This window comes from Centroberyx affinis, unplaced genomic scaffold (assembly GCF_046629955.1).
Source record: "Centroberyx affinis isolate AG114_WGS23_722 - 3 ecotype Tasmania unplaced genomic scaffold, CSIRO-AGI_Caff_v1 ptg002128l_1, whole genome shotgun sequence".
Lineage (NCBI taxonomy): Eukaryota > Metazoa > Chordata > Actinopteri > Beryciformes > Berycidae > Centroberyx > Centroberyx affinis.
The window spans coordinates 412,120-479,975 of NW_027280450.1; the positions used below are offsets into that span (position 1 = coordinate 412,120).

Genomic DNA, 67,856 nt, shown 5'->3' on the forward strand with positions numbered 1-67,856 from the left:
AATGAAATAGTTGCAGGGCCACACTGTGTGTTCAGTGGCTGTACAGCCCCAGTTGTGCAGAAGAGAGCAGACTTACTTCCACCAGGTCAGCCAACAGGGAGTCGTACAGGCCGTACTTCTTCCTGGGGTCTTTGGGCAGCTTCACCTCAGGCAGGGTGAACGAGGAATATTCGGTGTCATCCATATACAGCTGCATTTGGTGTGGGGTCAGCGGACCTGGCCATGACAAGAAAGAAAATCCCAACAATGATCAAATAAACTCACTGAACACTTCTTTAACACATAATGTCATATTGAAAGTGGACTAGAACCCTTCACTCCAGGATAGTGGACTGTTTATTTGATTTGCACATCGTTGCAGCAGAAGAAAAGAAAGTCAGAGAAAACACCTTTCCTCCTCATCAGTTGAGCACCATAGATGACTTATCAGCTGAGATATACAGTAGGCACATATACATTGGTCCCCATATTAAGTCCACTGGCCTAATAAATGCCCACTGGCAGTGATGCTCAGCCATCAGCCTCACCACAAGACAGAGACTTTCATGATAGAGAAAAACACTGAAGCTGATTAGGAAGTCCAGCAGTCCCTCTATCTTAAAGAAGAGGGACAGAGCATTTACAAAAGAAGTAGTGTGTCGCTGTACTGGGGATAATAAAGTTATCTACTGCTGTTACATCAGTGATCTTTATTATCCAAGTCCATTTCCCACCACTGATGAACACACTCACCTACCCATACATCTGCACACGTTTCCATGCACACAGTCCTGAGGTGAAGGACTACTTACCCACTTTCCCGACGATCTGATGCAGCTGATCGAGCTCTGAATCTCCACGCAGGAAGGCCGCACTTTTGGCCATGATCAGGATGGTGCAGCCGATGGCCCACACATCCACGGGTCTGGAGAGAGGAGAGAGCAGACAGAGAAACACCATAAGAACACAGATAGGATTACACTGACGTGCTGTTCAGTCAAGTGTCTCTGTGTCAAAACCTAGAATGAAGTGCTTGACATTGTTACTAATCCTACACTGACACTGTGTATTTTGATTACTGACTTATTTTTCAATGCAAACTCTAGATTACATTGCTGACCAATCTACAACCTACTACAAAAAGACTAAAACTAGCATCTGATCTAAGTCTACTATGTTGAAACAAGTGACAAGAAAAGGAAATAATGTAACGTTATCACCTCTTTGTCTCTCACAATAAAAAAGCCTAATTTCTCAGCAGGGTGTTGAACTGACATTATAAAAGAGGCAATAAGGTTACAATCTTTCACTTGTTGTCACTCCAGCAGCATGGTGGCTTGTCCCTTGCAGCCATTGGTAACCGCTCTCCAAACACTGTGACAGGCCTCTGTACATCTCCTATGAGTTTTGATTTGAAGATACCCACTTGCTGTACATTGCGTCTCCCACCAGCAGCTCTGGGGCTCTGTACCAGAGAGTGACCACATCGCCGCTGAGAGGAGCTCCGGCCTCCGGCAGCGTGCGAGCGAAGCCAAAGTCGCACAGCTTGACGACACCTGAGCTGGAGACCAGCATGTTGTCTGGCTTGATGTCTCTGTGGATGATCTGGAGGTGGACAAAACGGTTTCAGAGCAGACCGACAAAACAACTCCTTTAGCAGTAACACATTCACCGAATCACAACAGTTTCTGCTTCATGAAAGTGTCCAGGTGTTTTCAGTAATATTTACATTGTTGGTGTGCAGGAAGTCGACGGCTCTCAGGATCTGGAAGATGTGCCTCCTGAGCCGTGCCGCCTGCAGACCGTGACGCTTCCCCTGCACCTCGTCCAGAAGGGAGCGCTCCACGAATTCAAACACCGCATGCAGATGACCACTGTGCCTGAAGACGTCCAGCAGCTGCACAATGTTCTCATGGCGGAATTGCTGTTCAACAGGAAGAAGCTCAAGTTGAACCACCAACACACTGTTTCAACTTTCAGCAACAATTCACTGTGCTTCAAAACTGCTACAACAAAGGGGCTTCATGATGAACTACTGCTGAGTTTGGATAAATTTAGCTGTGAGGTTCAAAAGTGGACAACAAGGTGATGTCACCCTGCACTCTTTCCTAATTCTCCTCAAAACTGTTACTGATGATACAACAACAGTTCAAGTTTTATACATCAGTCCATTCAGACATTCAGAAAATAACATCAGCATCAAGCTCCTATTTCACAACATGCTGAACCAATAATCACACCATTTAACAGACAGTGTGCCAGTGAGACTTTGCCTGACTGAACCAACAGTTGATCTGTCAATCATAGCAGCCTGATGCCTGTCTGTGAGGCTAGACCAGGTTAAAGCTCTTTGACTTTCTCAGCTCAGGATGCAAATGAAAAATTTGGTCTCACTGTGACACATGAAACCATATTTGTACACTAATATAGGACTCAACAACATGATTAAAAACAGGGTGACATGAGCATAACACAGAATAATAAATCAAATACACAAACCTATCTGTAAAAATGTGTTTTAGCCGAATCAGAAACAGGCCTGTGGCCGCTTTTGGGTCCTGAGCCATAGCTTAAGAAACGCTTACCACCAGCAGCTTGAATTCCCTGTGTATAGTCCTGTTCACGATGTGGTCAGACGTATCTAGATACTTCTTGATGGCCACAATGTGTCCCGACTTCCTGTCTTGACACTTGTAAACTCGGCCATAGCTGCCTTCGCCGAGCACATTCAGTTTTAAATAGTTCTCCATCTTCTGTCTCTGGGTCTGGAAAACACACACACACACACACACACACACACACAAAGTCAAATCAGAAGGGGTTTGTCAGCCACAGGATCAAGTCCAGGTGTCAAACCAGACTTCATGCAGTTAACATACAGAAAGCATTAGCTAGATATATTTTATTGACTCATAGCAGGCCATTTACTGCTGAGACTCCAATACAACAATACTACATTTGAAGACTAATGTGTTCTAGAGGTGAATATTATATTATATTCATCAAATAACCCATTTCAGTTTGAGTTGGGTCTAGGAGGGGATTACTCATCACACTGCATCCTTCTGTGCAGATTTTCATGCTAGTTTAATCTTAACAGTTTAACACATTGGTATCACAACATAATGCACAGTAAATAAAACGGGGCCGTTTTGATCTGCTGACAGATTTCTTGGCAGTAAATCCTATAAAACTCACCTGTGAAACTCACCACGTAGAAATGTAGAAACTGACTAAACAGAAAGTTTCCCTCAACTCCAAACTGCGGGTTTGCGTCACAAATGCGCTTCGCGTCACAATTCAGCGGTGAATCCAATGTGTTAATATCATCTTATTAAAATGGCGTTTATCAACCCTAACCAACTTCCATACCTGAAATGTGACATATTTAATAACTTTTCTCACAGTGGAAGCATTTAACCTACCAAAGATCAATGTGTCGATCAATCCCCATACTGTCGATTAGCCTACATGATGAATTGATGCAGAAAGAAAGTGACCGGGATTAAGCGACACGTAGAGTGCTAAACTAAACTTTCACAATTACCTGCAGGCTAATCATCTCTAAATGCTAATCATTTTTCTCTGCCAGGTCACATTAGGGCTGGTTATTAGATATATAGGCTGCCATTATCTTTTGGCTCCAACTCACAATCGCTATTCTCTCTTATAGTCTCTTATATATATGATCCTGACGCACCAGTACGGTTTCACCATCTTTTTAAATTAACTGCAACTGCACATGTCAATAAGACAAGTTATTATATATGGACCTTATGTGTGTTCATGAATGCAGGCATAAATCTAATGCCGAATACAAAGTGCTGAAAAATAAACCAGAAAACAACAAACTGTTGCTGATTGTTTCTCTTTCTTTTTTTTACTCACAGGTGAATTAACTAACAGTGTGTTAATGTTGGAATTCCAAAAATTACAACAGGTTTTCACTATTAGTTTATCCTTATACTAGGCCTACTATTATTACTAGTACTATTACTGCTACTGCTACTACTATTACTATTACTACTAGTATTACTGCTAGTAGTACTATTGTAATTGAGTAGCTTTTACATGAGATTGTACTTTGAGTATTGTCTGGACTCTGCAATTTTACTTATTCATGTCTGACTGAAGTATTGTAGGCTACTTCGCTGTTTTTGATAACACATCTATTACAGAGTACAGTGTAGTTTAGTTTCTCCATAAGCATCAGAAACTGGCCAGTCAGCCAAGAAGAGAAGAGTAATCTGGCTTTATTTCATTTTATTTTGTTTTCAATTAAAAATTCTAGTTTGAACTAGTTTGTGCTTCAAATTGCATGGGGAAAGATCACATCTGAGTGCATTTTAACTGAGACACTTTTTACTTTAACTTAAGTCGATTTTTACAGCAGTTATCTCACCTCTACTTGAGTACAATTCCAGCAAGGGAACACTACATGATTATATTCAGTATTTTGGTCCGTTGTCCACGTCTTCAGTCCAGCAGGTGGAGCCATAGAGTTGCCTTTACTTGGTGCTGAGCTGTAACAAACCACAGAGATCCAGGATCCATCCACAGTCTCTGCCATTCACTGTGCAGGGATGACATGGGAGCAGCCATTAGCCCCTCTTTCCACTGAAGGCCAAAAGCCCAAGAACTTTGGCCCAGGAACTCCAGCCTGGAACTTAAGCACTGGGCTAAACTTGTTAAAGTGTTTCCACTGAGCAACCTGGTCCCTGTGTAACCATGACAACTAACTTACACAACTGCTTGTCATCAAACATGGCAGACAACGCTGCTGTCAAATGTACCGTATAATTGTTAACATTAGTTTTAATTACGACGGTTGCAGGATGAGGCTAACATCATTCACATAAAAAAACAAAGTGTCATTGCTGGGCAGTGATTCAAACGCCTACTGAAGGCATTAAAGTAAAGAACAACTGCCTTGCCTGCGTAAGCAAAGGGTTTTTTTTCCCTTTGACATCAGTCCTTTACTGCTGTGTGTGTCAAACTTGGAAAGAGAGTGATAGTAATTGGGGTATTTTCTAGACAGCTAAATAAAGCCAATGTTGGTTTTAATATACGGTATCAGGCTAAAAAGTTGTTTCCAACTCGTAACATTATTATTTCTATGTGTAGCAAGATGTATTTTTGTTTTTTTTCTAAGATAGGAGCTGAAAGTAATGCAGATTTAGTTTCTAACAGGTAGATGCTCATTAATGTAGGAACGGCTGCACTCAGTTACAGACGTTACTAAGCAACACCCCCTATTTGAAAAAATATAGAATGTGATGATGTATAAGCATCAGGGATAACAGCTTTGGCCCTGAGGATTTGGAAGGCCCAAGTAGTGGGGCTTGAGTTCCTGGACTAGCCCTGTTTTGGCCTAGGCCAACCCAGTGGAAAGGGGTCAGGAACTCTGGAACTAAGTTCAAGCACCAGGTTTGGCCCTCAGTGGAAAGGGGGCTATTGTCTTCTTCTTTGATGTTTAAAGGCAATGCCAACTAAGTTGGTTTAAAACCTATAGTCACTTTCATTTGGAGTCCTTTTTCATTCTAAAATGGAGTTGACTGATAAAGTAGTGCAAGTGGATGTAGTTAGTCCATAAGCTTGCTTCACCCTGCTTGAAGCAGCTGCTACCCCAAACTGAATTTCATTAGTCTGTTTTTCAGTGGAGTTTTAGTGTCCTATGATGGTGGAAATGCTGTTTCAGAGGCTGTTCAACTCTGCAAAGAATAACATCCTTGACATTTTGGTGTGACAATGATTCAAATTATATTACAGCATATTGGCACAAAATATCGGCCATGGAGGCCAAAAATTATTATATATATATATATATAAAAGTATTATTTGTCATAAGTGTTTTGAATTGTTAATATTGTGTGTGAAACACCAGAACACATGAGTGAAACCAACTTAAATATCCTTCAGTCATGATGCCAAAAGGATTTGTAACATCTGGACTATTTGAGTGTTCATTTACATTTTAGATGTAGGCATTTAGTTATTGCGCTTATCCAGAGTGCAGTAGAATAAGCTCCAATTCTGAGCTCACCAACATTGCAAGCAGCGATCACTAACATTGCAAGCAGCCAATAGTTAGGAGGTCAAAGGTCAAAGCTGCAGTGCCTAGACAATATCCCTGTGAGCCTAGAGTGTAGAAGTTCATTCAGGAGTTGGTCCATGTGATATTTTCCACAGGTAAGCCCGTCACAGAGAACATTACACTTTGTGATTTAGGCCGATAAACTGGATGGATTTTTACGTGAAAAAATATTGTGTGTATATATATATATATATATATATATATATATATTTAGTGTATTACATATATATATATATATATATATAATTATAGTGCACCTTTAAATTGTAAATTGTTATCCAATAACTGTAATTATCAATCGACAAGTAGGAATAGTGCATTCTTCTCTTCCTCACGATTAACTTTTATTGTGAAGTGAACATTGATTACCTATGTAACACACATATCCAGGACATCTCTAGCCTCATCCTAAAGGTCTTAGGACGGGACAGTGGTGGTGCTACTGTTGGAACCCTTAAATCAGAATCAAAAGTGCCAAAATGATCTCCATTCATTATCCATTTTCCAATTATCCATTCATTTTAATGGTACAGTATAACAACATACAGTATTGAAAGAGAATATAAAACTAATTTCCAAAATACTATATATCTGTTCTGGACAAAAAAAACAAAACAGTATAATAACCTGAATTATTTGATCTCTGTGAAATATGGATCATCCAGTCTGTTAGTGTTCTCGTTTTGTCAATCAAGGACTCGCCTGCTGTCCTTTAAGAAGTGCCCTTAAGTTTGTGATATCACTCATTTTGAAAGAATAGTTAGCCATCCTTTAGGCGTAAAGATACCACATCATCATTAAAAACCTAGCCTATACATAAAGTTACTCTTAATTCAGCTTGCGAAGTGTTATTAATGTAATTTAAATTTAATTAGCTGACTAGTGGGCTAAGGTATCTCTTCTGTAAATTTACTAGAGCAACCCAATACATTTCACTACAGAATATGTGTACAGATATGTTTTAAAATATATTCATATTTGCCAAAAATGTATTTGTACATGTAGAAGGTCATTCAAAATAGGGGGCCCATACGTTAGACATTGCAAATTTTCTTTTTATGCGCTGTTGACATACATCTGCAAGTATATTTTGCCCACTTAATATATATTTCAAGTGAATTTCATCAACTTCTAATAGTTACAAAACATTCCTCTCAACTTATTCCTAAGTATATGTTTTGTTTTTTTTCTGTATGCGATCTGTTTGTTACACTCACATGTCACTACATGGCTAGGTTAGCTAAATGCAATCACCGTGCTCCACAGAACTTATAACACATTCTGCTCAGTGTTTGAATCAATCAGTGGAATCATTCGACTTAATCTAGTTGTGGTAACAGTTGCTATGGACAGCCTGGGTGGAAATGTTAGTTTTTAGAGGTAACAGTTAGGACTTGAGCATCTCCTGTCATAGCCTGCTATGCAACTTTGCTTGTTACTTCTCAGAGTAACCAGCTAACTTCGACCTACAGCAGGCCCTTTTGTGTTTAGTGAAGAGTATTTTCACTGCTTACCGCGTTGTGTTTTTACACAAAAGCGTGTCTTGCCTAGTCTTTTGCTTTGGCAACTCAATTGGATAATGAACTTTCCGGCGGTGGCACCACACCAACAGCATGGCCCTCTGCTCGTCTTCAATGGACCCTATGGTAGCAAGGAAATATCACAGGTTAAGAAAGACCCTTTTTCAACATACAATTCTAGTCCATTTTAAATATCAACCCTTTATCATCATGGCTTACCAGTTAGGTGAAATATGTTATGTTCATTGTAGATAATCTCTGATCTGAAAAAGGAAAACTTCGAGCTCAAGCTTCGTGTGTTCTTCTACCATGAGCGCATACAGCAGCTGTGCAAACAGTGCGATGACACAGGTGAAGAAAACATGTACAGAACAGTGAGTGGAACTGACAAGCACACCACACATCTAGTCAAATTTTCTTTAATATGATTAATTTCCTCCCAAATGATGGAGACAAATTGATTCTACACAAAGTTACATGCGCTAAACTTATGCTCAGTAAATGCGCTTTATAACATTTTTCTTAACACAGAACATTGACCTAAAAGTGGAAGTTGAGATGTTGAAAGAAGAAATGAAGCTACAGAGAGCCTCTGCCAACACACTGTGAGTGTGGACAGTATTGTAGTGTTACATTTAAAGTTGACTTATGGTGAATTTGAAATTGGCAAATCCAATATAATGGCATTGACAGTATCTCTAATTATATCTTTCAGCGCAAAAGCCCCCTGGGGAACGGAGGAGCTGAGGGAACAGCTAGAAAAGGTGACTGAACTGTACCTGAAAATGCATTTTATCTCATAGTATTCTCTCATGTGTAGTCAAACTCATCTATGGAATATGATGTAATCCTCTACTAACCCAGGGATAGGCAGTCATGTGCTATGGAAGGTCGTCCATGGCACATGGTGGCCCGACCCTATACTAACCCAATTCCATATTCTAAATCTGTATTTGTGACTTTGTCCTGCAAGGATCTGGAGCGGTCCAGATCTGAGGTTGAGAGTCTCACCGACCTTTTGGAGCGAGCACACATGCATATTCTGGAGCTGGAGAATGACCAGCGACGTGCATCTGCCGAGACACAACCGCCCTCCCATGGTGTGAGAGAAGATCTGAATCTGGATCTACTCAACGTGCAGGAAGAAAGAGACAGGTCAGGAACCACTGCTTTGGTTTCAGCAAACGTGGGAGAGATGGGAGAGGGAGAGATGTTATTCACAGCGAAATTATAAATCAGTAATCACCAAAGTCCTCTCTCTCTCTCTCTCTCTCTCTCTATCTATCTCTCTTTCTCTCTCTCTCTCTTTATTGTTTCATGTCTATCTGTTTATTTCTCCATCAGACTAATAGAGCAGCTGCAGGAATCTGTTAGGTCTCAGTATGCTATGATCATCCAGTTGAGGAACAGTTGTACAGGACAAGGCAGAGGTTACCAGCCAACTACCAAGTCCAACTGTCAGCCTCCAGCCCTTGACATGCAGGTCAGATTGGTTTTGACTTAACTAGGAGGGTGTGTGTATGTGTGTACATGCCTTGTATACTAAGAAAATCCAAGATTCTTGAACATGCATTATCTTTTCAGGCCCCAGAACAGGACTATGGCAAACAGATTAGGGTCTGTGCATGAGCCTCTAATCACATTTTCTTCACACCATACATTGCAGATAAACCTAATGGCTTAAATATGTCAATGACATCATTGACCTTTTCTACAGGACCTTCAGGACCTGGTGGAAAGGTCCAATGAGGAGACAGTAAAGAAGGACATCCTCTTGGCTGATGCAGAGTGTAAAGTGAAGGACCTGGAATTCACCAATCAGAAGCTCAGCACCAAATTGCAGGAAAAAGAGCAACTTATTCTGGTAGAAGACAAGATATACTGTATTTAATCATAATATGCACCGCATTTACACACTCAGTCTTTCTTTCCCTCTCACGCTCTCTCTTTCTCTGACATCTGATGTTGACATTTTCACATAATTGATCTTGTGTACTAACAGACATTAGAAAATGACACGCCATCAAATAAGAAATAATAGTTCCATGAAGTAAAAGCATTTTATCCATTATGTGTATCCCTCTCTCATCCACCATTTATGTGTTAGATTGTGAATTGGCTTTATTCTACCTTTCAATACACAGTCCAATAAAGACATCATAGACCAATTCCAGATGTGTTTGCAGGGGAAGGAGAGAGATCTTCAAGAACTCAACAACCAGCTATTTAGTCACCAAAACACAATCCATGTGAGTATTCAAGACCCCACACACACAAAAGGAACAAGAATTCACACACATACTGGAATTCACAGTATAGCATTACATAAAACAATCAAAGATGTCAAGAACATTATCTTTTCCAGACCCTAGAGAGAGAACTATTTGATGGGAAAATCAAATACAACTTCAAAGTGACAGAGCTTCAAGAAGCTCTGGAGGAAAGCAGTGACTCCGTGTCAGAAAAAGATTTTCTTTTGTCAAAGATTGAGATCAAAATGAAGGAACAGGAAGATACAGTCAAGACGCTCACATGTATGCTGCAGGAGAAAGTTCAGTTGATACAGGTGTCAGCTTTTTTGTCTGCAAAAATGTATTTTGCTTTTGTGGACTATCAAACGGCATTGCAAATGAATCCAGTGGTTTTATGCTGTGTTGCTGCTTGTGATATTCGGTTTTTCAGGAGTGTGGCTGTTCAGTCAGCCCTAGTGATCGCCAACAGGAGTCAGTATTGGAACAGCAGATAGAGGACTTGAATGAGCCTTTAGAGGTGAATTAGTTAATTACATTGTTAAACTCACACCAAAATTAAGGCAAATTTGAAAATAATGTGTGTGTAATACAGCTATGTAGTATCACAGGAGTGATAATTTATGATAACTCATTATTTATTAATTAAAATTGACAATTATTGTGCATTGCAGAAAGCCAAATAATTGCTGTTTGTAGTTGAGGGGGAAAAAAGATGATACATACATTTCAGACATTTCTACACCAGACTCAACTTCCTATCAAAGTTCGCCTCAATGAATACAATGAATGAATGAATGAATACTTTTTTTTTTTTTATGTATGTTTGAGTATAGTTTGCCATGAGAATTGTCACTTCATCCAAAGAAAGACTAGTTTGATCTTGTTTGGTCTTGCAGAGACTCGGTAAAGAACCGCTGCTTGTGACTGAAGAGAACAGCGAGGATGCTGGTGAACTTACATCTGTTCCCAAGACTCAAATACAAATCCTTCCTTCTCCCTACGATAGCCTCCTGTCAAATATCCAAGAAGCCGTTAATGTAGGTTGAATTACACATCAGCTAAAAGTGTAGGAATATAAGCAGCGGAAACCATATAAGAACTCCTGCTGTCTGTCTGTCTGTCTGGTGTAGGCTATGGAGTCTCTGGTGGAGGACATGGGCCAGAATACTTTCCCCTCAGAGAAAGTTTGTACACAACTGGCACAACCTAAGGAGGCTCTATGTGAATATCTCACTTGTGCAGTTCAAGAGACAGATTTCATGTTCTCACAACTACAAGAACAGATCAATCAGAAATTTGCACAACTACTGGTAGGGCGGCTATGGTGTATTTATCATATACAGTATGTGCACTGATGTTGTGACAGCTTTGTTCAGGCTTGATCCCATATAATATGTGATTATATATCAGATACAAAATGTTCTGCAGTTTGGTAGATTATTATCATTATTGTTATTATCTTTATTTAGGTTATGAGTGGACAGTTGCATGCAAAAAGTAACAATACCTGCGAAGACGTTGACCGCCTAAAGCAGTGTATGAAAGAAACACAAGCCATCTTGGTTCAGGCAACAGACATGAATAAACGACAGCTGATCATCAGTAAGATTCAACTGCTTGAGATGAGGCTGAAGAAGATGGAGGACGTCGTGTTAAAAGCAGCTGACGAGACGAGGATCAGGGAGACGCGGGGTGTTTTGGCTCAAACTGCTGCAAAACTGCTGCAGGAGAACAGACTCGCTGATGAAGGGCTGCAATCTCAGGCTGAGGCCAGCGACATGAAGTTAGAAGGGCTGGAGATGAGTGACACCGACACTGAAAAGCCAATAACAGGCGGTAACATGAGGCTGGAGCAGCGGGTGGAACACAGACTCTCCGATGTAGAAGAAACCACAGCGGCAAAATCCAGTTCAAGTTCCTCTGAAGGAAGCCGTTTGGATCACGGTCTCATCTCAGTCTCGCATTCTGAACGTTCTGCGCAAGATGAGGAAAGACAGCTGAGTCATGAGAGTTTGACAAACAGACTAAAGGCTACGGATCACCTAAACAAGACCCTGTGCAGTCAGCTGGGCCTCTGTAGAGCCATAATGGCTCAGTGGGATGGAGATTTAAGCAGCTGTCCCCCCCCCTCCATACACACTGTGGACAAAGAAGCTGAGGACAAACAATGCCCTGCAACAGTTACACAAGGTACAGTCTTTATAAATTCAGTGTTTACATACAATTGCTCAGTTATGAATTTTCTGTGCCGTTTATGGTTCTTTTGGTTTATTTTTCATGAATTGAATTTGAGGTTCAAAGGCAGAGGATGGATGAATGCATTGAGTTCCTGCAGGGGGAGCTTAAGATCCTTAGAGATACAACCCAGGCACCACAGAAAACAGATATGCCCAGGTTATTGTGATGTGTGTGTGTGTGTGTGTGTGTGTGTGTGTGTGTGTGTGTGTGTGTGTGTGTGTGTGAATGAAAGAAAGACAGACGGGGATTTGTTCTCAAAGGTCTTACAAAGCAAGTGTTCTCTCTCTAAATGTCGCCTGTTCAGCGATTCTTTGTGAAGTCGAGAGGCTGGTGGAGGTTCTGGTCGAGTGGACGTGTGAGGTGGACCTGCTGCAGAGCGAGTGTGCAACGCTTACAGAGGAGAAGAAGGGACTGGCGGCGAGTCTCGCACATGCTCAGACCGGCCTCGGGACCCTGGAGCGCTCTCTCAGCTCTGCGGGGGAAGAGATAAACCGGTGGGTTAAAAGACGGCATGCACACAATTTACACAATTGTATCATACTTTCTCCAGTTAGGCACACATTTTGCTATTACTTCCGTCTCTCTAAGGTTAAAGGGAGAGATTAGTGAAAAGGAGGCGAACCACTGGCAAGAAACCCTCAAGCTGTATGTGGCTATGCACAAGTCAACACAGACAGACCCAGCCATCCCTCCTGGTACATACACAATCCTTTATCTGTGATTTTTTTTTTTTCAGAAAAACACAGATTTTGTTGACTGCATATTTTACTTACCCCATATTTACTTTACTTTTTGTTAACGCAGGGGCAGAGTGTGGAATCAGCAGCCAGGAACCCCCCCTCTCTCCTCAGCTCTTCTCTGAAATCAAACAAATAAAAGAAGAATTCACTCCAAAGAGCATGCAGGAAACACCAACAAATACACAGCCTCCCAGCGTCAACAACATGAACTGTGTAGAGTGTGATGAATACAGGAGCTCAGACAGGAATCCCTCGGATACAAGTAAGAAGTGTGAGTTGTTTTTAGTAACAAATTGATGATGACAGTTAACCAGAACTGTGTCTCTTATAGCCAAGTCCAGTCAAACTTTATTTGCAAAAATTGAATATGCACATTTCATGCACAAGGAAACTCCATTTCTTGTACATAAAAACAGTAAAAGCAAAACATAAAAAGTAGAATATCACAAAAAAAAGATACATATCACATCACAAATATCTATATCTATAATAAATATTTATCACAAATATATACACATAACCACTCTCAGTCACATTGAAACTGTCCAATCTGATATCTAGTGTGAACATTACGATTACATCATACATTATTATACATTATACATTACGATGAATTATAATGGCATACACCAAAGTGGCTCAATCACAAACATGCATGAATCTGCTCCGTCTTTCAGCAAACGGTGCAGTCTCTTCCTTCTGGCCCTGCAACAACTCAAACCCTCATCTTGCTGCTCATGACGAAGATCTTGCTGCCCTCCAGCAGCTGACAGCTGAGGGGAAGGTGCTGACCGACAGGATGGAGCAACTGCTACAGGAAACCCTCAGCAGCTCTCTGGCTCCGCCAAATGTGAGTTTACTTCAAGCATCACACTGGAACTCTCTTGCATTACAAGCAGCAGCAGCCTCAGGGGGCAGTCACAGCTACTTCTGCCTGCAGTGATTTTAACACACACACACACACACACACCCTCACCAAGAAATGTGCCACACCAAAAAAAAGGTCCTATGCTGGCAGCCCAATTAAAAATGTTCTGGGGCTACCATTGAATACAAGATATTTTTTTTAAATTATGCATTCGATGTAGTAAAGGCCTCTTCTTTTCAAACTGCTGACTCCTTTTGGTCAATTCAGATGGACCAAGAGTTTGTGAACCACCTTTCTGCAACTGTTAGTGCCAACCAGCATGACACAGAGGAGGCTTCCCTGCACCTGCTTGGCCAAAGCAGGAACTGTCATAGAATGGATAAGAATGGATTTCCATCAAACGAGGTATTTCATTCACTACCAACAAAAAGTACACCAAAGTGATAAGATGGTATTCTGTAAGTGAATGTAATTGGATGGAAAGTTTTTGGATTTGACCAGATTCTTTAAGTGACCAGATTCTTTGTTAAGTCTTTAAGTGAAATGACATTTATTATTAAAATAAAAGGTACTTAAATCCATCATTGACACATTTGCAGGACCTTCACAAGGAGAACCTGAAACTCAACAAAGACATCGAGACACTGAAAATGGAGCAAAGCAGAAACAAGCGGCTGCTTTCTGAGTCTCTTAAACGACTGCGGAGGGTGAACAAGCGGAAGCTACAACGACTTCAGCAAAATCAGAACTTCATCGGTGAAACTTGAACACATCTGTCAGGATTAAAATTGTTCATTGCAACCAACGAGGTGTGACTCACAGTTTTATTTATCTATATCCAGTTCAGTTTGGCTTAGTTTATTGGACAGTTTTTAAAACTACAGACAAATACAAAACAGACTTATTTTCCATTGTTTCCATGTCTTAAAAACATTAACGACCAGAAATAGATGCTCTTTACATTATACTCAAATAGAGAAATTCAATCTCCAAGCCGTTGACCTGCTTTTCAGTAATGTATCCCTCATCATAGCTAAATAAATCAATGGCAAATAGAAAGCAAGTAAACCAGGGTAGGAAACCACCAGTCAGCAGATAACGCAGCTAAAGTTTTGGCTGTGGCTGGTAAGATTATCTACACCACCAGCAGCCACTGCAGCAGGCCTCTTTTCTATTCTAAAAAAAAATAAAAACATCTATTAGACTAGTTAAATATTGAATGTGTTGAATTTGAGTGGCTCTCATCAACATGGTTGCCGAGGCCGTGAACCCAAACATAAACCTGACCTGTTAGTTCTGAGACACTTGAAGGAGCTTCTTCATCATCTCAGACTTTCTGGCCAAACAATTAGCTCTAGAGTTAATCCTGCCAAGAACCTTGCTTGGCACACTGTAGGCAGTGATGAGAATAGTGCGGCTCTGTGAAGACCTGACTGGATTAATGAACCAGAGTAAGGAAGATGACAAACAGGAACAAGGAGGCTCTGAGGCAGCAAAACAGACAGAAATTTAATTAGAGGTCCCATGACCTGAGAGAAGTCTCATGAGAAGAGGGTAGAAGGCAATGGTTTATTCTAACCCTAAGGGTGACATTTGGTAAAGTGATGGGCTGGCAAACTGTTTTAAATGTTTTGTACTGGGAAAACAACAAATAATAGTAGATTTAATACCTAAACTAAATTACTCTGGACTATACATAAATTTGTGTGTTACTAACGAGGTATAATCATCTGCATAACCTTTGAGGGATAAGGTGTATGCTGAGGTACTGTAAGCATAGATATGTGTGAGATTAGATAAGTGTGGAGGGAGTTATGAGTTAATTTAAGGGAGGCAGTTGTGCCCTAGGGTGCAGCAGTGCAGTCTATTTTGCGTCGACTGGATATCTGCAGAGTGTGCAGGCTAGGGCGCTGTGCTCCGGGCGCTTCATACTTTTGCTATTCCAGCTTTGTTTGAAAATGGAGATGGGGGAGGCGGCACTGAATACATTTCTCCCTTAACTCCTGGGTGAAGTTTGAAAGGACACGACCCAGCTCTCACTGGAGGAGCTCCCAGAGGAAGGCGATAGGCCAAGGGTGGGACGTTTTTTTAGATAGTATTGGAGCTGGGGAAGGGAGGTGGGAGTTAAGGTTAACGTTTATAGATAAGACTCAGCAATGTCGGAATATGACAATATGCTGTGGCTATTGGTTCATAGATAACTGGATCAGATTAGACCCGTTAAAGCGACATTCCCACTATCTGGTAGGAAGCTAATCTCTCCGAAAGCATAGCTGAGCCTCTTTCCCCCATGACAGCCCAAGGAGGGCAGCAGATCTCGTTCATCTCCATCCCATTTCATTTATGTTCGTTTCCCAGTTAGTGTAGTCCCACTGGGGCCAAGTCTGTCCCATGCTCTGTTATCAGGGAATGTAAATCTAACCCAAGACCCATAATGTGTATTTCTGAGTTAATATTCAAAGGTTAATCAGTTTTTTGACATGTAAGCAAAGGATTAAAAATAAGTTTGAACAAGTGAGATAAGAAACCAATCACTGAATGTAAATAGCTGAATCCAATCAGATGACTTGGTCCTTCTTATGAATGTTTACTAATATCATTTATCAAAATATTGACTTTTTTTATCCAGACATCTCCTGTGAGTCACATCAAGGCATTATCACATATTTACCTTTTTAATATCTCAAGCATCAGGCATTTTCTCTCCTCCTATGACCTAGAAAAACGGATGATTTGTTTCTTACTTTGTTTTTATTTATTACTGCAATACACTGCTGTCAGACTTTTCCCACTGCACAAATACCAAATTCATGAAATATTCAGCAGCCAGAATAAACAGCTGCGGGCAGAGCAGGATTTAGTACAGCTTAGCCACCTTAACTCTACCATACCTGCCATTCCTTACCCTTAAATTAATCAAAACCCAGTCTTGTTAAATTCATCATTCTCTATTATATAATCGTATGCAACCTTCACCATGGAGGGATCAAGACTTCTCACTGAACTTTGAACGCAACCATCAGAGGGCATCATGATGACTTTTCTTCCCCTTAATAACTTGGATCTTAAGGCCTAAATGTGAAAAGCTGAGATGCAGAAAATCCAAAAGGAGCAGGTATAGGACCTCAGTAAGAACTTGAATAGTCTACTTTATTTGTCCATTTAACAGTGCCAACAGATCTGCTGCTCTCAACTGATGGGGTCTTGTGAAACAATATCTTTTTAACCTTTACATTGCAATTTCTACTTTGTCTTTACATGTATTCAAATGAAAAATCAGACCCAGAATCTAATTTTTTTGTCCCCAGCAAACTAATGCTGCCCTCTTTGTGAACTGTTGCTCTCTGCTGCCCCCAGGTGTTCAAGTACAGCACAAAATGTTTATGTGTGTGTGTGTGTGTGTGTGTGTTTGTGTGTGTGTGTGTGTGTGTGTGTGTGTGTGTGTGTGTGACTGTGTATTTGTACAAATCATAAATTGAACATTGCTGTGTCATTACCACCACATGTAGAACGTTTGGTTGATATCAGATTCACTTTGAACATGGAGCTTGTCTGTCAGGCAGTTGTAGTGTCTATCAACGAGGTTCTGTGATTGGCCACAGGGAGGCAGAGGACTCACCGTCACTGAGTGTCTACAATGTGTGTGTGTGTGTGTGTGTGTGTGTGTGTGTGTGTGTGTGTGGTCAGAAATTGGGATTCATGCCTCTGTAAGTAAGTGTTTGGCTCTATATAGTCCTTAATGGTGGAAGCATGATAGTGGAGAAGGAGCTGCTGCTAATGGATCATCACAGTTGTATGAAGTCAACAACAGGGCCATACAATGTTGTTATCCCCCAAAAAGGCTGACTAAAACTGAGTCATCAGCTGTCTTAAACATATACCTCTCATGTTGACTCTGGCAGTCTTTAGTTTATGAGAGTGTGGAGACTAGTGGCAATTTAAAACATGGCATGAAAACTATTTTGAAGGTTTAAAGAGTGGGCTTGTGATCAGTAGGATAGGTTTCTATCCTCCCCTTCAAGTGTGCTGGTAACATACCAGAGGAGTTCCCTCTTTACCATCTGTCTAGGGGCAGACACTTAGCTATACAGCACCAGCTGTTGCAGGTTGGATGTGATTCCTGTCCACACACACACATACACTCTCACTATAACCACAGTGGACAGCATGTAAACAAACAAGGACAGAGAGAATATAAGTCGGTGTTGAATTACATGGGTTTAAACTTTGTCCTGGAAAGCTTCCACCCTTGTTAGTCGTATTATTTCAATCATCTCTGAAGGATAACTTCTTTTTCTCGCCCTCCTCCACAGGAAAGTCAGAGGTCAGGTTCCACTACAGAACAGCAACCTTAGAGAACTTTAGAGCGGGTAGGGATTCAATGTCTTGCTCAAGGACATTTCATCAGCAGACAGCTACTGTCTGCCACTGGGCCTTGAACATGAGCCCTCTGTTTGAAGGATAGTCTGTCTTCTCACAGTGCCACCCTTCTGCCCAGTATGACTGTCTGTAATTTATAATCTAATTGTACGGGCCTACATTACGTACTCCAAAGCCAATTTATAATAGAGGCTCTTCCTCCCCCTATCTGGCTGATTTGGGTTGTCAATGGGGACGTGCATCATTGCTGAAACTAAGCACTCAGGCTTCAATGTTTTACTTTATTTTACCCCAGTATGCTGGCACGATAACTATTTATCACAGTAAGAAAAAAAGGAACCGGTTACATGATCTACCACACTTGTATTCTGACACGTATATAGGCTACACTAAAGTACAAACATCTTCAAGGATAGAGAGACCCAGTGCTAGTGACGTATTGCATGCAGTTTGAATCTAAAACACAGTGGGAACAATTTTGTCCTAATGCGGTTCCTGTAACCAAATTACTGGTGGAGGTCAAAGTTCACCAGCTAGCTCTGACAACCAGCTAGCATAGCCGGTACCTAACCGACTACAAACGAGTTTGAAATGGATGTAAATCAGGCGAAACAGGAGCATCTACTTGCATTAAAAGGTATTTTATGGTTTATTACAAGATAAACTATTTAGTGACTCGAGAGATCGTTTCAGAAGCTAAACCTGGCACGATATATGGAGCCTAGTGAAACGGAATGGTTTGTTGTTGTTGTAAACAGCTAGCATAAACAGCTAGCTAACGACAGTCTGAGACGGCTAGTTTCAGCCACCAAATCGTGCTGACAGCTGGGCTTTTTAGTGACATTTACGTCGTTTTGAAACGTCACTATTGTAACTCAAAGATACCGCACTGTAGCGAGGGTAATTAACCCGTCAATTAGCGTAGCCAATGCTAGCTAGCGGCGTCATTAGATGCTAGCCTAGTTGGCTTATGTGTATAGTTTGCTCTGAACCACTTGAAGGAAAATGTATGTTAAATCGTCTTCCTAGTCACTCAGTCACTAAGACAGGACTCAGAATTAGCTATGGAGGAAGTTGCAAATGAAAGAAAATGAGTTGCAAAGCTAAAGAAAATTAGTTGATACAATTCCAGATCTTGCAATGTACATATCTAAGTGCAATATGAGATACACACATGCCAAAGTTTAGGCTACTTGTTTAAGCACTGGATCATAACTGACATTAAGTGAATAGCCAGTCACAAACACTGACATACACTGAACTTGTGTGAAACAGGTACAGCTGCTAAAGAATGTTTTGCGCACCTTCGGTGCACTACCCCCGGCTAACCAAGTAAATAAATTTTGTGTTGGACCAACCAACCTAAACAAGCCTATTGCAGTTCAACGAGATTTCCATCCGCTGACTGTACTTCCTCAAGTTTGGGGTGGTTCCTCCAACCTTCTGTAGTGTAGTGTAGTGTAGAGCAGGAAGACTGCAGTAAGCCTGGATCACAGTAAGGTTTAGACTTTGCTAGTCCTCCAGTTTCAGCTTGGTATGTTGTTGCTTCTTGAACTTGTTAAGCACAGCCGGGGGTTTCTCCTCTCTGGTCTGGCCACCACAGATCAGAGTTACACACAGTGTCTCCTTGTACTGATATTTAAGCTGTAGAGCTTGTAATTACTGAATCTGCTGTAGATGTGCCCAAATCCAGGAGTTTATAGGCTAAGCATAAGTAGCTGGACTGGTGGTATATTCCCTCAGTTACCTGCCCAAGGGTGAGTTAGTGGAACTGTCCAGGGTTCTGAACCGGCCTCCCAGACCAATTAGGGTGCCACAGTTTGCCATCAAATGATTCTGGGATGATTGTGTTGAACGCAGATCTGAGGCCAACAAGCAGGATCGTGGCAGGAGTATCCTGGTGCTCCAGGATGAAGTGCAGACCTATACAGACTCATTATCCACATATAGGCAAACAGCAGGGGGTCAAGTACTAGTTCTGAGACACATGAGATAGGACAGCAGCAGGTCAAAGGTCATTAACTATGACTGATGTCACTGCCACTGGGATATGCATAACAGCAAAAAACTGAAGAAAAATCACTTGGTTAATAGATTAGCTGGGAGACTACATACAGTGATTCTGTTTCAGTGAGTGGGAGAGCAAATTTTGCTACCATAGACACATCTGTGCTACACTTTTTAATATGAAAGCTCAAATCACCTCCCTTTGCTTTACCTTTGATTTCTGGATTGCAGTCAGCCAACTCAGCAGGCTGTCTTGCAGTTACACTGCAGCATCTGGGATGACAAGGGAATCCTGTTTAATAAAAAAAATAAGCCTGGGGTGTAGGGAAAGTCTTTGTTACTCCTGAGTCCTGATGAGTGGGTTTTGTGCTTAGGGAGCAAAGTTTTGTGAAGCAAAGTCAATGAAATGTAATCATTTGGAGCCAGATAGACTATATCAGTGTAAGATTATTGCAGAACTGTCGTAGCTATTGTGGAATTCGTTTAATAAGAAAGGTTTCCCATGTGTATCCCACCACCAATTATTAATATTATAATTTTTGTGTTTTACAGTGATGCGGTTAACAAAACCAACTCTCTTCACAAACATGCCAGTGACATGTGAAGACAGAGATCTCCCAGGTAAGCTTGCACACCAGAGCCAAAATCACAGAACTTGAATGAAATGTCATTATTTCTTTCATAGGACTGTAACAGTATAGAATTTTCCACATTTACCACCAGATACAGACAACAGAAGCCATGATTCCTTTGTTGTTGGCTATGTGCTAGTTTATATCTCTTTTTTTTTTTTAAAGAGAAAACTGCCTATGACTTTTTTTAATAGAAATTTTCCTGAAAGTTGACATTTACATTGTTGACATTTACATAAGTCTCCCTAAATTTCCTATTAAACCACAAGGTATAATCAGATAGCTAAAATCAGATAAAACCGAACTAAATTAGCCTATATCATATGACTTTTGCAATCATCTGTGGTTAGTATTTGATTAAGATCCCAGCACACATTTGCATTATATATTTACTGTGTGAGTTCCTGCTCCCAAATTTAGATGCCAAGCCTGTAGACAATTTATGGTGTTTGTTTTTCCTTCTGGTGGACCCCAGCACGCAGCAATGTGATCACTGGGCTAGTAACTGAACTCCACATAACCCATAAATCACTGTGACACTTCTGGGTAGGACCGCTATTTATATAAGAGCGTGGAAATGATGTGAAAGCATATATAAATGTAAACAAAGATTAATTTGTTGAAGTTGACATTCAAAATATAACACCATCCTCCTTTTACGGCATCATGTTCCGCTTGCATTTTGCAGGCACTTTCAGAGATTATTTATTATTATTATTATTATTATTATATCAAAAGATGTTGGTTCTAAACCCCCAAAGGCTGACTGTGGCCAGCTCGTTGGATATAAGGCTAAAAATAAGATGAACCATAGTAAATCCTTTTGGGTTTTCCCCCATCTGTAGACATAGCTTTACATTGCTAGCATTTGTCAACCTTCCAGTGTGCATCAGCTCTCAGTGGTGCATGATCCAAATCATTACCACGTAAGATGTCATGTAAGGTTGTGTTTTTATGTGTGTGTGTGTGTGTGTGTGTGCCTCTGTAGGGGATTTGTTCGGTCAACTTATGAAGGAGGACCCATCCACCATTAAAGGAGCGGAGGCATTAATGCTTGGAGAGATGCTTACATTACCACAGAACTTTGGGTAATAAAGGCGAAAATTGCTGTGAACAATTTAGAGCAGTTTTATAATGGTGATTTGATTTTTGCACATCTGTGTGTTAAACAGAAATATTTTCCTTGGTGAGACCTTCTCCAGCTACATAAGCGTGCACAACGACAGCAGCCAGGTTGTGAAAGACATTCTTGTAAAGGTACTGTATGAATGCATTGTTGTTGATGCATCACACACTTTCCAGTCCTCTTTCACACACAAACTTTAATAAGATCCTGTCGTTTGATCCTTTACAGGCCGACCTACAGACCAGCTCACAGAGGCTGAACCTCTCAGCGTCCAACTCTGCAGTAACAGAACTCAAACCCGAATGCTGCATTGATGATGTCATCCACCATGAAGTCAAAGAAATTGGAACTCATATGTGAATCTTTTTTCCACACAGTTTAAACCTATAAAAAGTACCGTATTCATGAAAATATTACGCATATTTTCCCTATGCTTGACTATTTTTTTCCCCCTCTCACCCCATTTCAGCTTAGTCTGTGCGGTCAGTTACACCACTCAGTATGGGGAGAAACTCTATTTCCGAAAGTTCTTCAAATTCCAGGTGAGTTATACTTGACCTCTCCCATCAGGTGACAGAGGTAAACTCAAGTGTGGGCTTGGTAGGCGCCTGAGAAATGTCACAGATCTACAGCAGAGCAAAAAGCAATTAGCATGCGTGCTGTGGATTTGGTATACTGGTCTCACTGGCTCAGTTTGCCCCTCAGTTTGTGAAATTATTCCCTTTAGTCCCATTTTCAAGAAGACCAGTAGAACTACTTCCTTATGCTTTAGGTGTCCAGTTTCTTGGCTCAGGACAGGATTTCCAATCTCATTAGAAATTGCCTCATTTTTTTTGTGTGGAGCAAATTTTTCTGCCGAATGGAGGAACAGTGTGAGAAAACTACAGCATTCAGCTTTCAATCTATTTTCAATCAGGTCTTGAAGCCACTGGATGTGAAAACAAAGTTCTACAATGCAGAGGTAAGCTTTGCCATTCTCCACCCTCTTTTTTTCCTGTCATATATATCACTAGCACCAAGTGCAGCTGTCAACATAAAGGCGGTCTGCCCTCACATCTCTCACCATGGCTTTCTACCAATTAAAGAACTGTATTGTATGACATGCAAGTTCTTATTGTAGCACACATAACATGCTTCATATCATATTACATTCCATAGCTAGGAATGTTTCCGGATGCTAATGTAGTCAGTTGTGTAAGACAGATGTCCTGGAAAAGCCTTGTATCTCCAAAAACATCTAATTAAAATCTGTATAATATTGTATATATATGAGTCACGGTCTTATTGGCTTTATGAAAGAGCAAAATTGATTGCATTATATATGTTTTATGGCACTGTCAAACCCAAAAGTTGGGGATGAAAGGTTTTTCCAGGCTAGAGGCAATAAGCTTTTCCTTTCTCTCATGTTCATACCGGTAGCATTTTTGTTATTAGAATGCAAGTATTCATTGTCATTACCTTTGGCATGTAACTTCATTTATTTATTATGTCTTGTATTTTATTTTCTCCATTAGAGTGACCTCAGTTCTGTGGTAATTGTTTTCTCTGTTCTCATCGCTGAACATTAGCTTTTTTTAATCCTTTTGGTGCAGCCGATTTTGTCTTTTTCCGTGGCCAATAGAAAGGAGCAAAGTAAAAAATGGAAATAAATGTATGGATATGAACATGCCTATTAATCATAAAAGAGAAGGCATTGTGAAACAAATTGCCTACATTCATTTTAATGTATTAGAACTTGACTTGGACTTTCCATTCATTTGCTTTTGCTCTTTCTTTGGACGCTTATGCCCTCTTGCTAACTCATCTTGCACAGGGCTTGCATAATTGGACCTTCTTGGGTACGGTGTCAAATTGTGGAGGATGGGGATTGCATTGATCAAACAATCTATCATCACTGGAGAAATTTATCATTTTACATTACAATTATTCTTGGTTTCTATTTGTCAAGATTTGAATAATTACGTAGCAATGCAGATATGAATTATGGTACTCGAGTACTTTTGAATCTCAATTTCTAAACCATTTCAAATCTTTTGTATTGATGGGTTGTAGGTTGAGTGGTGGGACAGGCCAGTTAAGGTCTTCTTGTTGGTGATTATCAAAAACTTATTTGGTCCAGTCATTTTGACATGGGTTCTTAATTGTTCCTTATTACAGTTCAAACAAGCATTAGTGTAACAAGGCGTTTTGGTTATATGTGTATCTGTTTGAGGTTTCAGGTATTGGTTGGAATGGCTTTGCATGGAGCAGAGCAGCTAAGCTCTGTGATTTAACATTAACCCCATTCAGAACGGTCTGTGGTCCCTCTCAACTCTCATACTGTGAATTGCAGGCATGAACTAATCTCTGCTTATCTTTCATTGTATCTCACTGTATACTAGAGGTTGCACTGAAACGTTGACAAGTCGACTCGCCAGCTAGTATCATCAGCTAGTCGCCTTTATAAAAATAAAGAAATACAACCCTCTCCAGACAGTAAACCAAGGCATGTCTGGTGATTCAATTGGTTTCCTAAACATCTCTGCAAATGTATTTACAGTTTGTCAATCCAGAGCGGCATCTCAAGTACAGTAATTACTAGCAGTTTAGAATATAAGGAATCATTATTTTTCAAGTATTTTTATATACACATCAGTTTTGCAGACAGTTTCCCCTACTAAGCTCCAGCCAGGGTGATGCTGCCTGACTAAAGACTTCGCTGTCAACAGGCTGACATTTCTTTGGTTTGATCTCATTATTACTACTGCTGATCTTGCCTTTATAGTTAGAGTAGAGAGTAGAGTAGCCAAACTTTAAAAAACAGCACTACAAAAATGTAACCTCCAAGAGAAAGTTTGCTATTAAAAATCACACATTCCCACGGCTGGTTGATGTTTAATAGACTACTTTGAATGACTTGTCGATTAGCAACAATCCGTAGCTGTGCAACCCCTACTGTATACCCTGCTGGTCAGCACTTGTACTAACCAGATCCTCAAAGGTTCCCTGAGCACACTTCACTAGAATCCTCCATTTGTGTAATTTAGAGAACAGTGTTTCATGTTCATCTTCTGAGTCTGGTTGCTAATTGTTATTCTTATTGCATGATTCGGAATCATGAAACGTATCTTCATGCAATAAGATTTTGCACCAGCCTAACTCCTAACCTAATAAAATGAAGTAGATGTGGCTCAGTTGGCCTCGGAGGTGGTGTTATTGTAGTTAGCCGTTAGCGGCTAACATTGGCATTGACCCCTGGACCTCCGTTCTAGACGGACGAGGTGTTCCTGGAGGCTCAGATCCAGAACATCACCACCTCACCCATGTTCATGGAGAAGGTCTCTCTGGAGCCCTCCATGATGTACAACGTTACAGAGCTCAACATCGTGGACGGTGGAGAGCAAGGGTAAATCCAGTTTGGTTTAGATTCCTTTATGTGATACTCTTAGTTGTTAATCTGATTGCAGCAAGGTCGATTTTTACTGTCGACCTTTGCACTGACTTGCTCCTGTAACCTTTCCCTGTCAGAGAGTCTACATTTGGGAAAATGTCCTATCTGCAGCCCATGGACACGCGGCAGTACCTGTATTGCCTGAAGCCAAAGCCTGAGTTTGCGGAGAAGGCTGGTGTCATAAAGGGCGTGACGGTGATCGGCAAGCTTGACATTGTGTGGAAGACCAATCTTGGGGAGAGAGGGAGGCTACAGACCAGTCAGCTACAAAGAATGGTATTGGGATACTCTCATGGGATTTCTATACTACTGTCAAAATCAAAGGGAGTTTCACCCCATGTGTTATCCTCATGTGTCCTCCAGGCTCCTGGGTATGGGGATATCAGACTGTCACTGGAGATGATTCCTGACACTGTCAACCTAGAAGAACCATTTGACATCATCTGTAAAATCACCAACTGCAGGTGAAAACTTCAGTACAAACATTTCCACACTAGGGATGGGACGATATGTTTATCTCACGATACGATTTGATACGCGATGGGGTTCACGATTCAATACAACCACGATATGATGTAATAAATAAAAGTTCAATGACAATAAAGTCTCACAGAATTATGTTTATTTCTGAGACACAAGTCTTTCTAGCAATGGCATTGGCTCGCTAGAATGTAAATAATTTAAAAATGTCATTGCAAAGTGCAAATAATATAATTTGGATGGAGAACATTGTGAAATTGTGATTGGCTAGCCGTCTCATTTGTGATTACTACAGCAGAATAAAATGTAGCTAATGTCACGATTCATTTTTCTGCCCCACGATACACAGTCACATTTTTGCATTGCGATATATTGAATTTCGATATATTGTCCCATGCCTACTCCACACTAATCAATTATATAAAATGAAATTGCACCACTATGATATTTTCCAAACCCCTGATGGTGTTGACAGCTATCAGACACTGATGGAAGAGTCAAAATCTGAAGCTTTTCCGCGGATTTTGTTTGTGTTGCAGTGAAAGAACCATGGACCTGGTGCTGGAGATGTGCAACACGAGGTCCATCCACTGGTGTGGCGTATCAGGGAGACAGCTGGGGAAAGTCAGTCCTAGTGCCTTCCTCTCCCTGCCCCTCAAACTCCTGTCGTCCGTCCAGGGCCTGCAGGTATGATCCCAGCTCTTCACAATCTAAATCTTTATGCATTAGGGAAACTGCTGGTAGATATCAGTATGTTGAAATAGAAGGCAGTTTATGCTTAGTGAACTATTTTTCTCTTCTTTTCGTTTTAGAGTCTTTCTGGATTAAGGCTCACAGACACATTTCTGAAGAGGACATATGAATATGACGACATCGCACAAGTCTGTGTGATCTGCCCGTATATGAGCAACGAGTGCTAGAGCCACGTTTTTATTTAGCTTTTTGCATCTTTGATTTGAATGGACCAACTGGATTTCTGCACCTGTGCTGACCTTTCACACTTTGCACCCTAAGGTGATCATGTTTTAATATGTACTGTTTCTTTCTTTGAAAATAATGATGTTAATTGTGCATAAATGTGAATAAAATCACTATAACTCTTGATTCATCTTATGGCTTTTAAACACATATTTAAATGGTCCATGTTGGCTTTCAGGATTATCAAAATGTTCCATTGACACATTGAAAACCCATGAAAATAGGAACATTTGACAACATTTTTAATTTACTTTTAAATTAGTTTATACAGTAATTAATCTTTAAAGATGGTCCTGTTTTTCATTTAAAATCAGTGCATGTAGTACACAATCGGTAGATTTTCCGTATATTGTATAGTCTGCTGTTAAAGCTATTTCTGGGCATTATATTCAGCCCTCTTTTTGGCTCTACTAGTAACAAATATCTTCATGAGCCAGACATTGTCACAAGGGTAACCTAGATCTAATGTAGAACAAATAAAAATAGGAGCACAGAGCTTTGAAAAGACACAATTCCTTCTTACTGACTATTTGAGATGTCTAGTGGTAGTTGTATACTAGGCATTTTCAAGGCTGAGGGTTAGGTGCTATAACATGGAGTTTTAAAGTCATATTGCCTGGTTCAAATGTTTGTGTGATTTGATGGCCACTGATGGATTTTATGGCTTCATATATCCACATTTTGGATATATATACCCGCTAACGAGTAAATATATTTGGAGCTTCTGTTCACTGTGTCATTTTGGCTCAAGTTGTTAAAAGTCAAGTCTGAAGTGTTAGCCAAATCGAAACCTAGGGTAATCAAATCAGTTCATTAAAAATACTCAAAAAAATGAGATAAAATATTGATGTTGGTAAATACTGTTTGTGGGAAATTTTGCTTTACTTCATGGAGTTTGGCAAACAAAAATGTTTAATAGTCCCACATGTGAGCCACACTTGCTTTCTGAATTTTTCCTTGAGATTCAGTGACTTCTGGTTTCTTTCAGGGAGAGTGGATAGCTCCTCTGGTCCACTGCTGCTCTTGCACAACACAGCCTAACCCAAGTACTGTGGCAAAAGATGTGAGATAGAAACAGGATTTACTGAGTGGTCAAGGAAAATCTAATCACTGGATTCAATTTGAGCACTGGCCCCTATTTTAAGGCATAATTTAACATGAGAGATGCCAGATTGAGACAAAATAATGAAACAAAGGGAAAAGTACAAGTACAATGGCCGTAGGCTAAGAACATTCCTCAATTTCAAGACGTATTTATTGACATGTTTTAAACAAAACAGTGCTGCCCTAGCATACTTGTTTCCATAAAGCATCTGACTTCAAATATCAGATTTAAGAGCATGCAAAATGAACAATCTGAATATTTCCTTACTAGTTAATGAACAATTAAATAGGCTTAAAGGGGTAATGGCATTGACATATGTTTGCTAAAGTGCAATAATAACATGATGTGGGCTGCAAACATTGCTATACAATTACACACTTTCTTATTCGAAAATTAAGTAGTTCAGTGTTCAGTCAAAAGCTGTGATATAAGTAAGTCCCACGTGTTTAAGGATTGAATGGTCTTCGTCACCCAACAGTTAAGTAGAGCATGTTGTTATACAAAAGAACAAGGTAAACCTGATGTGTCTCACATGAGGAAAAAACAGAAATGTTTCCTGCAATGCTTTAGTAATGCATCCTCCCCTAATCTCTACTCATCATGACCAGACAGAAGGATCCTTCATTCGTTACACAAAGAGGGCAGTATTTTCAGCACATATAAAACACACGATCTCTGTGGAATGGAACAGCTCAGAAGAAAGAATTCACTGTCAGTATGCTGAATGTGTTGGGTTTTTTTTTTTGCTCTCCCTTATGACGGGGTGTTGTTTACAATATGTTTTGCTGTTTGCCCTGATATCTAGATGTGTGGGATGCTCTTTTTCATGGTCCAGCCTCCGTGCCCTCGCCTCGCCTCTCCACTCCAGAGCCCTAGTCACAGTAAAGTGCCTTCAAACCCCATCTTTTCCTCTTCATTCCAGCTGTGCCGGTGATTTGAGTTAAAGAAATGGGTGTAGAGATTGTAATCGCGTCATATGGTTGCCCTTCCTCTGGTAAAATGTGACGCTGAAATGAAAATAATGCATGTCATTCAATGGTACTGTATCATTAATACAGCAGCACATTCACACTTTATGTTTTGTGCTGTAAGGACCTGAGTAGATCATGAGTGCTCCTCGGCGCTGCCGCTGAAGGAGCGGCTCCGGATGTGGTTCCTCAGCTGCTCTATCAGCTCCGGGTTCTGCTGCTGGATCTGCTGGGCAAACTGTTGTCCTCTGACAGAGAGACCAGAAAGCTTTCATTACCAGCTGACCTGCATTCTACTAGAGAAATGATTCTCAAAGTGGGGTCCGGGGGCCTTGAGGGAGGTCCCAGGGATCCCCAGCAAAATTAAGAATAGTTCAATTTTGGTCTCACTCTCACCACCATTATCTCCTTATATACAGTGTAGGCAGTTATACTATTGAATTGAAAGAGTTGCAGTGTAGCATCAATGTATTCAGGAGTAAATATTCAAGCTAAATGTTGTGAATGGACACTGTACTTACGCTTCAATCAAACTGGAGATGTCAGACAGTCCACCCACTCCTGCTGCAGGTCCCCCCACCGCATTTGACATCATTCCTGACATACTGAGCACACGGCGAGACAGAGAGGGGAGTCAAACCAAGTGGTTTCAGATGGCCGCAAAATAATTATTTCACAGTGAAACACAGCTCTGAGTGTAATCAATTACAGATGACACTCACAGCTGCTGCACTTGTTGGTTCTGCATCACGCTGGCAGCCTGTAAATAGAAATCCAGCTGAAATCCAACTTGTCTCTCAGAAACATATGACATGGACAATTAATTTCCTTTTACATTCTGCAATTTTGTCAGAATTAGTGTATTATCAAGTGGTGTGGGTTGTTAATGCGCAGACCAATTTCATAGCTGTCTGATTGAAGTGTGTATTGCCTTTGTTACTGTAATGAAATACTGGCATGCTTGTAAAAACATTCTTTGCCTGGCAAGCATTCCCATGTGCCGCCATTAAACTAGTCGGGATTCCCCACCTGGGACAATGCCCCCACCACTTGACAATAACATTGGTTGAATAACAGGCTAGCTGTCACTCAGGGGGCTAATTAGGGAAAATGCCTGGTCTAACCTTATCAGAAACACAGACAGTATGAGGCACCTGTCTTTAGGACTAGTGGAGTTTGTTTCCTTGGACAGCAAATAACCGCTATTGTGCCTATAATACATTCAGTGATAACGTCAACAGGGTTTTCAAGTAGAGCACAGGTATTAGGGCTCATGCTCTTACCATGCTGATGAAGGCAGGGTTGTTGATTAAGCTAGCCATGTCAAATCCCAGTCCAGCAGCTATCTGTGGTTAGAAACAAAGAGATAAGATGTATGTCTTGCCTAACAAAATAAGGGGTAACAGTAAAATGAGGGGTATTGTCTACTTACTGGGCTGGTTGCTTCTCTCTGCTTCTGCTCTGCTATCTTCAGGTTGGATTTGTAGGTGTCATTCTCGGGGTCTAATACCAGCGCTTTCTTGAAGTAGGAAATTGCCTCGGGGTACTTGTTCATGGCAGTCAAAGCCAAGCTGGAGCCACAAAGGGGAAGGGCAGATATAACTTTTGATTGACTGTACACTATGGTGCAGACTGTGTCGAGAAAACCACACAGAGCTTATCTTGCACTATCTAACTCCAAACAAATAATGTATTTCTAATGAAATGAGCAGCATCTTTCATTTGTTATGTCTGACTCACCCCATCCGTCCAAACGCTTTGCTGTAGCTGGGATCAATCCCTATGGCTCTCTCACAGTCACCGGTTGCCTCTGTGTAATTTCCCAGCTTACTGTGAGCTGCAGCCCTGCAAAGTGCAAAATCCACAACACAGACTCTCCAGTCTTGCCTGCAGTCCTCTCTCCATGCTTAAGTTTAGCTCTGCTTTAATTGTGTTCAGATCAATAATGCACGGGGAAAGGATCTATTGGCACTGTCTAGTCAAATTCAAACAGCATGACATCACAGGCTATTTTGCAACATGTAATCCCATTAAACTCTGGTTGTGCACTGTCTAGAGTTATGTACAATACCAGTAGTGTGTTAAGTACATGCAATAGTGTGAAAATAATGTTATTTCTGCTGTGAGTACCTATTACAGTAGTAGACAGCATTTCTTAGGTCCAGATCAATGGCCTTTGTGTAGCACTCTACCGCACAGCTGTAGTTCTCTTCCTTCATGTGATTGTTCCCTGCGAATGAAAGATTGGTTTGTCCACTCAGATTATGCACACTGAAAGTCTGTGATGACAACACTCTGCCTAATTTATCAGGGAATGTATCAAGGAATACTGGTTTAGGATTAGTTTTGCCTTTTGGATCATCATGACAGAAGTGGCCAAGGAGATACGCTTAGGAATCAGCACTCCTATTCTGAAATCATTTTTACCATATACGTACATACAGTAAATAGCAATCATATGTTTAAGAGATATTCAGGGTTATGGTAAATGTTGACAGTTTTGACAAATACAGATCTGCATATAAAGGCATTCTATCTTTAGCAGGTTTTTGATGCTTTATACAAACTATACAGAAATACCATAGATAAAAGGCTACAAATAAGTGCCAGGTTGTGGCTGCTTTCATTTTAGCAGAGCCTGAAAAGTCACCGATTTTCTTACAATGTAAATATCGGGTTCTTGGAGAGAACCCCCCTCTCCCAGAACCCCAAATATAGCAATCAGCAGGTCAGGCCCTTCTGTCATCGCCAAAGATGTCTGACGAGGTTGGAAATACAGAACTCCAGAAGGTGCAAAGAGTTGGACAGTTACAGAAATACTGTATGTGTCCAGGAAGGAGGGGGCGGCCAACTTTGAAACTATTAAATACTTTGTCTATGGGCTAATCAAGACAGTGTATCATGTCTAAAGCACAAGGTACTGCATATATCTGCTGCTATGTCAAAAGATTTAGAGAAGCATGATTAGACAAATCGTCATACTATATATGATCTTCTGCTGTAGGCTGAAGGATCAAAAGACTTTGATCTACTACCAGGGATGTTATAGAAGGAAATAGAGGTATCAGAGCCAATGAAGATAAACTGTAAAATTGTATAAAGTGAGTTTTAACAGTACCTTCATTCTTGAGTTGCTCTGCTCGTTCGATGTCTTCTGGAGATGGGGAGGTCTCTGGGATGGTTATGTTGTCATTCTAGATAAATGCAAAACCAAGAAAGAAGAGGCATTCATCTGATGTACTCATAACTATAAGTAACTGTGAATAAATGAGAGTGTGAGATTGCACCTACAGCTTAATCTGAGACAGGACATACACATGACACATGATGGTATACTAAGTCTTTATGGGGTTTCACCTTTTTTAATACAGATCCCAATACTCAAGTCCCAATATAACCCAATATAAAAGTCAGATGTTGTCAGCACTGTTTGTGTGGCCTGTGCAACGCCCACCTTTAGTAGGGAATTGAGGAATATCTCTGTGAGAGGCTGTGGCACAGCGAGGTGGCAGTCACTGGAGCTGATCTTAAAGGTGGTCTCCAAACACTGTATTGCAACTGTAGAGTAAGATTGTTAAAACATGATCCACTACCAAACCAAACCCCTCCATTTTAACCTGAGATGTCCTTATTTTCCCCATTACATAAACATTTATTATCCATTAAAAATAACATAGCTTTAAAAAAGTAAGGTGAGTATCATGGGTTTATAAGGGATTTATTCATGGGTTGGTTCACAGAGACACTAGTAATTAAGGGATTTTTCACGTCTTTTGTGCACGGTTCACAGGGTTATTAATGAGTTATTAATGGAAAGTTCCTGTCTGAATTGTTTATTAAAATATAAAGTAAGGAGTCAAGATTAAGGGGATTTCGATGGGATCTCCTCCATTAATAACTCCATTAATGAATTTTAAGGGGATTTTGCATGAATTAAGGGGAGAATTCATGTAAATTAATGAAAATGTAAGGTTGTTTTAATGGATTACTGGTTCGTAGAGATAGTAGCTATATGGTGGCTGAGATAAAGATAAAGAAGTGAATAGTGAAAAGAAGGCTTATAAAGACTGTTCTCTAAACCAGGCCTAGAAGAAAAGATGACTTTATCATCGTGGGGAGGCAGAACTTGGGTACAAGATATGCAGAGTGAGAGATTTCAACTAGCTCGTCAGTCTTTTTCATATTGGATAAAACACTCGGCTGCGCAGACATCACACACTCATTTCCAGGCTTCTGTGATGCCCTCTGATGATTAGGCCCATTCCAGCTTATTCCTTTTAGATCAGGATAGCAAACTCAGGATATTCATTCAATTTCATTTGGAGTTGGAGAGAGAGCAAGAGCATATAGTGTAATGTTTTCAAAAGCACTTCCAGAAGGAAAAGTGCCACAGTTGAGTCGACCTACCTTCGAGGCTCTCCTGCTCATCTGAATTCAAAGCACCACAATGTGTTTGATCTCGTAGGAACTGCACAATAGAGAATGCCAGGCGCTTCTCCATTGCCATTTTTATCTGCAAACTGCAGGGCACAGGAAGTTTGGAGTGAAAAACAAGGCTGATGACTGTATAATCAATGCATACAGACAGTGTCATTATTTCTGTGATAAATGTTTAATAAGGGGTTTAATAAATGGCGTCTTATTTTTTTTTTGTCACAGCTTCATCATCTATGTGGTCTGTATATCGCCAACAATACACTGTTGGTATCAATGGTAGACCTACAACAACTAGAAAAGGTTGCTGGTGGTGCCATTCTTGTTTCCAAGACAACTCATGGGCGGCATCCTTCTTGTTTATAACTAATTATAGCTCTATGTAAACGCAGTTTAGCTACTCACATCACGAATTTATCGCCTTTAAGATGAATATACTTGCAATTTACAATCCTGCTCCCCAAGACTTTGATGCTTAGCCTACCCAAGGCCGTCCCAAACATTTTACTTTTAGTGCAGGCACAAAACAATAAACTTCTGGTAAACAAAATGTACTGTAATTTGATTCTATGGGGGGGAGAGTTAGTTATGCAAACACAATCTTTCCGTCACGTGCTAGTGCAATGCATTTGATGTTCATAAAGGTCTGACGAGCAGCTCCTCCCTCGTGTTGTGTTGACACACGTAAATGCAATGATGCAGAAACTGTGATGTAATCCCATGATGGGAGACGGGGGGTTATTTCGTATCACACTGCCATAATATTATGCGTACGGGCAACAAATGGCACTGGCAGGTGCGTGTCGGTTATTTCAAAAGCCTGTCGTTACAGCTCGCCCGGACAAGAGGCGCATGCATTGTGCAGCTTGTGTGATGGCTGAACAATCACAATCCTCCATCAGTGAGGTTAGTAAATAAGCACGGGAGGATACATAAAAGCTCTCCCCGGATCCCCGTTTTTGTCCCTCCAAATACGATGTAGCCAATTCGCAAATAACATTGTATCAAAGGATGCTGTTCAATGCCCCCCGCCCACCTACCTGAGCTCTTTTCCAGCTGTCTCTGCTACCGCGTCATGAGGACTTCTGTCAAATTGATCGCATCCTCGGCGCCTGCGCACTCACAGCGGAAATAAGAAGCATTTTCCACATGCAGCCCTGCTGAGGCTTTCAGGAGCAACAGTGAGAGAGGGGCAGCAGAAGACTGAGGTTTTGCACGAAAAACGCATGAAATCGCCGGCATGTGTTCGTTAAGAGTTGTAGCCTGCCAAACGCTTTGCAGGTATGCTTCAGCACACTGGTGAACAGCTGCTGTGTTTAGTAACTTCAACATCTGTGTGACAGACTGCTTTGTGTAGGGGGCACTGAAATACACCAAATGTAAGCTATAAGTCTTGACTCATAGCTAAGCTGGTGTGTGGCTCGGCAGTTGCGCCTATTAAACATAAAACAGTTTGAATTATCTGACCTTATTTGCTTCAGAGCACCAGTCACGGCGCTGTTTACAAGGTTTGGTTAAGATTTGGCATAGCTTACAATTGCACCACGCTTTCATTAACTTGTTTTGTGAAGTTTCCATTGCAATAAGTAACACTATAGGCGGCTGACATGGGAAACGGTCGCCGTTTAGCACGGGAGACACGCAGACCACGTTCATGTTTCACGTTCCTCGGTGTGACCTTGAAGAATTTATTGCTTCTTACTATAATAAAACACCTGCTGGCTGCAGCAGCGGGCGGACACTTCGTTGTTTTAACTACAGTTGGCCAAAATACAAAAACACTAGAGTATGCTAGCCTGCTATTCAATACTAGGCAGTTCTTTGATTGGGATACCAGTATTATGTGAGCAACTGGGTCAGGGCCTGGGGTATTTTTGCTTTGCATTTGCTTAAACGTTCTTCTTCTCGACCTTTATTTATCCAGGAAAAGTTGACTGACCACGCATGTTTTTTTTGTTTTGTTTTTTTCCCATAAACACCTTGTTTATTATTATGCACATTGACAGCTGGGAGCAGTCTTGTATAACGACTGTCTTCTACTATTAGTCTCTACTGGGGGGGGGGGGGGGGGGGGGGTGCCTTGCTCAAGGGCAAGAGGGACTTAGTTTACTCACTTAAACCCCAAGGACGTTTTCCCAGTTGACCCAGGGTTCTGAACTGTCGACTTTATCACAAGTCTGCTCAGTAACTGCTTCTCTAACCTCAAGGCAAATACCGCCCAATGGTTGTTTCAATGAGAAAATGCACTTTCGATGTCAATTTTTTCACCCTGCACAACTTAGAGCTAGTTTCTTAACAGAAATGTTGGCTAAATTGTGCATGACTCAGTAAAAAAAAATTAAATAATCTTCTGAATAGCAGTGCACAACATTGGGGATCATGTCTCTATCGGCCAAAGAATGGGAAAAATGGCTGTATGAACATGATGAACTTAAAGTGACAAGCCATAAATAAGCTGTTTATGTGACATACACATTCTGTCACTAGTTAAGACCTCTATCCGATTTCAACCTTACTGCCATTATTTTTGCAGAAATTTACCCTTTCAATTGCAATTAGAAGAAATGTAATACGTTTTTTACTTACAAATGAAAATGACCATATCTTTATTTTTCTGCAGAGTGTCCAAACCTTTTTTGAGAATGACCCTCCAGAACGGGTCTTTGATACCTGCCAGAGACGGCTCTCAGGCCGCAAACAACAGGAACACGCTAAGATGGGACCTTTCTCCAAATGAGATCAAGACCATGACAAGCAGCCTGATTAGTCGAATAAAGAAGGTCTATGATGACATTGGATCTCTAAATATAGAGAAGGTCTCTGTTGAAAACACCCTGAAGGCCTTGGCCAGTGCCAAGTTGGAATATGTATGTAAGTAATTTTTGAAATGTATCAGGTCATTGTTCCTTATATTAATTTCTGTTACACAAATCACACTGATATTCATGGTGTACTGTGTTTTTCTTCTATCCCCTAGCATCGCGCCACGTTCTGGATTTCCCGCAGTATGTCTCCCCTTCTAAAGAGGTTCGGTCAGCGAGCACAGAGGCCGACAAGAAACTATCTGAGTTTGATGTGGAGATCAGTATGAGGGAAGATGTGTTCAAGAGAGTTATTGCATTGCAGGTACATCTAATATCCTATCTTCTATATCCACCTTTATATACACGTCCCAACATGAGGGAGTGCGGGAGGCATTACTCACACGAAGGCCTCTAGTTCATAATGAGTGAGGTGTTAACCTTAACAGACATGGCTTTGAAGCTGATTAAGTCTAATGTGGGAGGACTTGATGCATTTATCAAGGCCTGTATGCCAATGATAGAGGTTATTTTTAATGTTGCATGTCAGCCAAAGGGCAACTAGTTGGAAAGTCGATGTGCAGGGATTAAAGTGTTTTACATTAAGGGTACAGGATGTCTTCTCATGCCCTCATTTGACACCGTTGGTTCACATTTAGCTTGTGAGAGAGATTTGATCTGATTAATGGTAGTGGCTAATGTCAAATGTCATTCCAGGTAGGAATGATGACTACTATGCTAATTATATATATATATATATATCTATATCTATATATATAGATATAGATATACAGATATTATTATATTGATTGAAGGGATCAAGTTGCTGTCCTGAGTCTTTTTCACCATCGCTGTCAACTTCTGTGGACTGAGCACAGCTTCAGTGGTCTCTTTGAAAAATAAATAAATAAAAATAAATAATATATTTATATAATATAAATATTTCATTATTATATATATATATATATTAGTATATTAGGTTAGCATAGTAGTTCTAAATGGGATGACATGGTATTAGCTACTGTAGATCAGATGAAATCTCACACCTTATTTCAGTTTGTCATATACATATGTATATGACAAACTGAAATAAGGTGAAAACAAGGTGTTGCAGAGATTGGCTCAGTTCAAGCTGTCACTGAGGGCCTGAAGCAGCCTGAGGCTCAACACAAACATGTGACAGTAGGAGCTTTTCCAAAGGCTGTCACGGGTATAGAGCTGGCTGGATGACAGAGAGCATGAATAAATGAATAAACATGGAAACACATAAGTCATGCCAATAAGACTCTACCAGCTTTGAGCAAGTGTATTTGTTTTGTTTGCTTATTGACAGAAAAACAATCAAGACAACCTTACACCTGAAGAGAAGAGATTCCTAGACCGACTTGTTACATTAGGCAAGCGTAATGGACTTCACCTGTCACAAGATATACAAGAGGTGAGGCAACATGGGAGTTGTTTTTTAATACTTGAATGACCATATCGCAAAAACAAAGAGTGAAAAGTCAAGTAGTGCAAGGTTGAGTTCATATTTTAGTTACACTTTTCCGCTTTTGTTTCCCAAGGAAATAAAGAGAATATCCAAACTCATAAGTGAACTTTCCATTGAGTTTAACAAGAATCTGAACGAGGAGAATACTTTTCTTCTCTTTTCTGAGCGTGAATTGGGTAAGCTTATATTAATAAAAATCAATCTGATGGACGTTGTGCTTTCACTCTGTCACTTGTGGCTTGACACGGGCTTCTTCTCCAAAGGTGGGCTAGCAGACAGCTACCTCAACGGACTGGAGAAGACCGCAGATGGGCGGTATAAGGTCACACTTGAATATCCCCACTACTACCCTTTGATGAAGAGGTGTCACATTCCTGAGACCAGGAGGAAGATGGAAACAGCATTTCACAGCAGGTGTAAAGAGGTAATTGGAGTCTGATTATAACATTTTATATATCCTACACTCTCCTGGCCATACCAAGCCATGTGTATATTGCAGTTGATCCATATATTTCGGGAGGTGCTGAAAGAGATAATACTGTTACTGCAAGTATTGTTTTTTATGTTCCGTGTTAAGTATTTAATACTTTATATAATGCACCTGTTAAACACATTGTCAGATCTCCATATCCAGTTCTTCTATCACATTTATTTTCAGGTAAACACAGCCATCCTTGAGCAGTTGATAGAGCTGAGGGCAAAGGTTGCAAGCTTACTGGGTTTCAGTAGCCATGCAAACTATGTGCTGGAGATTAACATGGCCAAGAATCACACAACAGTACTATCACCAGGTAGCGCGCGCACACACACACACACACACACACACACACACACACACACACACTCTCACTCTCTGTTATTCAAAATAAAAACACGCACCCTCTGATAACAGCTTGGCAGCAGCAAAAGAAACTTTATTCAATGCTGGACTTTTTTTTTTTTAATCATTTGGCATCCCAGGGGAACTAGATGCAGATTCACTACACAAGCAGTTGAAGGGGAAGACACAGATTGTGTTTAATAAAGGTTTTGGGGAAAGGAGAAGTGAAATCCCAGGAAATCCAAGGTTAAGACAAAACCTCCCATTTGTGGCTTTGGCTCTCATTCCTCTTCTCAGAGTGGGTCTCCCCCCAGCAGTCAGCCTGTAGAGCAGAGTGGAGAGAGAGAGCAGCGGGGCTTTGTGTTTGTGGTTGTTGGGGACCTACTGTAGCACGTCCCCAGTGGCGGCTGGTTTGGGTTTCCATGGGTGGAGGAGAGAAAGAGGGTGAGACCAGGTGAGCCATAATACACTGGTGTATCCAGCAGCGTTCTTAAATAAACCAAAGTTAAAGCTGACTTGCAGTGAGAGGAACTCTGAGTGTCCACCAGCCTCTTGGCGGACATTGGAGAGGTGTTGACTCTCCATTCCAGACTAACTGTGTGCCTGCTGGGTCAGTTAGTGCCTCACTGATTACCTGATTGGTGTTGTGTGTGTCCAGGTCCTAGTGCCCACTGACCGCAGAAGTTGGACTGGAAAGTATGTAGTGCATCCCCTCCATCACCAGGTTTCCCCTGGTTTGCCACAATCTTCAACCAAACTGCTGCACATGCTGATTCTGTGATGTTCCAGTCTTGTCACGTAGCAGTTTATTATTGGCCCATGGAGCGTCATAAAAGACATATTCCATATCTCATATTCCAAGTCTGCAGGACACCAGCCCCCTGCCATATTCAAATATGTTATTGTAATATGTTATTTTAATTTTATCTATACAAGACTGCTGGACTTTAGAAATTGAAGTGTATCTGTGTGGTGTGAACATGAAAACAACTATTTTTTTCTCACTTGGCCCATATTTTACAGATAAATTCTATGAAACATTGAAGCCAGTTGGGGACAAGGAGAGGAAATATATTCTGGCTCTAAAGAAGAGGGAGTGCTTGATGAAAGGCTTACACTATGACGGACAGATCAATGCCTGGGACATGCCCTACTACATGAACCAGGTGGAGCAGGTCAAGTTTGCTGTGAACAAGGACAAACTAATAGAGTATTTCCCACTCGACTTGGTGACAGAAGGACTGCTCGGTATCTACCAGGACCTGCTGGGTCTCACGTTCACAAAGGTGAAGCATGCCCACGTGTGGCATGAGCATGTCAGCCTTTATTCAGTCCTGGACACTGCAACGGGGGAGGAGATCGGACAGTTCTACCTGGACCTGCATCCAAGGTAGTGTATGTGCGTCAGTTCTGACAAAAAAAAAAATCTATATATACTTTTGTCAGTGCTGTGCAGGTTTAGTATTCTCATATTGCAAACTACACAGCAAACCTTACTATCATACCCTTTGATGTACTTTTTAGGCTTAAAAATTGACATAAATTTGACATAACTTGATCTGTCATTTGGGAAAATATTTAAAGACATTGAGCTGTTGCTATCAATGACTAGATTTCTAGATCTTTGTAATGGTATTAGCATTTTTAATGGCCTCTGTAAGTGATATTATGGGTGTTCATATAATGTTCATGTCTGGCCATGACACTTGCCGTCTTATCCCCCCAGAGAAGGAAAGTATGGACACGCAGCCTGCTTTGGGCTTCAGCCTGGTTGCCTCGGGCCGGATGGAAAGCGCAGGCTTTCAGTGGCGGCCATGGTGGCTAACTTCACCAAGCCCAGGAAAGGCTGGCCCTCTCTCCTGCAGCACCATGAGGTGGAGACGTACTTTCACGAGTTTGGTCACGTTATGCATGAGCTGTGCTCTAAGGTAGGCCACCGTGAGCATGCTACCACCAGCTTCATTAAAGAGGTTTATTGTGTGTTGTTGTATGTTCATGAGAATTGGAGAGCGTTACATTTTCCCCTGTATGCATCAGACCACGTTGTCAGAGTTCAGTGGGACCCTGGTGGAAACAGACTTTGTGGAGGTGCCCTCTCAGATGCTGGAGAACTGGGTTTGGGAGAAGGAGCCTCTCAGGAGAATGTCTGGTCACTACAAGGACGGCAGCCCGATCCCAGACACGCTACTCGACAAACTCATTGCCTCCAGAGTAGCCAGCACCGGTAGGATACAGACATTTCCACCAAAAATAAAATAAATTTACATTTTGTGGAAGATAAAATCATCGTTTGTATGGTTAACCTCTATGCAGACATGAAGTGCCCCTGCAGATATGTTGACAGACTTCTGTGTCCTCTGCAGGTCTGATGAACCTGCGTCAGGTCGTCCTCAGCAAAGTGGACCAGTCGCTACACACCAGCCCTCCTGCAGATACAGCGGAGGTGTTTGCAAAGCACTGCCAAGACATCCTGGGCGTCCCCGCTACTCCAGGTCAGCTGTAACAATAGGCAAATGTGTGTTACAAGTACATACAGGATTGAGAAACATCAGTGCCAAGATGTCTTTCAGTGATGTGCAATAGCTGTGTAATACTGTGAAATGTTTTTTGTGTGTTTTTTGTGCCACGGTTTTCGTAAAGTAAAAGTAAGCAAGTAAAAATTTCTTCTCTCCAGGTACAAATATGACGGCCAGTTTCAGCCACTTGGCTGGGGGATATGATGGTCAGTACTACGGCTATCTATGGAGTGAAGTCTACTCCATGGACATTTTTTTCAGTCGTTTTAAAAAGGAAGGCATTATGGATCCAAAGGTGCGATGGCATTACATTAATCTTCAAAACTTTCATCTTCATGTCAAGTAGCATATCTGTCGTCTTGTATGATCATAATATTTGTCAATGCAAATCTTGGAAATATTGGAAACATTCATTTGTCTCTGTGTGGAGCATGTCCTCATCAGCATACTGTATGTGCCTTATTTGCAGGTTGGAAGAGAGTACAGGAGGGTGATCCTGGAAGCCGGCGGCTCTGTGGATGGGATGGACATGCTGAAAGCCTTTCTTGGGCGTGAACCGTGCCAGGATGCCTTCTTTCAATGCAAGGGACTGATTAAGTCAGAAGAAATATAAATATTGTATTTTGATATAGCCATTTATACTTTTATTTTCTTTTTTTATTTAAAGCAAGGTAGGCCTGTTTCGCCAGTGGTCTAGATGCAGGTAGAAAAGAAAATCGGTTTGTTTCATATGAGTGTTAATGTCATCATGTAGAAATGAGTGAATGAATGAAATTGTAGGAATTCATATGGTGAATTTGAAAACTGTAAAACCAAAACTGTCTTTGATGACACATTGTGATCTGTTCACTTTGGTTTGGTCAAATAAATGTATAACTGATCTGTTCTTAATTTGTTTAGTCTTGACTTTCTTGCGTGACTGATTACTGTTTTTAAATTGTGGTGTTTCAGCCACAGGCTCTTTGTATCTAGGTAGGTTTATGTGCCAGTGTAATCAATGGTCATGGTTGCCGACTGCTTTGGTGAAGTAATACAAGAAATGTGAAACATGCCAGTCTGGACGTGCTAGGCGGTCTGCTGTTTAGATTAGCCAGCATGTGATCAGACATGGCACTATCAGTCCGCTGTGAGGACTGGGTGCATAAAGTGCTGTTGAGCAAGAAGTGGGACTGATTCAGTAAAACTGAGTGAGCTGTCCCTGCACTGACTGATGCTGTGTGTGTGTGTGTGTGTGTGTGTGTGTGTGTGTGTAATCATGTACATGGCAGATATGAAAACCACCTAGTTCAAGTCCCAAAGAGTTTTTACAGTGTCTGTTGTGGGTATAGAGTTTTGAAAGATAAAGTTCACAGACACGTACATACACACTGGGTAGTGTTCTGTCAAGTTTTCCTATCTTTCTTGGGACTTGGGACTAAATTTGTTGAGTTGCACATTCCCCTGAAAAGATTGAGGCAGAAAATGCATCAGTTGTACTTCCATCCTAAGCATTGCAACTATGATATTAAGATATCTCCAATTATTATAGGCGCCTGTGGTGGCACGCTATGCAATGCATTATAACAGCTACAGAAAGCTTTATTTGAAAACCATTACAAACACTATATATGCTGTTTCATAGGAGTCTTAAACTGCACTTGGGTAAGACTGCTCACAAATAGCTCCACTCTGTAATGCATCTAGCATTTCCTGGAAGATTCACCATCAGATGTTACTGAAATTCAAAACCCAAATACTCAAACTAGTGATCACACGCCTGCAAAAGTATACTGACCTTGCAGTAGACCTATGTCAAGATGCATTGCTGTAATGACTTGGCAGACCTTGAAGATCTCTGTCATTAAGAGTAAGATTAAAAAAAAACAATGTCTCCAATACCATGTTTTCAATGTATGTGGCTGAGCTAAATATTTTTTTGTTGTTTGGGCCTGCTTAGTTAAAAAACAAGTTGTATCTCCACCAGGGGGCGCCGCAGGACAGCAAATACCATGGGGCTGGTGGGTCGTAAAAAAAAAACATGAATTTAATCGTGTGGAAAGGGGCTGTGCTGGAGATTCCTATTTTTTCTGTCCTTGAATAGAAAAATCGCTGTATGTGTATTTTGCCCGTTAAGACTTGGACTCAAGTGGTGAAAATAGTGCTGAATATGGTTAGAAACGTTTCTTAATGTCTAGATGGAGGTATAAAATAAGAGCTGCCCCGATTCTGGGGCATTCAAAGTCATCCACCTCCCCATATGTCTGAGTCTACCCATCATATTGTTTTTTGCCCAGTCCAGATGTATTGTTTGTAATAAAGGTGTGTTGTCAGTAATTGGTGCGGAGACCTTGTGGTTAGCTGTAACCGTAAACACCAACAAAAAATTAAATATAGACAATAGATTGTGGGAGATACAGCGCTGTCTGACTTGGTGCCTCGGCCAGAAAGTGGAAACCATCAGTCTCTCGGTGCGGCTGATAGACGACTTCTGGTGGACAGCCTACTCCTACATGTAGGTCCACAGATCGCAGGGAACAAACCCTTTCGTCGTGTTCTTACAGGCTCAATTAGCTTCACACTCGACTCTGTCAAAGCTGCATTTTTGTAGATGATCAAGCGAAAAGGAAATTATGACTGAAAACATCTGGGTGCGGCACACTTCAGAGGAAAAGGTTTTGCTCTGGCGGAGGTCGTACACATTTTTGCCTTTTGTATTTCCTTACTGAGTGTTGTGGACATTTTGGATTCCTTTTAATGCTCACTCTCACAAAGTATTTTCGATTAAGGGGCATATTTTTTATGTTTGTCGCCTCCTTCGGTTGATTTGTTGAGGTAACCACTGGAAGGAAAATACTTTTCGGCGTGAGCACAACTGGGGACGGTAAACAACTTTTGAAGACGGGTGGTTGAGGAGAATGTGCGTACTGGGCTAGCTTCGAGGTGCTCTTTAAGTGGGCAACATTAGCTAGCTGCTAACACTAGCAAACCTATTGAACTACCGTCAAGCAAACGGGAAAAGCTAGCTAATGCCCACCTCTCCAAATATTTTTGGATTTTAATACACAGGCCATCACCCGGACATCATTAAATGAGACACTGACTCGACGGTTTTGGTAAGTCGCTTTGTTGGCGTTGTGCTTGTGTCTGTGGGGCCACACATAGACTGAGTATGCTAACGCTTCTGTTAGCTTCGGGCTAGCGCAGCAGCGTTGGGATCCCAGTCTATGTGGTGCTGCCCAACTTGAGTCTCTTTCATTGTTATGCTATCCCCTCTCTGTTTTTGAACAGTTAAAAGGCTATATACTAACCTTACAGCATCCTCTGAGGGCTGCCAGTTAACACTCAGTTTGCCGTGATGGGCTATGACCGTGTTCCCTTTTTTTTAGGAACAGTTGTAGTTATGCAGTAGTTTTGGTAGGCTTCACATTACAATTGTATAGTTGCTCATTTGAAATGTTGCTTCAATGTCTTGGTTGGTGATCATACAGTGGCCCTGCGCTATTCGGAATTAACCGAAAACCTAACGTCACGCAATTCAGTACAGTTTTAACATATAATTTGATAATCAGGTTACATTTTACTGCCATCCCCAACATTAGCCAGTGTTTGCAGCTGCATTGCAACAGCAGCAACGGTGGGTACATCTTTTGTTGCGGAGCACCTTCAGCACGTCGACAGACGAGGGATTAGTGTGTACTCCACATCTCGGCATTTTCATTTTCTCACCCTTTCGCTAATCAGATTACTATCCCCTGTTAAATCCAATGTAATGTAATCCTGTTAAGATTCGAGATAGACGTGGAGCTAATCTCTAGGTTTAATTTTAGGAATTTTATTTTTGCGGATAGCCAGCTTCATGCCCATCGATTTGTTAGTGTTTGTCTCACTGTATATTGCCAAGAGAACCGACCGAGAGAAATTTTAGGAAACCAAGAAGCAATTGACGTTCAGATGAAAATGACAGCATACCTGCGGTTCATTCTCACGACAGACGAAAGAAAAAAGCTGTTATATCATATCATTGATGTGGAGTGGACCTTACCCAGCTTCTGCGGGTAGTTATCAGGCTATAAAACCACCACAATAAGACTGATTTGTATGGAGATATGACACTTATGCGCACCTTTACTGTCTATTATCAGACTCAGACTAGGCGTTCATCAAAATACAAACCCGGCCGAATTGAACTAACCCTTAAAACTGACACGATAGACATGATAGAAAACACATGGTATGTTAGGCTAGTCTTACAAACACTGCAGGCATCTTTGGGTAGTTGAAAGTCTCCCTGCCTGCCATTGAAATACTGAGTAGGCTTCTCCTCCTTCACCTCGTTTGAACCTTCAGTTTAATGACTGTCATTATGATAGAATAAAATAGATGCTGTATGGATATCTGATGCCCCTTCTAAGAGCCTCTTGCTAATTGTAGTAAGATGATAGTAAGACCAGACCAGGACAGCCAGGTGCCACCTGCTCATTGTAGTAGGCCTGCACCCTAAGAGCTAGCAACCAGCTGTTTGTAGTGCATTGACTCTATTCATGCAGGCCTTTGTAATAAGACTACTGATATGCACAGCCTACCTTTTGTGTGTCTCCAGACTTTGGGATGATTTCCTCAAACTGTGTGAATGTAATGTGGCATCTTTCTTGTGGCCTCTGTTCCACTTTGCAATTTTTGATCATTGCTGAAAGGGAAATATTTAGGCTAGACTGACCCTCAAGATATATTACACCAGACCAGAACCATGCACAGAGAGTCTTAGTGCTATGGTATGTTTCCATGAAGGCGTTGAAAGCCTGTGTGTTGGTGAATGTCCACTTCACCTTGCTCTTTGTATGATCATTTATAACAGGTCTTATCAAGAATGGAAGGTCTGTTCCAGTCAATGAAAATCCATCTATTATACTGTTCCTCTTTCACAGCATTGGCTAGGGATAGGCTAGTGTTGTTGCACATACACCTGCCCAGCTGTTTGTTGTGCCACTTGGAAACACAAAGACAGCAGCAGGCTTGATTACTTCTTCACTCAGTCTTCATTACACTAAACAATGTCCCCTAATGCTTCCCTTTATTTATCTCCAGGACTTTCATTATCACAAAGTTGTTTTGTTCGACAGTCTCGGTCTCCTTTCATTTGTAGTTAGTTTTGCTTACCCTTAGATGCTAATTAGAGATGGAATGTTTCACAAATGTCACAGTGTTTTGGTAGGTTACTGAGTTTTAGTGTCACAGTTTGGTTCCTTAACTGTTTTTTGGCACAGTTAAGGGAAAAAAATTTAGACCTATTGTCAATCTAAATTTGCTTCAAGTCATTGTTAATTAGTTGATGGCAAAAGTGAAGATAGTGAACTGCACTTAGAATAAAGGCAATGCCTCTCCTCTTGCTCATGTAAACTCTGACAATCGGTAGTAACTGGGCAACAGGAGATAGGCCCTTCCTTTAAATAGGCACTTTATTGCTGCCTACCATGTCTGTGATAAAGAATATAAGGATAACCTTCCTGATAAGCAAGGGCGTCCTTTAGGTGAACTACTCTACTACTTTTCATGTAGAGAATAGTGCTCCTTTATTCTTTGTCCTTTAGCATCCAAGTTTTTATAGCACTTATTGTTTTTTTGTTGCTGACCATTTGATTATGGAGTACATACCACACACATTCTATTGTAATAATTATCGCCTGTGTATGCTAATTGAATAAAGCGGAAGATCTATTGATTTTAAAGTAATAATCCACAACCTTTAAATATTTGACCATTTTGCTACTCCCAATCACAGATTGATACCATACAGTAGTGATTTAACCTATAGCCAATTCATGAAAGCTTTTACGTTGGTTGTTCTATTCCCAGGAAAAATCCTTTACCGCACAGGAAGTGATGTGCTTAACATTCTGGGAAACAGCGGCAGCTGTTTGTTTGGAATAAATACTAGAAGAACTGGGTAGTTACCATGAGCAGTGATAACCACCATGGCTGAACAGACAAAGAAAAGAGCGGTGCCTATAGAGAAACACAAACTTTATCAATACAAAATCGGAGGAAAAAGAAACAGATTAATCGCTTAGATGAAGGCAAACGTCCTGAAAAGACCATCTCCGAGCTAAAAGTAGTTTGAACTTTGTTTGAACTTCCCCAAGGCTCAGTATTAAGTCCTACCTTGGTCATTAATGACGTTGTCTCAACCACAAATACTGGTGACATACATCTCTATGCTGATGACACACTTCTGTACTCGCTGATTCTATACACCTGGCTATTAATATACCTGCAGCTCACCTTCAGTGCTTAACAAACAGCTCTTATGTGCTTCAAATGTATGCTGAATGCAGAATGCTGATGAGGCTATAGGCCCTATGTTTTTCTACAAAGTCAGAAGTATTGATTACAGTGACTTGGAAGATCAATATTATAAATGGTGGTTATATTGAGAGTCTCAGATAAATATTTAGATATGGATCAATGATAAATCTACTTTTAAGACCCCCATATCTTGACCAAAAAAATGAGAATGAAGCTTAGCTTTTTGTATACAAACATGGCATCCTTCCCCATGTTGTGTAGATGGAAGATTGGGGAAGCTTATTAACTGAAGAGTTGGAGTTTACCAGACCCACTCTCAGGACTGGCTAATGCTCCAGGTTCCTCAGTTTTGCATTGACCTGGGAAACACAGCTTTTAGATTTTGTCCATTTGTGTCCATTCTGGAGCCAATTGCAGCTTGATGCTTTGGTTTGCAATGGGTAAATTCAGGAATCTGATAAAGAACCCAAATAACTTGAAATGTGATTGTTTTTAATTGATGACTGTAAACATTGGTTGTGTCTTGTTTGTGTTTCTATCCATGTAGCCTATGTAAACTCGGCAATCTTGAAATAGCGCATTCTCATCCCTCAATGTGTTTGTCGGGCTTCCCATTAGGGCTGCATGATATGGGGAAAATATGTGATGTGCGATAACAATGTAGGCTACTGTGACGGCGATATGAAACAGGGGGAAGGGGGGTAGACTAGCGACCGTCCAAAATGACTTACCGGGATGTTGTGTGTGGGTCATGAGCTAACTTACTGCATTTACCCTCAGCTAGTTCACCTATATGCTGAGCGGTGGAGCTTGCTGCTTCCATGGGTGTGACTCGCCGGGTGATCGAGAGATAAACCTGGAGTGGATAGGCTATGTTGTTGAAAAGATTTTCAGCGTATATCATCCTTCTTGGAATTGGATCTGTTTATGTTGTCGACTTGACAAGGCGACTACGGTCTGACCATTGCGTCTTACCCCAGGCGGCACAAATGTGCTACCATAATGTGCAATACAGATGCGCTCAAAAGTTTTGACACTTGATATCGCAGTCCTTTGCAATGTGTTTATCATGGAAATTCATATTGCAATGACAATAAAAATACGATACATCGTGCAACCCTACCTTCCATTTCCAATTAATATTTTCTGTATTCTCTTTGCAAGGTTTTAGTGTGCTCATTGAGCCATGGCAAGGCTTTGGGCTTGGATTATTTTACATTATACGGCACAATAAAATTAGTTGCATGAGTATGGTTCACCAGGTACTGTTTAAAGTGTTGACCAATAAGAATAGCCAAATGAAGGGAGCACAAACAGTACAATCATGTCAAATATTGGTTCTGGAACTGTCCACCAATCAATGTCAAGAATGCGTTGTTTCAAATATAGAGATCAGTGGGTGTGTTATGTTAAAGCATAGTAAAGATAATGACTTTATAATTTTTTCAACCATCTCGGTCTATTAAATTGGCACTTACAAGCAACAAAGTAGCACTGAGTTAAGAGTTGGGCTTTCAATGTAACATAAGCCAACATCAACAAAGCAGGAATGGGAGCATTGCAGCATTCATCAATTCCTTAGTGATTTAAAGAGCAAACCAAAATGTCATGTAATCTAGTCAAAACAAAGTTAATATTCACAAACAAAATGAGCGTTTCTTCTCATCAGGGTGTCTTCAAGTTGTTGCACCGATCGATCGGGCACTGATCATAATTGGCCAATAAACATTGTAAATAGATCATCAGTGATCAATCACCAACTGGCCAGTTGGTGATTGGTAATTGGCAATTTTTCAGTATACAGTTTGTAATGTCATGCGCTACCAATGGCAATAGTTGAGACAGCATCCCAGTCATCAAGCACACACTAACATATAATTACTATGTTTGGATAAAACCTATGATTTATTTACACATGGAGAGGCCAGCTATGTCATGCAGCCATAAGAACAACCCGTTAAACGCAGTGCTATATTTGTACTATTTATGCTTGTTGTTCACTTTTGCATGATACATGATGTGCTGATGAAAGTTGGGGTAAAATGCATCATTTCAGTCAGCGATAGGAAATCGCTGGCCTAGAAAACCTGACTATCAAAATCTCATACCGTTGCATGCCTCATCTTAAACATTCCTCAGAGAGTTCATTTTTCCAACATGTAGCCTAGGCCAAAGTATCTGTTAATTTCATATTCTATAACAACGCTGTCACTTTTGGTTCCTGTACGGAAATCGGACATTTTTAGGACACCAACACTGGACATGAGTTAAAATTCTACTGCTGAAAGTTCTACTGTGACAAACTATAGACTCAAGCACAACCTAGTACTCAAACACTCATAGTATGCATTTATTTGAAGAGACAGGCAGTCATGATGAGGGAAATACATGACAGTGTTGCTATGCTCATTTTAATGAACAAGCACACAACATCTGATATCTGAGATGTATCAAGGAAACTGCAGATGTACAAAGTTTTCCTTTTTCTCCAAGGGCTTAATAAATGCAGAGTAAGATATTTAGGCCTCATTCTTGAATTTTACACACAGCCTACAGCATGAATTTATAGGAAGACATTGCAGCATAAACAAGGTCCAATTAAATTATCCATCAGGTCTCTGCTTATTTTTAGTGCTGAAGTGTTTTGGCTGTTGCCTAAGCGGTACATAATGGGATATAAATATTTCTCCAAACGATCAAAGTAGGAATCAATTAAATTGTAATAAGTGCAATAAATGTGGAGGGATCTGGGTGTGGTAGGGTGGCCAAGTGGGTAGAGACTCTCCTTCAGTCAAACAACTAGACAACCTGGGTTCAAGAACTGTGTCGGCAAACATCTGACCTGCTGAAGTTGAGCAAGTCACTGAATCTCTGCCAGCGGGCGGGGAGTTGTTCTGTTGCTAACGTTGCACCATGACCTCTCTGGAGGGAGGAAAAAGAATTTGCCTACAGGGATCAATAAAGTATTACATAACATTATTTGTCTTGGTGACATCAGTGCAGTACAAATGCAGAGATACTCCGATCTGGATTTTTGGGGCACATGGATCTCATGTGAGCACAATCAATCTATACCCATCTGTGGATTCACAAAACCCTTTTAACTGTCTGGCGCAAGTGAGAAGTGTAGGCACAGAAACTGAATTGTGCTTCATGCAGGCACCATCTGTTTGGTGAAGGAGGATATAAAAAGATATAAAAACTGACTACAACCAGACTTGCTTAATAAATATTTTAGATTATGTTCACTTACGAAATTAAAAGATTTAGCACCGACTGAAGATAGGTCTGTGCTCTTTTTTTTATACATGCTCTGTGTTATCTCTGGCTCCAAGACCTCTATGGGTGTATGTCGTCTTCTATTTATTTTGGAGCAATAAAAGTAGCTCAACTATTTGAACAGCATTTTGGACAATATAACAAGAACAGACTCTGCGCAGTCCCTTGGTGCGTTCGTGGTGATTAGACCAAATAAATTATCAGTTTATTTGAATGTGATCTCAGCTCTCTGGCTCCTTGATCAGTTGACTTCATCTGTTTTATGGAGAATACAGTAACATTAGGCAACTTGACTTGCTAGTTGACATTAGCAACTAACGCATTAACAATTTCAAACACATTACATACATAGAACTACTACTTCTATCTCTACGTCTTTTCAAATCTGTTGAGATGGCCACATTCTCTGTTGAGAAATGTGTTTACAGCCACTATTTCCCAAGAATTGAGGACCTCCACTATGGCCACCATAGGGTGCGTTGCGTCACCTAAACGGCTTCTAGAGAGAAGTGGCTCATTTCTGGCTACCTAACCTGGCTAAAATATCGCGTGCAAAATTATAGTCATGCAAAACCAGTAATGCCATGACAGGGTGGTCAGTTAAATCAGGTGTCCCAGGAGCTAGATCAAGTGGGAGAGATGCTGCACACATGACAAGGAACTTGCAGTGCTGATTCATTATGGTTTATGAAGCAGAATTCATTTGCTCTAAATCGACGGTCCATATGGGCCTAGTAGCTTATATTATACACTGGCTTTGTAATTCAGAGTTGCAGTGGTGGCTAGTTTCAGTTTCTGGTTAATGAAAGCCTCACAGCACTGCCCAAGGCTGTAGGAGGGAGAAGGTCTTATAACTGGAGCTGGAGCTTGCTGTGGGTTGTGGAATTCTTTTTACTTTGGAAGCCATAGGAGGAAAGGACAATCAACACTTTGAAAGGCTTTCATTTTAACTATTTTGTCCCTCTGTCTTGTTGAGTCGGAGTAAATAAAAATGACGAATTAGAAAGCAGAGAATCTTGAGGGCTCAGACACATTTCATGGGGTCATCAATAGTTGGGTTGTGTTTCCCATATAATAACATTTTGGCAGCTTGCCCAGGTAAATTAACAGCCGCCCAAGTGAATTTTTGTTTTAGATTAATTTCGGTTGCCGTGATGCACAAAGCTAGTATTCAAATGTGGCGTTTCTCATTGATATAGTTTTCAAAAAATGATTTATTGCTGTCAAGTAATGAAAGCATGTTAACAAACTGACTGTAATTCATTGTGCCTGTGATGCAGCGCATTATGTTGGTCAGACAGTTGGTGGTCCTACAAGTTGTGCTCGGTCTGTGCCGAAACAAACTGAATAGAGAAGCGTTTAGCTACTTAGTATTTGGATTGGTGTAAAAAAGTCGTAGCTGTATGTTTAAAAAGTAGCGATGATCAGCTCGGAGTATAATGGTCAACTAATGTTACAGTAGCAAGTTAGCAAGTCACCCACTCATGCTGTGCATTCTTCATTTTCGTTTCCTTTTGTGATTCTGAAAATGTATCCGGTTCAGATATTAAAGACTGTTTTGCGAGTCTTCATTTAAACTAGGCTAAATATTTGTGGAGAAGTGTCAAATTGCATAACATTGGACATGCTGGTTTATCAGTTGTAACATACATCTGTGTATTCTGCTTCTCCCTAATGATTTCCCTGCTTCTGTGACCCACTTAGGAGAACATCTGTCTCTGTCTCATTCCCTCTCGCCGTCAGTCACCAGATATGTTCATAAAGCCAAATCCTTCCTTCAGCTGGTTGCCCACTGCCTAAGCAAGAAACTACCTATGCTCAGCACAAGCAGTATACTGACTGTGGGCTGTATCATCCATGCCATCTGCATGCACTAGTGTACATAATCCTTTTTTTTTTCCAGTTTAGGCACAAGATGGATTTTGATATTTTTATTGTTATTTATACGAGCTGCTGCTCACCTGACTAGGGCAAATGGGCGATTAGGAGGATCTAATGTATAGATTAGCCTACACAAATATGATATATTTGCAACAACAAGCTGTAGATTGTTGGTCTTTGTGAGTTTTGTCTCTGGCTGACCCTTATGTTTGTTAGGTTTATTTGACTGCTGTGTAGTCGTCTAAGGCTACACGCTGTTCCACTACTTCAGCTACTTCAGCTGTTAGGAGGACTGCAACAATAACAATATTACCGTTATACATGGTATTTGGAGGCTTATTGAATCGATGGGTAGGTTACTGTGATGGCTGCCTTATTGGATTCTTTATTATTTTTGCTTATTTTGCCATTTTTGGGCAGGTAAATGTAACTGAGCTAAATGCTACCTTTCACTCCTGAGGAGCACCTGAAGGCAGCATCAGACGCTGCTAGCCAAGTCATTTGATGAGAAGCAATCCACAGGAAAAAGAAAACGCTGACAACTGCAATGTTTTTCCATGACAGCTGATGCAAGGTCTAGTTGTACTTCAGAGAACTATTTGAGTCTTATGTTCACATTTTAGTGCAAGAGCGATTTCTGATGATAGTCAGATGTGCTCAAAGTTTCAATAATTTGAACCTTAAACCCCCAGTTGCTGACCTCTCAGCACGCAGCCAATGGCTTTACACTGTAGTTGTAGTACATCCACCATCTTTGTAGTCTTGTCTTGTGATTTCCAAATTGGAGGAAAAGCTCATACTGTGTTTCAGGATTTCCATAGAATTTCCATAGTGGCTATCACTGATCATGCCAACTACCGAGACCTTTTTCTATTTATTCCAAACAAACAAACTGCTGCTGCTGCTGCTGCTGCTGGAAATGTAAATGACATGCTGATAAAAACTCAGACCATTTTTATTAAGACATTTGTATCAACTAAAACTGCAGGCTAGACAGAAACAATAACCTGAATGTTGGCAATTATATGTAAATTGAAAATCATTTAGATTTAACTTCTTGGGCTCTCATCGTCTTTCCTTGGGGGAGGATAGAAATGTTCAAGTTGGTAAATTTCATTTTACAGAGAAATGGGAGCTCCAATGTCAGATTAGGATAATGCAGTTATTGATGCCAAATTCACATAATTCTTATGTTGTGCACAATGGTAAATAGTTCCTCATCGATGTAGCTCACGTAAACAAACAATAGATTATGTTCCTCATCCGCCTACTTTTGGTTTCACAGTTCTGACTGCAGTGGTAGGATAGGACAAAGTGAATGGCAAGTTGCAAGAGAGAAGAGGCTGTGGGCGTTGGTGCAACGGACCCCTCCCCCACCACCAACACCCCCAATTTGAAAACTGACGTGTGTCTCCATTTGTGCCAGTAGGGAGGGAGCTCTATCTTTGTGTGCTAAGATTCAGTATCCTAAATACATGAGAGGAGACGAGGATAAAGGCCCCCAGGAGGAAGTGGAGCAGAAACTAATGAGTGTCAATGATGCAGTCCAATGTGTTTGCAGCTGATTGAGAGAGCCTGTGAATAAGTAAAATCTCTCGCTCTCTCGCTCTCTCGCTCTCTCGCTCTCTCTCTCCCCTTCCTTCCCTCCCTCCCTCTCTCCTGCACTGTGGCTCTATTGTGCTAGATGGGGACAGTCGAGGGATGATCCTATCCTTTAGCTGACTAGGTTTGTCTCCGATCAGCTGGCAAGGCCAATGGTTGGCCAGATATACACAGACAATACTGGTGTGTTGTGCTCTGACCTGAGAAGAATGAAGATGTCCCATTTTGGGGCTTGACATTGAGTTTTTTCAGATACTTGTCCCTCAGACAAGCTGGATAACCTTTCACTTGGCAAGAACATGAGACATTTCAGAAAATAATGCAATAATTGCTTTTGCAATATATTATTCCATAGAAAAATCGAATCTGTTCCGGCCACAATGAACAATTTAGAGTAAAACATAAAAATTGAACAAGTTCTTCAATCTCATTTGAATTCATTCAGTGCAGCATTTAAAACTCACAAGCATTCTGTCACATTGTTGTGGATATAATCTGAGGTTTACAAATGTCTCCATCCTGTGCTGCATGCCGTGGCAGGCCTTAAATTATTGAGGGATGGTGCTTCCAATATCTTGTAGGAAGCACAAAAGTCATGTCTCTTAATCAGCTATTTCAAGACCATTCCATTGGTATTCTGATGTCTGGGATGTGAATATAATGTGTATTTGTAGAAAATGGGAGAAAAAGTTGTGATTTGTACTGTTGGCATTATGATCAGGTGCTCAGATTGTTTATATCTTGGTCCTTCTCTCCTCAGATAAGCAAAACTGTTGCTTTTGGATCTCTCACCTGCCATACACTGGGATCCAGGCGCTTGAGTCATAAATGACAAGGTATGTAAAGCCGCTCATGCATCTCTCATATTTTGCTTTGTTCTTGTCAGTCATGCGAAGGATGGTTTTTTTTTCTCTCTTATTGAATAAGTGACACTGCAGGTCAAAGGAGCGCCTGTATACTGACGTTTTTTATAAGGAAATGGGAAGCTGATTTTAGTGACGCACACAGAGCTTGTTTGGCTGGTGTATCATGTCTCTTGGCCTGCAGGAGAACTGGGTGGGACACTCCTGTTGTTTCTTGTTAGAGTTGGACTAATGTTTGGCTTAACCACCATCTCTCTTCTCCGAGTATAACTATTCTGATATTGTTCTCAGATTGTGGAAATTACAATCCATAATGATTGCAAGGTGTGGATTAGGTTATGCACAGGTGGCACTACTGGTATAGGTATCTGTTCAGTCAGCAATAAAATTCTCACCTACGCTGGAGCAATCTGAATTCATCGCTAAAGCTGGAGAAGAGAAATTGGGACTTGGCCACACAGCCCAGGGCAAATACGCTAACACACGGGGACTAGAACATAGAAAATGCTGACAAAAGTCAACAGTAGCTTATTGCCTAAACAGTTTTGTCCTAATTATTTTTGTGTTGCGAACCATGTAGCTGTTTGTGACGGCCCTGCCTGTACCCTGGTTATAGCCTTCAGCCCCGTTATTGCCATTATCACTACTGGTTGTGGTGTTTTGGGCACATTTTTGCTTGGAATGGGGATGCACACACATGAAAATTGACATTCAAGCTAAGGCTGGCAGAACAAATTTTTATTTTATTTTGTTATTTTATTTTTTAAGCATGTTGGACTGACCGTATCCTTAAATTGAATAATGGGAAAACCGCATGTTGGGAATCAACTTCGGATATCTGTTCAGAACGCATTGTCCGTTCAATGCTCCCTGTGTCAATATTATGTAAATTTTAGCATTAGGCCTACTACTCGGATTTCAGTTGAATTTGACTAATTTCAGTCGATTCGTAGTCTTATTTAATTGGGTTGGCTGTCTTCTATTGCGAAGAGAGAGCAGCATAGTCTATTGTTTATCTATAAAGCACTACTGCAGAAATTACCATACTCTGTCACAATGCAGAGCAATGACTTACCATGGTTGATCACAAGCTATGGCAATTAAATGTGTTCTTAGGCACCAACTGGAAAAAAAACCAGGAAACAACATTCCGTTTTCACTGATGGGAATAGCAGTGAATGAAGGATTGCCAAAGAAGTACTTCTTTTTGATATTGCCTAAATATGTGATGCAATTTTTTATGTCTTGACTAGTTTGCTTATTTATTATTTCAGTTTCACAGGGAATTTCCCAGTCTTCAGTCAGTAGGCTCTGAGCCATGAAAGTGACTCTGCTTGTTACAGTATAGTTACAGTAGATCACCATTCACATCTACTGTAACTATATTGATTCACCATGTATCATTTTACTAAAAGCGCTAAGGTGTAATATCAGACTGGGATGGTCAGCCGCAGAAGTCATTTGATGTTGATGATAAATTAATTAGATGTGAGATAATTTGTTTTAATTGTCAGCTTTGGAAAAACTGGGGAAAGACTTGGGCTACTGCAACCTTTGTTTGAATGAGGTTGCTGTATGCTTTGTGGATCGCTGGGTGTGTTGCTTATTTTAAATCAAACCACTGGGGGAGATTTTTCTGTTGAATTATCCACTGGATTAAAAAGTAGCATTTGAGACTTTATTCAGCTATCTCCCACTGTTCTTTTTTTCCCGAATTACCTGAGTAGGCCAACCACAAGCGTTAAGGCAATCTTAATGGTCAGTATGTAGAGGCTGACACCTGTGGATTAAGAATATTACCAGCAAGTGTAGTTTTTTAGCAGCTGAAGTAGTGTAGTTTAGAATAGAAGAAGTGAGTGTACAGTTCGGTCACGTCCCAGAAAGTAGCTAGAAAGAGAAACTTACCAGCCACAACCACACAGCCCCTCTCTCTCTTCTCCCTTCCTCTGGCCCACTGTGTATTTTCCACTGCAGACTGCATCATCTTGCCTAGTGTTGTTGAATTTTAACCAGACACTGTGTTGGTGTGATTTACGGCCGTGCTGTTGAGGTCAGGATACTGCCTTCCTCTACACAGCTGATCGACCCAATGGTGTGATCAGTTTCCCAGCTTAGTTACAGTTTGAGCCTGTGTGTGTGTGCGCCTGTCTGTGTCCATGTTTGTGTATATATGGAAGATGCTAAGCTGCTATTCATTTATTTCCCCACTTCTCCAAGGATTGACTGTGACCTTGTGGTCAGAGGGACCATCATGTAACGGAACATATTTGAATGATGTCCGTTCTGTCCTTGAGCAAGTCGGTGAAACCACTGCTTGCTTCTGAAGCCTCACTTCAGCTAGCCCACATGCTCTAGCCTCTCTAATGAAATACATATGCAAGTGACAGTTACTGGAAAAGCAGCTACCTTCATCCTGCTTTGCATATATCTAAAATTAATGGTGCTTAAGGTTAAATAAGAGGTGTTGATATAGCTTTTGGGTTGAGATCAGTAAATTGTACAGCCTAAAGATGTTGACTAGAACATAATGTAGTTGGCTGATAGTCATGAGCCCCTTTCACACACGCAGCCTGTTCCATCAATGTGACGGCAATGTGACGGCATGCCGTCATGTGTGAACAGCAGCCAGTGTGGAAATGCCAGTATATCAGTGCTGTCAATTTCCCAGCTCAGGACGTTGTAACGTTACTAGTAATGTTCCGTATCGACTGTATGTGTGAAAGGTGCCAAAACATTGACGGCACAAGCACTGTCCATGTACTTTTGGTCATTCTATTTTCTTTTCACAAACAGAAATGAAAAAATGAAAAACAAATTCGGTGATTTGATTTTCATTTAAAAATCCACAACTGAAAAACGGAAATAGAAGGTATTTTTCATTTTCCTGGTCAGAAACCGCAGAATCAACATTTATAAAGGGAAGGGAAGCTCGGTAAGTGAAGAGAATAGGTTTCTGAAAGTCGTGAACCGGCTCTTTGATGTCCCTGCGAATCTCTTGTAGTTGGTGTCTCAGCATTAGAGTGTGGATGTGATTTTGTGTGTGTGCCGTTTTTTAAACACTGAGAAAAATCAAGCCTTACTCCCAAGCCAGTCTGAAGTGAAGCTGTGTAAAAGGGCGACATGATCAGTCGCCTTAATAGCTGTCAGGTGTCTCTGGCTGCGTCTGCATTGTATCTGGTACACCTACAGACCTTAGTAAGATTAACATAACACCAAGTTGAGTGCCATTGACTGGGATGTACGGCTCTGTTGGAGCTTAGGCCATTTGTTAACATGTAAACAAAGGATATGTGTTGATATAGTTTGTGGTCTAAGCCAGGGGTGTCAAACTGAATATCGAGTGCCACATTAAGAAGGTTGAGCAAGTTGAGGGCCAGGGCCAGACAGTGTTTATCTATTGTTTAAGTGAACAAAGTCAACTAATGATCTTTGACCGTGTTTTGAAATGTCCCACATACTCTACTAAAACATATAAACCACCAAATAACATGACAAATCAATGTGCTGTGTAACCTGTATGACTAGGTTAATGAATTAGGCTAATTACTGAATTTTTGTCATGGTTAACTCTTTACATGGTTAACCTTTTTTCCTGACGAAGATCCAAGTAGGATCGAAACGTTGTCAGTCACCATTAAACTTTTGTGGCATGGAGCAAGTGTGCAGGCGTTACTCCTTTTTTCAGTGACACAGTTTTTCTGATAGCCTTGCACCTACGTGATGTGCATATAACTACTCCTTTAACTCTTTACATGTATCATATAACTGATTGATGTGCAGCCTTCTCCACAGGCCTATACCTGACACCTCAAAGGAAGGTGAAACCAGCAGGTTTAATGGATATAAACACACTTAACCAGTCCTATATATTCCGTATCCTGGATTGTATACAACTTTTGCTAGCAATGGCGTGGGGAGACACCCGGAGAAACAGATTTTTTTATATATTCACGCCCAGATTCACTAAAGGTTTGCACAGGGGAATGGGCCAAGGCTTAGGACCTGATGTATGTTGTTTTTGCGGTGTCGCCTTCTGTTAATGGCGTTAAGTGTGGCATTTATGCCACATATCACCTGGTACCTGGTACTTTTTTTGGTAGCACCTCCATCGAGGTTCCAAGCGAGCTGAGGCGATACCAAAAGGTGACGTGAAAGCACTGCAGTAGGGATGCCGCGATCGATCGGCCAGCAATCGGAATCGGCCGATATTCAGTATAAATATGAGATTGGCGAATTCCGATAATGCTTTATAGTCGCCGATTGCAAAATCCGATCGATGACGCAAAACAGTTGGTGTCATTGTCACATGCTAACTCACCTCAAAACATGTCGGCGGTGTGGACGTTAATTAAAAACACAAGTCTTCATGGACAACCAGTAACGTCACAGTCCGTCACGCCTGCTACTTCCCCTCATTTAATTCTCTGCTTATTTAATGCATCAATTCATGGCATGCCATGTGCGTTTGTTTACATAACGGTCTGCACTCTGCACCACTGTCCGCGGTGCTGAACTGGACGACGGTCGAGACCCTAACAGCGGGGAGGCAACTGAAAAATCTAATTTCTCTCTCTCTTAAGAACATTCACTTATACAAAAACAAAGACTGAAATGGATATATATCTTCGGAGGGTGTCTCCATTTATTTAACTCGACTCAACAACACAGGCGTTAGCTACCAGGTTAGCTTACCCTCTTGCGTTGCCTTTGAGCAGCCAGAGAGCAGTCTTTTGTCTTGCTGCCTTCAGCCTCTTCTGAATTAAAATCTGACTCCTTGCTGTGACTAACAGCCACATACCGAGAATCAAGAACACCATCCCTTTGATATCCTCCATTGTTGCTGTGTGTGTCGCATTGAGGATGACGTTACGGCAGTTTCATGTGGCGTCGCGGCATCGCTATGACGACCAGTTGTGGGGTGGGGGTACTATCTGCAGTGGAAAACCAAGTGGTACTACCAAAAGCGAGTCGAGTCGAGGCGAGTTAAGCCTGTACCATGCGGTGGAAAAGCGGCAATATAGTCAAGCAAAGTAATGTAATTTGAAGTAAAACGAAGAATTTATTCACTATGTTTGTACAGGTCAAATATAAATAACTTGTTGTCAACTTGCTTGTTGACCTATTTGCTCTCACCAGACACTTGGCAACTTTTTTGATGGAAGTTAATTTGTAAAGTCCTGAGCTGTGGCAGTTTCAGAACGGAGAGCTGTTTGTCTATCAGTCGGGTCCTATGGGATGATTTGTTGATATTAACCATGGAGAACATTTGGTTACACAAATAGGTGCTTCCACACGTCACAGGCGCCCTGAATGCAGAGCTGTGGCATTGTATCTTGGATGAAAGGGGCAGACTTGCTGGAGAGTTTCACCCCTTCAGGGTGCTGATTGTTCTGTCATGCTGTCCACACCTACTGCAAATGGATTTATAAAAAAAAAATCAAAGCTGAATTTCTGACCCTCGAGGTCAGAAAGCTCCTGCTAAATTGTGATTATAAGAAGTGATTTTAAAGATTATATCGATTTAGGCAGCTTAAGATCCTTAGAGGACTGAAAAATCAGAAGCGGCAAAGTTTTCCTCCCACAAACCCTTCTTGTTTTTTTTTTAGGAAGGTTGTCACTGCCACATCCACATGTGTGATCACCTGTGTTCTCACCCTCGGGGCGCTGAGATGCTCCTTTATGTCACACAGTAAAGCGTAAACACCCGTCATCCTCAAGCTGGGCAGTGCCTTTCTCCTTGCTGGCCACTTGCAGTGAGGCAGTGAAGGGATCCTGTAGTGTGGTTAAATCTGCCGAAAATTCAGTTCCGTGTCATGCACACGCGAAAATGTGTGCATGCAACACCCATCTTTAACACAGTGGATTGGGGGTGGGGGGTGGGGGGTGAGGAGTGGGGTGCGTAGCATTGTCAAGTGCAGTGCACCCAGTCAAAGCAGAGGATGATGTCTAGTGAAGATGTCTGGAGTGAACAAGCTCGATAACCCAATACTCCTTCATCTAGTTACAGCATGTTTTAAGCAAGGCCAGCGCACAAACTGAACAGGTAATGAACACCTTTTATTTTGAGTCACATCTTTTGAAGGCCCCGTGAAACCTACATTCCCTGAAACTTGAAACTTCAGTAATAATTTATACTTTGAGACACAATGTATTGTTCATACAGGTATTGTAATCCTTATTGTCTCTTTAAGGAACTCCCTGGCTTATGTTCTGTCCTTGTCCATTTGCTTACCTTTAGACATGTATTTAGTAGTATTTTTTGCCACTGGATTGGAGCTATACACTTTTCTTATGCCATCTTAATGCTATCACATTTAGTTATTTAGCTACAGTTACTCAGACCTTGTGGCCTTGTGGATCCATCTGTGGAATTGTAAATAAACCATTTTGTACTTTTATCTTTATACATCAGAGTGTCTGAGGATGAATAACCGTTATAGTGTAACGTTATCGATCAAGTAAGCTGTTGTGCCAGGATAAACAAGGCATTCACAATAAGAAAATTACATTATGTTACTTTTGCATGTTCAAGGAGGCTGCATTTGCCAGGAGTTACTATCCTGTGCCTACCTTAGATGTACGATATAGAATCTAACGTTGAGAAAACAGTAGAAACATTGGTTGGAAAGATATGCATAATTGACTCAGGAATGTCAGTAAATAGCCATTATCAGAATTGCGACCAGTCATATCATAGTCTATCTCCTGTTTTGCTATTGTAGGCTACATTAGCTAGAAGTTAGTATTCTGTGCCTACCTTAGCCTCTTTTTTTATTCAGTCTTTTTATTAGCATTTTAGGTGATACAAAATACATCATACAGTTTGTAATATATTTTAACAAAATCCCCTCCAGTTATCCCAAAAGTACCCCGAACCTTCCTTATTTAGCCATTTTGAGCTAGCTAGCTACTTTGTTTGCTAGGTGGCAGTGAGTGATCTGCAGTTTGGCTGTTTCAACAGTGTATTGTAGGAGTACTCCCACAAAGCACTCCCACAAGTAGGCAGGTCAGAATAAATACAATTTGATTTAAAAATTGTGGTGGGCAAGACTTGGCCCACGGGCCTTGAGTTTGACACATGCTGTCATGTTATGCATAAGTCTCAGGCTTTTTCCATGCAACTTCCCACTGTGTTCAGACAACTGTATTAAATTATTATTACGTCTTTCATTATGCTTAACAATTTGGCCTGTGTGTTCAAAACAGTGAATATAGATATTTCTGGGCAATCCTCTTCCCAAAGCAAACCACATATCGCACAGGTCTATTGACATGAATGGGGAAGACAGCAAGACAGGCTAATGGAAAAGAACATCCCTCCTCTCTTCCTAACCCCCATGTGATTTAGACATTTATTTCTCACCTAACAGGAACAGGTTTGCCTTTCATCTCTGAACCATTTTCCTTTTTTTCTTTCTATAGTGCCACATGTTACTTGTTTGACTACATGGCTGCTCTCATAACTCATAGCCACTCTCTCATGCATTTCAGTTGGGATGGTTGTTAGTCACATCCCCCTGAACTGAATTTTGATTATTTCATGACAATTACAAGTTACCAATTTTCTTTCACAGGATTTTAGTAGATGACTCACATGCATAACAAGACAACATTACATACATAACACCAGTTTTTCCAATCATTTGTTGATGAAAGAGCAAGTATTTTCAAAACTATTCTAATTCAAGCAAGTCTTCTTCATTTTGTAAATGCCAATCTTTCTGCAATGGACTTAAATTCACAGAGATTGTTCAGTTTTAGGCCTACTTATTATTCAGTGTGTGGGCTAGGGTTAATCTGAGGGTTGGAGTTTATGTTAGAAATGGGGTTAGAGTGGGTTTAGGGTTAGGCTAAGGTCAGGGTTATGGTGGGTTTAAGAATGAGGTCAGGGTGGGTTAAGGATTAGGCTACAGTCAGGGTTAGGGTTACATCTGTAGTCTGTAGACAAGACTACCTATGTAATAGACAAGTGACACTTTGTTGAACATCTGCTTTTTGTCACCTGATAGTTCAGTGTCAACATTGGACTATCCAAATGAAGTGTTACCAAGATTGCAAATAGTGTGCAGTCTCAATAAAAAAGATTGTCCATTTAATGTCACATCCATAACGAAAAAATATGTGCCATGTTTCTGCAACATGTAAGTATAGTTCTGAATTTTAAGGTTATGTCTGCGCTATCCCCGCAAGGTTCTGTAAAAACATATAAATTGTTTAATGTCTCCTCAAATAGTACATTCTCTGATTCAATTTGTCAATTCATGTCCAACTGTCACATCCGTAACACTGGAATTGCCCATCTTTTTTGTAGTTAAATTAGCTACTTAGACCACATGCAAATTGTGCTTGCCAGTGAATGCCTCTTCTTAGAAAAGGGAAATGATTTGGCCTGTTTGTTAGTACAGCCTTGTCAATCCTCTGCATTGGAAATTGCAGCCATCTTCTCCTGAGAGTGGTTCTGGGTTTGTTTTAATTACACATTTCACTTCAGCAAGACACAAGAGCTGTACATGATGATTACAGAGCTGTGTAAACACATATTCAACACTGTGGTCTGTACATGTTGACAATTAAAGGACTGATGCAGACTGTATCACTCTTACATTGGCACTGACATACGCATCATGTGTATATGGCTGGGGCATGGAATATAAATGCCTCTAATTCAGTGTTTAGAGCAATGACTAGCTTTTAATATCTGAGATAGGATGATAAATTAAGGTTGCGGGCATTCTTAGGTTTGTGTTTGGAGGGGGTTTGTCAATACCTGGATAAAATCTAGAGGTATAACACCATGTTAATTGCAATCCAGCCTACCAAATGAGTAGTGTGGGAAAACAGAAGTAAGCTGCCTGCTTCGTATCTACCTACAAGATAGATTGCTTTTATAGAGAATGGAATCATTCATGTTAAATTCAATTCATTCTTTAATATAAGTAGGGAATATACAGTCACAAATGAACAAATTCAGTTTTTATTTTTACCTTCCATCTTCATTGATTAGGCAGCTAACCAGAGAACATCAACATTTGAAAATGACTTCTTATCTTATGCACCTCAGAGTAGTTTTAGCACTAGCATTAAAACAAGAGGCAGACAGATAAATTAACACCATTAACTATTGAAACTGAATGCTGTGCAACACTTTCTGACTCTGAATTTGTTTCTTGTAGCCTATATCATGGAACAGTAATAAATTCTTATTAATCCTCTGCATGAGAGATCATGGCCAGCTTTGTCCAAGTCTTGTTGAAGAGACTGTTCTTGAACCAGAAGACCTGGGTTCAAGAAAAACAAAAAATCCGCCCTGCGAAGTGTCCTTGAGTGAGTCACTGAATCCCTACCAACTCCAGTATGGCTGCTCTGTAACTGACCTTGCTCTATAACCTCCCTGGGGGAGGCAAGTAAAGAGAATTATAGTATTAGCAGAGAAAAGGCAATAGTGGCTCATATCTAGTATGAGATGACACAAGATGATCAGTTAATACTCCTGTATGAGAAACTGCGACTGGCCACTCCCAGGCACTGTACTTAGCAACGTAGTTTCGTATTGATATGAAATCTCGATACCAGTGAAAACATTAAACAGGGCCGCCTCACTGCCCATTACGTCAGTTTAGTTTATTTACGCAGAGGCTAGATAAGATTGTCATACTGGAAGCAGACTGTGGTGACATGCTGTTGGAGTTAAGAGGCCAGCAGACACACATAATAACAGAGGTGGTGCGTTGCAGCAAGCAAAGGAGGAGACATAAGGACATAAGAATAAAACAATAGGCTATTTCAATGAAACTTGGTGACATGATGAGCAAGGCAAGATGCGCGACTGGCAATATTGTCTGCTTTAAGTATTCCATCATTTTCAACATACTTGAATAAATACATTAACTAATAGCCTATAACGTGTAGCTTATTTTTTTGTCATATTTAGCCTTTACCATTGAAAAAAGTGGCTTGTAACAAATGTGAGTGGCTGGTAGAATTCATGACTTGACCAGACACAATGGCTAGTGGATCATAAAGTTAATTTCCCACCATGGGACACGAGCTCTATAGGGGTGGGACAATTCACAAAAGTCACAGTGCAGAATATTATCTTTGTGCTGAGGATACGGTTCACTGTGTTTTGGATTCAGCAGGAAAGATTATCAAGGGGAGATTGTTTTTGTAGCTCTACTCCCAGGGCATTATAATGCTCGGGTTTCATTCTTTACTCTAGTCATGTTTATTTATATAGCCCTTTATCACAAGCATGTCTCAAAGGGTTTAACATAGTGTACCATCATATACATTATGCTATACTACATCATCATATATATATATATATATATATATACTACATATACGTCTTACATCATATACCGTACTACACGCAAACACGCTCACACCTGTGGGCAATTTAGAGTCTTCAATTCACCTGCATGTCTTTGGACTGTGGAGGAAACACACGCAAACACCGGAGATTCGAACCCACAACCTACCAACCCCTGATCCACTGTGCCTTTATTTCTGCTTCATTCTTTTGTTAGGATATGGGTTTATAATGCTGAGCTCACCAACAGTTTTTCAGACAGGTTATGTTTAAGAGAGTTGGAAAGTGTATGCCTTGGCCATATTTTTGAATAGCCTTTCCATCGGCCATGAAATTTTCACAATGTTACCCCCACAGATGGTTTCAGTTCTTCAAAGAGCATGTGATGTAAAGGAACTTTTGTGACTTTTAACAAGGCACTGGGGGGATATTATCCATTTCCAGGTTCCCCTAGTTGGCAAGCGAGAAAATGCGGCAGTCATCTGCATGGATACATTGTACTGACCTGAATGTGTCTGACCTGGTTATTGAGACTTGGCAAACTGCATCTCTCCTCCTCCCTCTCCCTCTCTCACACATGCATGCACAAACACACACAGGCACACTAGGGACTGTATCTGATACACAGAACTGTATCTCTACTGGAGAGGCATCATCTTGGAAACATGTATCACGTAGTGAGATGTTTTTAAGAGCTGCTTGCAGACTTTGTCCCAGAGACACTGCTATTTGGAGCTGCTATGCTTCTTACTGTGGCTTCGACCTGACAACTGTATGTTAAAATCCAACATTTAACTATTTTACAAAAACATGCATTTGAGAGGACAATGTGACAAAACTTTGCAAGATATTTATTGAACTTTGCTGTATAGATTTTATGTGGTTATGGCTCCTTTGTTTGGCTTGTTAATTTACTACCCATTTCTCTGCTTTTCCATTCTTGGCATGTGTGGGAGTAGCCTAGATCATGAGCGGATAGCCCTCCGGGTCTTCTGGCGCTCTGTGAGTTGGAATAAGATAGGTTTCCCTCTCTAACACTTGCACTCACTGTATATTCAGATGAGCCTACTTTGTTCACTGTAAGCACTAAAGGTCTGCTTCTCTCGAGCTTGACGTATCAAAACAAATAATAGCCACTACTATGTCTATTGGAGCTGTCATGTGGGGAGTGATCAAGGTCCTAGAAAGGATGAGGTCCTCACCTCTGTGTCAAATACCAGGCACACTGCTGAAGCGTGCTTGTAAGAAGGCCGTAGGGAGATGCTGTTTGCTTTTTCTTCTAAATACAGTGGTGGTTTGACTGTTGAATCTTACAAATCTGCTGTTGTGGTTACTAAAAATTGTACAGAAAAATAAATGCGACATATCAATGTCAAACAATATTTGCCATAACCCCCCCCCTTTTCCCACATAGTGTTGAAGGTAGAGTTTATTTCTAATAGGCACAATATTTAGACCATTCCAATGAAAGAGTCTACTCCATAACCTCTATTGTTATCGGGACCTTGCTAATGAAAGCTGATGTCATTGTTTGGGTCTCCTCTGTGCAGAATGGAGTTGATCCTAGGGGCTCACGTTTAACTTAATCTCATATTTAATTAAGGACTTCCGGCAGAAAGGACTTTTCAGCAGGTTACTATTTATAACCAACGCTGTTCTCTCTTTCTTTGCCCTGGTTAAGTCTTAATGATTGAGGAACTGTTCCCCTGAAAATCCACAGATTAATAATATATTTTGTACCTTGTCAGATCGAATTTAATTGTCATTGGTCTAAGGCCTTGATCATAAGAACAGTGTATGCAGTAGTTTTGTCTTTAATATCAAAATGAGATTGTAGAAACAAAATAACATGGTATTTCAAAGCAGCAGCTAGGGAAGCTCTGAGCTATTGTTTTTCAAAGTAAATATTTTGAAAATAAATAAATTTAAATATTACTCCTAGTAAAGAAGAGGGCAGCATTTTTAAGCTGTAATTGTAGGCAGGGCTGTGCAAAAAAATCAGTACAGCTGAGTATTGCAATATTTTTTTCCATGATACTGTATTGATTTTCCAGCCCCTCGTATCGATACATTAAAAAAAATTATTAATGTTTTAAACTGATTTAAAATGTCCTTAAATTTCCCTCAAATCCCTTTGAATTCAATAGTTTTGACTCAATTTGTCCGCTGAGTTATCAATATAATGTGATGTTCATATTAGACTACCCAGGTGGTACACAGCAAGTTGTATTTTCAGCTCTATTTGTACATTTTCAGTAAATTATGTAGAGTATTGCAATGTATCACAATATGTATCATATCGCAATGTATCGTGATACAATCGTATTGTGACCCATGTATCATGATACGTATCATATCGTCAGGTCCTTGCCAATACCCAGCCTTAATTGTAGGTGTAGAAATTTTTAATTGCGCTTTATTTAGACATCACCTTTGCAGGAAAGCTTACCAAGCAATGGAATTGTCCCACTGAAAACTGGCTTCAAGCAGGTTTGCTAAATAGCCTACACATTACAATTCTGTAATGAAATGAAATATAAAACCCACTCTGGACGAACTTAGGTCTTAGTTCGAGCTCGGCACTAGGAAGGTAGGACTTCATCAGAGAAGTCTATACTGGCAGAATGTAGCATAGGTTATTATTCATCTGAATCCTTCATTTCACACAGGTAGTTTGATGACGTTAATGTGTGTGGATTCCATTAGCTTTCTCCATATCTGTGGTTGTCTGCAATCTTGCTGTCCTTGCTGTGGGGTTCGCAGCTTGTAAAGGTTTC

The 67,856-nt window shown here is 40.7% G+C and overlaps 4 protein-coding genes across 5 annotated transcripts; 3 read left to right on the top strand and 1 right to left on the bottom strand.

The window, feature by feature from the left end:
• Positions 1-7,652: 7,652 nt before the first annotated feature.
• On the top strand, positions 7,653-14,458 carry LOC139654650 (CDK5 regulatory subunit-associated protein 2-like). Its single transcript, XM_071531771.1, has 14 exons — positions 7,653-7,739; positions 7,845-7,967; positions 8,567-8,748; positions 8,938-9,076; positions 9,311-9,457; positions 10,276-10,362; positions 10,976-11,029; positions 11,414-11,789; positions 12,388-12,577; positions 12,672-12,778; positions 12,888-13,085; positions 13,501-13,673; positions 13,959-14,096; positions 14,291-14,458. Exons 1-14 carry the CDS (start codon positions 7,653-7,655, stop codon positions 14,456-14,458), a joined length of 2,169 nt encoding a protein of 722 aa, XP_071387872.1.
• A 4,135-nt stretch (positions 14,459-18,593) lies between these two features.
• Positions 18,594-26,843, top strand: trappc13 (trafficking protein particle complex subunit 13). Of its 2 annotated transcripts, XM_071531768.1 has the most exons (13): positions 18,594-18,708; positions 20,631-20,699; positions 21,699-21,798; positions 21,883-21,967; positions 22,065-22,192; positions 22,306-22,378; positions 22,753-22,797; positions 23,351-23,368; positions 25,088-25,221; positions 25,344-25,542; positions 25,630-25,730; positions 26,286-26,433; positions 26,559-26,843. In XM_071531768.1, the coding sequence occupies exons 1-13, from the start codon at positions 18,663-18,665 to the stop codon at positions 26,664-26,666; spliced, it is 1,254 nt and encodes a 417-aa protein (XP_071387869.1). In that variant the 5' UTR covers positions 18,594-18,662; the 3' UTR covers positions 26,667-26,843. The 2 variants fall into 2 exon arrangements, with proteins under 2 accessions (XP_071387869.1, XP_071387870.1); XM_071531769.1 differs by lacking the exon at positions 23,351-23,368.
• A 1,220-nt stretch (positions 26,844-28,063) lies between these two features.
• Positions 28,064-34,319, bottom strand: sgtb (small glutamine rich tetratricopeptide repeat co-chaperone beta). The gene is made up of 12 exons (XM_071531767.1): positions 34,272-34,319; positions 33,205-33,317; positions 32,252-32,355; positions 31,916-31,991; positions 30,928-31,027; positions 30,538-30,642; positions 30,230-30,368; positions 30,081-30,143; positions 29,520-29,557; positions 29,319-29,402; positions 28,925-29,045; positions 28,064-28,836 (listed from the first exon to the last, which is right to left on the bottom strand). Exons 2-11 carry the CDS (start codon positions 33,302-33,304, stop codon positions 28,934-28,936), a joined length of 921 nt encoding a protein of 306 aa, XP_071387868.1. The 5' UTR covers positions 33,305-33,317; positions 34,272-34,319; the 3' UTR covers positions 28,064-28,836; positions 28,925-28,933.
• A 77-nt stretch (positions 34,320-34,396) lies between these two features.
• nln (neurolysin (metallopeptidase M3 family)) lies at positions 34,397-41,679 on the top strand. Its single transcript, XM_071531766.1, has 13 exons — positions 34,397-34,512; positions 35,852-36,102; positions 36,209-36,357; positions 37,366-37,470; positions 37,598-37,700; positions 37,788-37,948; positions 38,183-38,310; positions 39,360-39,734; positions 40,071-40,272; positions 40,382-40,568; positions 40,708-40,836; positions 41,019-41,155; positions 41,330-41,679. Exons 1-13 carry the CDS (start codon positions 34,472-34,474, stop codon positions 41,471-41,473), a joined length of 2,112 nt encoding a protein of 703 aa, XP_071387867.1. The 5' UTR covers positions 34,397-34,471; the 3' UTR covers positions 41,474-41,679.
• Positions 41,680-67,856: the final 26,177 nt, after the last annotated feature.

What these genes read in the sequence shown, in the direction of transcription:
- LOC139654650 (XM_071531771.1), top strand. Translation starts at nt 7,653, where the DNA reads ATGAACTTTCCGGCGGTGGCACCACACCAACAGCATGGCCCTCTGCTC. An exon ending in GTAGCAAGGAAATATCACAG is followed by an intron (nt 7,740 to 7,844) that starts GTTAAGAAAGAC and finishes TGTTCATTGTAG; the next exon opens with ATAATCTCTGATCTGAAAAA. An exon ending in AAAAAGAGCAACTTATTCTG is followed by an intron (nt 9,458 to 10,275) that starts GTAGAAGACAAG and finishes TCGGTTTTTCAG; the next exon opens with GAGTGTGGCTGTTCAGTCAG.
- trappc13 (XM_071531768.1), top strand. Translation starts at nt 18,663, where the DNA reads ATGGATGTAAATCAGGCGAAACAGGAGCATCTACTTGCATTAAAAG. An exon ending in GCATCTACTTGCATTAAAAG is followed by an intron (nt 18,709 to 20,630) that starts GTATTTTATGGT and finishes TGTGTTTTACAG; the next exon opens with TGATGCGGTTAACAAAACCA. An exon ending in TGTAAAATCACCAACTGCAG is followed by an intron (nt 25,731 to 26,285) that starts GTGAAAACTTCA and finishes TTTGTGTTGCAG; the next exon opens with TGAAAGAACCATGGACCTGG.
- sgtb (XM_071531767.1), bottom strand. Translation starts at nt 33,304, where the DNA reads ATGGCAATGGAGAAGCGCCTGGCATTCTCTATTGTGCAGTTCCTACGA. An exon ending in GCTGTCTACTACTGTAATAG is followed by an intron (nt 30,643 to 30,927) that starts GTACTCACAGCA and finishes TGCACTTTGCAG; the next exon opens with GGCTGCAGCTCACAGTAAGC. An exon ending in AGAGAGAAGCAACCAGCCCA is followed by an intron (nt 30,144 to 30,229) that starts GTAAGTAGACAA and finishes TTCTAACCACAG; the next exon opens with ATAGCTGCTGGACTGGGATT.
- nln (XM_071531766.1), top strand. Translation starts at nt 34,472, where the DNA reads ATGTGTTCGTTAAGAGTTGTAGCCTGCCAAACGCTTTGCAG. An exon ending in TGTCACAAGATATACAAGAG is followed by an intron (nt 37,471 to 37,597) that starts GTGAGGCAACAT and finishes TTGTTTCCCAAG; the next exon opens with GAAATAAAGAGAATATCCAA. An exon ending in CTTTTCTGAGCGTGAATTGG is followed by an intron (nt 37,701 to 37,787) that starts GTAAGCTTATAT and finishes TCTTCTCCAAAG; the next exon opens with GTGGGCTAGCAGACAGCTAC.